At 42.1% G+C, this 70,312-nt stretch overlaps 5 protein-coding genes across 8 annotated transcripts; 3 read left to right on the plus strand and 2 right to left on the minus strand.

Annotated features, from left to right (window-relative positions):
* Window positions 1–14,282: 14,282 nt before the first annotated feature.
* On the plus strand, window positions 14,283–16,576 carry LOC139911976 (uncharacterized). The gene is made up of 5 exons (XM_078287648.1): window positions 14,283–14,384; window positions 15,305–15,383; window positions 15,528–15,662; window positions 15,755–15,852; window positions 16,190–16,576. Exons 1-5 carry the CDS (start codon window positions 14,283–14,285, stop codon window positions 16,574–16,576), a joined length of 801 nt encoding a protein of 266 aa, XP_078143774.1.
* A 916-nt stretch (window positions 16,577–17,492) lies between these two features.
* sf3a2 (splicing factor 3a, subunit 2) lies at window positions 17,493–20,867 on the minus strand. Of its 2 annotated transcripts, none has more exons than XM_071899615.2 (8): window positions 20,823–20,867; window positions 19,657–19,941; window positions 19,489–19,535; window positions 19,277–19,386; window positions 19,113–19,162; window positions 18,393–18,533; window positions 18,246–18,314; window positions 17,493–18,138 (listed from the first exon to the last, which is right to left on the minus strand). In XM_071899615.2, the coding sequence occupies exons 2-8, from the start codon at window positions 19,852–19,854 to the stop codon at window positions 17,863–17,865; spliced, it is 891 nt and encodes a 296-aa protein (XP_071755716.1). In that variant the 5' UTR covers window positions 19,855–19,941; window positions 20,823–20,867; the 3' UTR covers window positions 17,493–17,862. The 2 variants fall into 2 exon arrangements, with proteins under 2 accessions (XP_071755716.1, XP_071755715.1); XM_071899614.2 differs by having other exon boundaries at window positions 20,817–20,867.
* A 309-nt stretch (window positions 20,868–21,176) lies between these two features.
* On the plus strand, window positions 21,177–24,573 carry plekhj1 (pleckstrin homology domain containing, family J member 1). Of its 2 annotated transcripts, none has more exons than XM_078287667.1 (6): window positions 21,177–21,520; window positions 21,746–21,839; window positions 21,969–22,035; window positions 22,437–22,527; window positions 22,754–22,817; window positions 23,107–24,573. In XM_078287667.1, the coding sequence occupies exons 2-6, from the start codon at window positions 21,747–21,749 to the stop codon at window positions 23,197–23,199; spliced, it is 408 nt and encodes a 135-aa protein (XP_078143793.1). In that variant the 5' UTR covers window positions 21,177–21,520; window position 21,746; the 3' UTR covers window positions 23,200–24,573. The 2 variants fall into 2 exon arrangements, with proteins under 2 accessions (XP_078143793.1, XP_071755703.1); XM_071899602.2 differs by having other exon boundaries at window positions 21,772–21,839.
* Window positions 24,574–25,558: 985 nt separating this feature from the next.
* On the plus strand, window positions 25,559–33,737 carry LOC139911965 (fizzy-related protein homolog). The gene is made up of 14 exons (XM_071899600.2): window positions 25,559–25,695; window positions 26,518–26,591; window positions 27,294–27,422; window positions 27,631–27,694; window positions 28,071–28,201; window positions 28,357–28,442; window positions 28,566–28,749; window positions 29,111–29,176; window positions 30,041–30,143; window positions 30,308–30,492; window positions 30,663–30,896; window positions 31,021–31,125; window positions 31,672–31,764; window positions 31,962–33,737. Exons 2-14 carry the CDS (start codon window positions 26,523–26,525, stop codon window positions 32,001–32,003), a joined length of 1,491 nt encoding a protein of 496 aa, XP_071755701.1. The 5' UTR covers window positions 25,559–25,695; window positions 26,518–26,522; the 3' UTR covers window positions 32,004–33,737.
* Window positions 33,738–50,458: 16,721 nt separating this feature from the next.
* Window positions 50,459–55,171, minus strand: LOC139911969 (spindlin-W-like). Of its 2 annotated transcripts, XM_071899606.2 has the most exons (5): window positions 55,076–55,171; window positions 54,320–54,361; window positions 53,277–53,536; window positions 52,512–52,745; window positions 50,460–51,861 (listed from the first exon to the last, which is right to left on the minus strand). In XM_071899606.2, the coding sequence occupies exons 2-5, from the start codon at window positions 54,337–54,339 to the stop codon at window positions 51,656–51,658; spliced, it is 720 nt and encodes a 239-aa protein (XP_071755707.1). In that variant the 5' UTR covers window positions 54,340–54,361; window positions 55,076–55,171; the 3' UTR covers window positions 50,460–51,655. The 2 variants fall into 2 exon arrangements, with proteins under 2 accessions (XP_078143853.1, XP_071755707.1); XM_078287727.1 differs by lacking the exon at window positions 55,076–55,171 and having other exon boundaries at window positions 50,459–51,861; window positions 54,320–54,342.
* Window positions 55,172–70,312: the final 15,141 nt, after the last annotated feature.

Below are 70,312 nucleotides of genomic sequence, written 5' to 3' on the forward strand. Positions count from 1 at the left end.
AGCAGCTGGGGATTAAAAACCTTGCTTAAGGGCACTACAGTGGAAATTGCTGGAAACTGCTGCTCCTTCCTAACTTTAGTTAAGAACATGCAAGGAACTTATGCACCAATGCCAAAAAAAAAACCCAACTGAATGCAACAAGTTGTGTCCTATCTAGCATGAACATGTGGGCATATTTATTTTCTAAAATAAGAAGAAGCAGAAGAAGCCATGTTTTCATTAGCTTACTTCCTCTTTCCTGCTGCCCCACTTCCTGTCCTTGCGATGCCTTTCCCCTCCCAGGACGTCCGATCTGCATGAGCGGAGGAAAGGAAGCACATTAATCACCTCTGGTACCACTCAGTCCCCTGACAATCTCTGACACACACACACACACACACACACACACATAGTACAGATACAAAATCCCACACACCCTCAAGCCCTCCAACCCTTGAGAATGGCAGTACAGTGTCATGCTGCCTGTCAGCTCAGGGCATCTCATAAGGTTTACAGAAGGAAGGCTTAGAAAGCCAGGTGAGTATGGGTCAGGGACAAGGGCATGGAGGGATGGAGCAGAGAAAGAGGAAGAGAGGAAGGTGGGGATTGGAGTAGCAGAGGGAGAGATTAAGAGGATGTCTAAATGAGAATATAGAAAGTGTGAAGTAGAGGAGGATTGGCAAGTGAGTGGGCAGAAATGAGGGGAAAATGGAGGCTTTGGAGGAAATATAGTATCAAATTGGTTGCAGAATTAGAGTGAATTTGGAGAAAATGATGGCAGAAAGGCACAGAAATGAAGGGATTGTGGGAAGAGGATAAGGTGAGAAGCAAGGTGAGAGACTGCTCAGGCTATTGGTAGAGACCTCTGTTCACACTGTCTGAGAAGGAGTCCTCTGCTTTAGGCAAAATAACACACCCACATGCATACATGCTCTCTCTCTCACACACAATTCTGCTGTAGGCTGAACGCCCACACACACACACGGGGGTGGACTGGGGTCGAGGGGGGGGCATATTGCTGATCCTTGTACCCTGTGACTCCAACATGGAACCTGTGCCACCCCCACTTTCTCTCTCTCTTTCTCTGTCTCTCTCTCCTTGTCCTCCCTCTCTGTTTAGCCGAAGTGAAATCAGGCCTGAAACGGGGTGAGATTATTCCAGCAGACTGCAGTTTATTACACCAGAGCCACGCTCCGCTGCAGACGCACCCAGTGAAGAGCCCGGCCAATACACAGCGCAGGCCCTGTCACTTGGCTCGCTGTTGTTTTCCCCTCGGTAATGATTTTATATTAAGATTTGGGAGGAGAGGACTGATCCGAGATGGCTGGGCCCCTCGGACAAGACAAGAGCCAGTCAGCCTAAGGGCAGCATATCTTTCCTTACACAGAGACAGGTAGTAACAGCTGGCACATCAGCCATCTGACTGCACTATGAACCCACTGATGTGATGTAATACAGCACTGTAGTCTCCATGTACTTAAAATAGCCTACTGCTGTAGCGTCGTGCTTGGACTTCCTAAGATACCAATGAAGAAGTATGGGTAGAGCAACTAGTTCATGAATAGCACTCAGAATCCTAGACTATATTTCCGATATCTGCACCTTTGTACCCAGGAAGAATAAAGTGACAGGTTTAGCAGTGTAGCATCACTGCTGGCAGTGTCACACTGTCCAGTGCCCTTAAGGTGTTCATGTCCTCTGTTGTCATGTGAACCCGTGTGCATATGTAAGCACACCCATGCGTATTCACCCTCATGTGTGTGTGTTCAACTAATGCCTGTGTCCCACCAGGCTATTGCAACTGACAGAGACAAAAAGGTGTTATCCTTTTAAGTGCACTGATGTGTATGTTTCTGTATGTTGGTGTGTGTGTGTGTGTGTGTGTGTGCGTGCGCGCGTGTGTGTGTGTGTGTATGTATGGGCGTTCATAAGTGTGGGTGTACAAGCAATGATGTGTGCACTGATGCATGGGCCATTCATTCTCTGTGCTGGACAGCTGATAATAAGCCAATCACAGGGGCTGATGGAGAGGAGTGAGTGATGGAGAGCGTTATCTCCCAACGGGGAAAGAAACTGACAGGGGATAGATGATGTCTGCTGATGCAGGCCGTGCCGCGATTGGCTGGCATGACCACCTAACAGCTGAGACCAGGACCATGGCACAGCTGATATGGGCCTCATTGTTATAGAGAGCAGATACAGAGGCACATATTGCCTCAACCCAAGTCTTGGCAAGGTGACGACAGCAAAATACTGTCTATCTCCCATTTGTAATGCATTACATCTGCCAAAAGGTTGACACTTTTGGCACAGGTTGTGCAATGTCTAAGCTGTGTTTGCATTCACAATGGGCTTCAAATTATCTTGTGATATATTAACAAATTATCAAGTGCTTGGTCAAGCATCTTTCAACAATTCACACATACGGAAAAGGAAACATTGATAAATGAGGCCCAGGTTCGCTTTAATTACTGCACTCTAAATGGACTGAGACAATAAATTGTAATCTTATTTTATTTTGGCACCTGGTGGGGTATTTAGCTAGGGACTCCTACACACAGATAAAATTGGAGCAGTCTTTTACTATTAATATGAGGCACACACTGATCACCCTCTTATCACCAGCTGCAGGTGCACACACACACCGACATACACAGGCATTCACAATCAAGCAGAAATTCCATTATGCATACACGAGCACAACTCCCACAAACAGGCTGACAGACGTCTCGCTCACATATTGATCTCATATTGATTGTTATTTTTTCGCTGTTGTTCTATGTTTGAGCTGGGATGCATGTCTGGTTTCCTGGATTCCTATAGATGCTGACACCTAAACCAAAGCACAACTCCTGTACACCGAAGGACTTGAATAACATGAATAAACACAGAGATTTCCGGGTATCAGCAACCAGAGGGATGATCACTGATACGATTAAAGGGTTGCATTCATGCAAATGGCCCAGTTAGATGAATGAAAGCAGGCGGCGGTGAAGCATGCCCAGACCTCGCAAACAAAACATTCACACATGCAAAAGACTATAAACAGCTCAATGGGGAATGAAAATCTGACTCAAATGCATGCGTGTTCCTCGTATATGCACAAAAAGACTGCTGGGTCCTATGTTTTGAAGCTAGAGAGTTCAAAGAACTGTCAGTGACACATCGCCGCATGCAAATACATTCACAGCCATGTACAGTGTGCAGACACACACTAACAGACGATGTATTTAGAAATCTGTGGCCAGGTTGATACACAGACGCACCGACAAACACACATTGAGCATTAGGATCACATATTCAAGCCTGTGTGTGAGATCAGAGGGGTTTGTCTGTGAGTGCCTGCAGTGGTGAGATAAAGAAACCAAGGACTGCCCATTTGTCAGTGCGTACGTGAGTGTGTGTGTGTGTGTGTGTGTGTGGGGCATGATGCTGGGAAGGAATCTGCGCTCTGCCTTGCAGGACAAGACAAGCCTGAGGCAGGCCAGGGGAACAGTTCAGTTATACTGACTTCCTTCCATATAGTTGTTCTATTTCCTCCTTTCCTCTAGCTGCCTAATTTCACAGTCCATAGGTACAGAAGGAGAGGCGGGGCAAAGAGAGGGGGAAAAAAAACAGGAAAAAACAGTTGTATCCTGCTCATAGACTCCCATATAAACAAAATATTCAGTCAACCAAATCATCTATTTTGTAAGCATCTACTTTGTATTCTTGTTAGCCCGTCATAATGTTAGTTATGTCGCTTGTCAACTGACTGTACAACAGTAAAAAGTGATAACTTTTTAGAGAGACTGGTAGTGACACTAGTAAGTTAGTTGTTATTAGTCCTTGAATATCCACAGTCACGATCTTGTCCTTCTCTTGCTTCCAACTTCTGTCATCCTCGCATCTCTTCTTTCATCATGGGGACAGTGTCTGACAGAGTCTAAAATCATTCATTTGATATTATCAAAAAAACACAAACTATTGCTCAGAACTTTTTTTGACCACTTTGAAACTAGTGTACCGCATATTTGGAGGGAGGGTGTGACAGAGAGAGAGAGTGTTTGTGTGTGTGGGAGAGAGAGATAGAAAGCTAGAGAGAGCAGAGAGCAAGAGAAAGAGAAAGTGCGTCCGTGTGTGTGTATGTGTGTGTGTGTGTGTGTGTGTGTGCGTTATCTTTTCTGCTTTGATCTCCCTTGCTATTATCTATGCTTGCCTGCGGTCAAGTGTGCAGCTGTCACGGCTCCCCGTGAAACAAGGAGACAGACAGAAGGGGGTTCCTGTTGAGTGAGGACTGCGATGAGTCCTCAAGTCTCCTCTGTCACCGCACACAACACAGCTTATGTAAGTAGGCAGAGGGAGGGAGGGAGGGAGGAGGGAGGATGGAGAGAGGGAGCAGAAGACAAGAAGCAGGGAAGGAAAAGAAAGGGCGGGGGAAAGTGTCAGGCAGGCATTGAGAGAAAGAGAGGGAGAGAGGGAAAGACAGGGAGAGCTGTCATCATAAAGAGTCTGACTCATTCCTACTGTTCTGGATATAGCACTGAGCTGAGAGGCATGTAGCTAATGTACGACAGCTCGAGAACAATTACATTCCTTCAAACCAGGATTAGGCGCACAATATGTGAGGGAACGGGGCAGTCCCTAAGAAAAAACACACTCTGAAGAAAAACTCAATTTCCTCTGAGACTGCCACTACAGCATCATCAACAATGGGAGCTGGGGAAATCATACACTTAGTTAAGTCTAACAGTGAGCTATTTTCTCCCACAATATAACATCGAGACATTCACACCAAGTATAGATATTGTTTTTTTTTACATTTCAGAGACATGAAACACCGCGTTGGGGTGTTATTCAGTGAAAAAAAGACATGAAGAAGGGATTTTCTAATCAATTGCAGTATTGAGTTGCAATAATTAGTGTCATGAACGTAATATCACCACATCATGGCTCTAATATTGTAAAAACATCACTCACAACGTCTGATCAGCAATTTCTCTCTCAATTTTAGTTCTTTAAGAATTTTAGTCCCTAAAAGAATCTGAAATGATCTCCTTGTACACTATGAGCTTCAGCTATTTAGACACTGAGGTTTTCACTGGATCCTCTGGATAGCTTTGGCTCGACTTCTGAACAGCTAGTAGCACCAGTGTTGTCTACATCAGTCAGATATAAGATGTATCTTCTGTCATATTCTCTCTGCCATTGTGGCCACAGTTATGCGGAGAGACAGATAAGAGCCCTGGCTTGGCGTGTTCTCCCTCTGTAAGTGCCTTCAGAAAGGACTGGATGTGAAAGCTGCAGTCAAATAGCTGTAATTATCTACAATCAGTTGACAACCAGGGGCTGGCTGAAAGGCTGCTCACACACAAACACCAGTGAGGGAGTGATAGAGGCAGAGAGGGGCAGAGTGGTAGAGGGTAAAATATTCCAGGAGAGAAAAGAAAACGGTAACAGGGAACAGAGAGAGGGGGGGAGAGGGAGGTGGGGAGGGAGAAAGACAAAGACAGAGAGAGAGAGAAAAAAGAGTTAGTTTCAAAATCAGACAGCCAGGTTGTGAAAGACATCCGTTGTAATGAGATCACAAATGAGACTGCAGCAGATGTGAATACTAAGCAGCCTAAAAAATGACAAGAGAACTGACAAATGTCTCTGAAGCCTCCTGCCTCCTTCAAAATCTCACATTTCTCCCCTAACCCGCCTGCCAAAACATTGGTATTAAAAAGGAATATTGCAAATTGCAGTGCCAAGGGTGGAACTAACGAATTACAGTTACTCTTGTTACTCTAATTGAGTAGCTTTTTGTGTACTTGTACTTTTATGCGTAGTTCTTGGCGTTAGTAATTTTACTTTGATTTGAGATGGTTTTGACTGAAGTATTATACTTAGTTATAATTTGAATGACATCCATTACAGAGTACAAATTAGCCTTTTGACAAGCATTGCTTCAGAGCTATCAGTTTCAGACATTTCTGCAAATTTTAATGCACAATCATTCTATTTGCTGAATTTAACAGATTGGAAAAAACAGTAAATGTGGCATGTGCAAAAGTTTGGGCTCCCTGTCAGTCAGCACTTCTTTGGCAGAAATCACAGCCACCAAATGTTTCTTGTAGCCAGCTAACAGTTTCTCTATTCTTGCTTAGAACGCTTCTAGTTCAGAAATATTCTTAGGTCGCATTGCACGTACTGCATGTTTGAGGTCTAACCACCGATTTTCAATAATATTCAAGCCTGGAGACTGTGAAGGCCATTACAAAACCTTAATCTTTTGTTTCTTTAAGTAGTTCATGGTTGATTTTGAGGCATGTTTTGGATCATTGTCTTTTTGTAATATCCAACCTCTTCAGCTTCAGTTTCTTTCCTGACTCTGGGACATTAGCTTCCAGGATTTGTTGATACTTATTAGAATCCATTCTTCCCTTTACCCGCACAATACTTCCTGTGCCACTGGCTGCCACACAACCCCAAAGTTGCTTTGGGGTTGTGCGGCAGCCAGTGGCATGCTTTGGCAAAGCATAATAGATCCACCCCCATGCTTAACGGTTGGTAAAGTGTTTTTTTCTTCAAATTCTCCTTTTCTTCTCCAAACGTACCTTTGGTGATTGTGGCCAAAGAGATCCATTTTTGTTTCATCAGTCCACAGCACTTTGTTCCAAAAAGCCTTTGGCTCATCTAAGTGTTGTGTTGCATACTGAAGACTTTTGTGATGAGATCGCTGGTAAGGTTTCCTTTTGATGACTCTTCCATGCAGCTCATGTTTGTACAAGCAAACCACTGCTCCAGCGCCAGCTAAACCTTCCTGCAGGTCCTCTGGGGATTTTACTTTGCATACCTGACCATTCTAACAGCAGCGCTATCAGAGATTTTCTTGGTCTTCCAGCTCTTGTCTTGACTTCAACAGATCCCCTTAACTGCCATTTCTGTTCTGATGTTTTGGACAGTGGAAACTGCAAGCAGGTAGCGTTTAGATATCTTTTTATAGCCTTCCCCTGCGTCAATTATCTGTATTTTCAGGTCCCCAGTCAGCTGCTTAGAGGACCCCATGGTTGTTGATTGTAAGCACACCCTGAGAGGTGAGAAGGGTCAGAGAATTTATTAAGCTGTGGAACTGCCTTCACCTAGACTGAACTAAGGCCTAACGAGTCAATTACCTAAGGGTGCCTAAACTTTTGCACATGCCACATTTACTGTTTTACTGTTTGATAACTGAGCAAATAAAGAGTAATTGTGCATTACAATTTGCAGAAATATGTCATGTTCAAGTTTGTTCCCTGCAGAGGTTGTTTTAAATTATTTCACTTAAAATATAGCCTACAAGTTGTCCAGGTGTTCCCAAACTTGCATACCAAAAGTTAACTAACTGTAACATTAAATGCTCAAATTTATCCATGATAGTAGCATAGTTAACATTAGCCAAAAAGCCATCCATCCAGCTACAGTTTTGGTTTGTGTTTACCTAGTTTACTAGCCTTGCCAGCTAGGTGGATAGCTATAGCTATCCACCTAGCTAGCAATGTGGGTCCAGAACTGGCCCCACATTCTTTGATGAAGTTCACAGTCTTTTAGCACTCATTTTTTGAAGAGTTTTCTGATGAAAGGCCGATGTGAAATCATACATATTCGAGATGCAAAAAATTAGATCTCATATCAAAAGAGTGTGTTGTGTCAAGGATGTCCACAACTGGCCAGTTAGCAGAAGAAACGTAGGAACTCAGTAACTTTTACTCTGAATACATTTTAAACAAGCTACTTTTCACCTTTACTTAAGTAGCTACCTTTACTTTTACAACAATATAATTTTATTAATTCAGTAAAGTAACAGGACTTCTACTTGACTAGGATATTTTGTTACTCCACTCACTCCTGCAAATGACTAATCTCACCTTTAAAGCCTTAGAGGATTATATCAGGAGAGGCTGAACAGAGATGGAGAGAGAAGTGCGTTTGATTAGTCTGAGAAGAGGGATGATGGATGAGGAGAGTAAGAGGAGGGTTGGGAGATAAAATGGAGCAGGCATGCAGCAGTCCTCTCACCAGCCGTCATACCGGGGTGGGATGGCAGCGGGGGCTTCGATAGGCAGCTGTTTGGGAAAGCTGGGGCACGACATGAACCTGTGATCCAGAGTATACCTGTGCTGTCATGTATTTTTCAGACCTCCATACAACTAAACTTTGAGTGGGAGTAAAACAGATAACAAGAGAGATAAGAAGAGAGAGATTGATTGCTGTTGAGAATGTTTGAACTGTGCAGTACTGTGAAAAAACATATTTCTCTGATAAAATATGCATGCTTTTGAGCCCTTGTGTGTTTATGATTGACAGAAGTGCGGTGGTGGTAGTGGTGGGGGGGATCAGAGGAGAGCACAAATCCCTGCTCTATCAGCGCTAACATCAAATACTCCAGCTGATAGTGGAATTAACACCAGCCAGTCACCATCTCTATCAAATCCCCTGTCTGTATTTCTGTCTGTCTGTCTCATTGTGTCTCATTGTTTTATCATTCTTGGCAAAACAAAACCCCTCCCTCTTTACCTCTCCCCTCTCTCTCTCTCTCTCTCTCTCTCTCTCTCTCTCTCTGTCTGTCTCCCAGTCTCGCTCTCACTCTGTACTCAATTTAAATGAAAGCTTTATTTTAAATTGATTAGCAATTTCACCAATTCCTACTGAGTTTAAGAGACTGGAATGAGTTATTGATCATAGGCATGCATGCACACAACTACCATGCATGAACAGACATGCACACACAAAGAGAGAGAGACAGAGACAGAGAGAGAGAGAGAGAGAGATTTGAAGACCCCCACAAAGAGGCTGTTGATGTCACACTGAGAAAAAAGCATTTATAATCCACTCGCAATGTGAGATTGGGCTGGAGAAATAATAGTGAAGGGGGTTTAAAGGGTTCAGATGGCTTTTCTACTCCATAATGGCAAACAATTACCAACACAAGGCATTCAGGACGGCCCGATTTGGACTCGGACTGAAAGCTCCAATTTTTGAGATTTTCAGGATGCCCAGAAGATGTATGGTGTCGGTTTTACGTCTCTTCCAAATGTCAGCAACATTGTTATCACTGAAAAGTAGTTCTAAATCACATTCTTCTGTGCAATTGAGGACTCGCATTAGTCCTCTCTCACAGGCACGCACACTTCTGCTGAAGCATTAGGGCTGTGACAGACGCTGTGAAGCATTGGCCTGGAACCATTGCTCTGGAGCACGCTGAAAGGCTGAACAGCCCCAGATGAATAGATGGTAATTAATACACATAGCACCCTGGAGACCGCAGTACAATCTCAGGGCAAATTACTCCATCAATAAAACGGCCTGGAGACACAGTGAGAGACAGAGAGAGGGAGAGAAACAGAGACAGAGACAGAGACAGAGAGAGAGAGAGAACAGCACACATTAAGGCCAAGAAGCTCTCAGGTGCAAATGACTTTGACTGTGAGTGTGAAGCGGTTCATCGCTGAAAAAGAGCCTGCTCAATCAGTCGACCTTCCCTAGATAAATAAACGTAAAAAAAAAATAAGCGGTGAACTAGTTTTAAAGGCTGAAATTTGGAAAAGGTCATAAGAGAGAGAAAGAAGGAGATACAGATAAAAGACAATAACAGAGAGAAGGAAAGAGCGAGCTTGTGTGTGCATGTATCCATAAAAACACCTTGGCTGTGTAATAATCCACAACATCACAGTTAGAATAAGACAGGCTATGGGCTATAGCTGAGCCTTGAACTTATTATTTTGGAGCAAACACTACCAATTCGGGCGGCCATTGCTTTTTTGGGGCAATTCAATATCTCCAACCAATTACTCTTTTCTTTTCCTCTCTCTTCTTCGCTTCCCAATTCCCTCATCTTTCCTCTATCTCCTCTACCATCATCATCTCATCATCTCATAATGATGAAATGAGGGTTCAAGTCATTTGGGGGGAAAAAGATCAGTGGGAGGAAAGGCATAGCTTGGACATGATGAAAAACGCTCTTCTTTTTCCCTGTCATCCTATTCCCTATGCTGGCCATTATCATCTGCTAGTGTCTCGCTGCAGCTCAGGTCCAGGACTTTCTGCTCTGTTCTTTTCTCAGAGGTCTATGTCTCTGGACGTTCCTCCTCTGCTTCCCCCTCCTGCTGCGGGAGAATGAGGGACAGATTATCACATTGATTAGACATTTGAACATTTATCTGCCTGAGGGCACAGTCCAGATTACGGCACAGCGCTCCCTCGTGAACCCGTTCGGGCTCACACTCATGATCCGGTCAGTTACATGTAGCGGTCTCCGAAAGATCAAAGGCTGAGTGAGCGGAGGAGATACAGAGTGATAGAAAAACACATGTATCCCACAGTGGCTCGGAGAGAACATGAATGCTGCAGTAAAAACATTCAAAGTGAAAGGCAGGAGGAATAGGGCTGAATCCTTGTGGGTCCGATGTCTTTTCTCCTCAAACAGGTTTTCTGTCAACACATCTAAGAAACAGGTTAAATGCAGACATGTCTGTCCTGAAGAGGCGGGAGGTTGTCTAGAGAGGCTGTCTAGTAACTGAAGGGTTGTTAGTTGAATCCCAGTGCCCAAGACAGCCAAGGTGCTTCTGGGTAAAGGCATCTAACCCTAATGTACAGTATATATGCTCCAAGGATGGGTAGCTGCTTGTTTTGTGCATTATAATCATCTTTATTTAAAAAGCATTTTACAAGACAGTGTAAAAAAGTCAATAAGACAAACAATAAAAATGCCAGACAACAAGCAAATATAATGACAATAAATCAAAATAAGAGTAAAAACAACAAATTATATAAATGTCTGTCTGCATGTTTTAATAAGAGATATTAAAGGTGTAACTGACTGTAATGTGTTCACTTTATTACATACACACAGTCTCAGTGAGAGATGTACTGCTGGGTCAGCAACATTGGGAGCACAAAGTCACTCCTCAGCGCATGTAAACAGAATATGATTTATCCTCATAACAGTCGCACACAAGGCAAAGAAACGCTTTCGTTAAACACTTCACTTTTCTCTCCCAACTCATCTTCTGCAGAAACACTGTATAAGAAAAGCCTGAACTGTATTTCATGTTCCTCTGTTGAACATTCAGTTTGTGAAACTCCCACATACAACCTGTGCCTGCCTCCTGAATGTGAATAATTTGATTTAGAAGTGCTGACGCCGCTCCGCTGGAGGTTGATTCCCCACCTCAGCGAACCACAGTCCGCCAGAGAGAGCTGAATGGAACGGCTTTGCTGTACCGGAAAGAAGATTGCTTTCCGGAAAATGCTCCGACATAGAAGAGAAATCCAGAACGGATAATTCATTCTCCGCTTCTGTCATTATCTTTGCCTGCTTGTCAGGGGCTACGGCGGCATCTCTCTCCATTTCTATCCTTATTCTCCATCAGCATCCATTCATCCGTTCACCCCTAACCCAGTTCTAGTTAATTCCATGTACATCTCCAGTGTCTAAGCTCCTACTTCATTCCCAGCACAATGCCCATCTCTGGCCATGATGAAGTGTGAAACATCAGACTCATCTCTCAACGTTAGCTCCATAAAGACACGTCACGATTTCCCTCACACTGACTGAATAATTATTCAGAACACAATCATTAATTTCAAGTTTAATTGGACTCCCTGTAGTAAAGTCATCCAAGCCTGTGAGTTCCAGGCAGACTACATAGTTAATGTTATTTCACGCTCCACCATACTCCTCGGTGAGGGAGGGCATAGAGCGGCTCCCACTGGGTGCTGGACAGTCAGTCTGTCCTTTGAGCGCAGTCCCCATTATATAAGGACAAAAGGGGACAGAAAGCTTCATCCAACCCGGATCTCTCTTGTGCCCGAATTTGGAACGCAGAAGTCCTGGAGCAATGTTAGCTCACTTTATTGGGCACGACGCGTCCATAGGGGGCTTGTGTTGTCCTTGAAACATTCCTTAAGACTTTGGCCCAAACTTGGCAGAGTTACACTTTTCAAAATAGAAATGCCTTGTGAATGAGAAACAGGAGCTTTGGCTACTCAAGAAACTTAACATTAAGGAGGGGATTCGTCAGTTTACAGGGCTCAGTTTGATTTATGGAAGACTTCATTTGGAAGAATTAATTTAGCCAAACGAAATGCAATTTTCAATCAGCAGCAATTGAACAAAAAACTATTCACACAGATGATGCATTTCAGCTAGTTATGAGGCCATATCCTTGGGACTAATAAACATTGACAAATCAACTGGGTGAGAGTGTGCATTTGGTCAATTAAGCCTGTAGAATTGCTCATTATAAGCAAGAATAACTCTAAATGCCTTCATGATGCCAATAGTGTATTTGTACATGGAACTAGGAGATATCCTGCGGCACATCCACACATGAATGCATAAGATGTCGTATACTTGTATGTTACATGTTGCTATATGTTGTATGTTAAACAAAGAAATTAAACAGATCTGCTAAGGTTTCGATTGAGGGCCGATCACAGCAGCACTACTGACAGATTGTGGCGCTGGTCAATTTTAGAGCCGTATGTGGAGAACAGCAGCAGGATGTCATGTGATGCAGCTCAGGGTATCATTCGAGACACCGCCCTCTCTTGGTCAATCTACCCAGGGGCAAGGTTGGAGAGAGATTATGTCAAATTCAACTGATTACTGATGGGCATAGCAATGTGTGATTCAGCAGGAAGGGCACAGTCCCAACCAACAAAGGTATGAGTCATCACCATTTGCCACAAGCTGAGTCTGTTTACCAACACTTCCTCTCCCATCCCATATAAAGCTGGCCTGCATTCACCTGACCCTGCTGTAACCCAATCATCCATCTTTTAATCTGTTGACACAGTTTTTCTTTAGCAACCTCTGAATCATATAATTAGACAAATATGCCTCAAAGCTTGAGAATGAACGCACTGTATAGAAACACCTTCTTGCTTCGTCCAATGGATGGGACAGACTGAGTAATGATTCACTCAGGTATTTACAAAAAGATCCATTACAAAGAAACCAAAATGCCCAATAGAGCACGGCCGTCGGTCAGCACATAAGGAAGAGTTAGTCTTTCTGTTGATCTGCCTGACAGCTAGTCTGTCTTTGGTTCCATCTACAGCAGTCAGCAGAGCAAAGCAGCCTGAAGCGCCATCTACTGCTGCTGTTACCTGTGAGAGTGGCGCTCTCTGCTGGTGAATAGGACAATATCCCTATGATGTCCAGACCAGTGACTGTAAAGGTCCAGAGATATTCAAGACAAAGTCCTATTGACACAGTGGAAAATGGCATCCATAATAAAATCTCCACTATACAGTTGTAGCGCTACAATATTGATGGCGTTTGCCCATTTTATTGTCAAAAACTCACAACAATAAAACAATTTTTTACATCTATTGTTTATATGGAGTGTTGTTGCTTTAGTTGTCAGAAATCTTTGGAATTGATTTGTTATAACTCCTTTTATACCGAGTCAGATGCGATTATGATCAGATTTCTCCTGCAAGGCCCAGAATTTGTCAACATTTGGTACAACCTCTGCCCCTTCTTCACCCCACTCATCCCTCTTGGGGTTTGACAGCTGTATGGCACATGGCAGCGTCGACCCTGCTCCAGTCAACGCCTCTGACTGACACTCAATGCTTTTTGTTTTTTTCATTCTCCGCCACCTGTGCTTGGCTGTCAGGCGGTTCAGAGGGTGACAGTGCTGCCATCTCTGCAGAGGAACAACGGCTCTTTGACAAAGGCTCCCCCGACGCTGCCCAGGGGACCCTAATGTCGCAGCAGGTAGGCCTTTCTCCGACTTTCTCCGGTCGAGGTCAAGGGTTAGGCTTCATTACGGGAGAGACGAGCCATAAGCATAATGGTAACATCAACCCTTTCTTTCTGTATATTTATAAGCAGTATGTATTCCTCCGTCTCTCCTCTGGCATTGCTTCATCTATTTATAGGGCTGCTAGGACATTAGCTCAGTGTCCGATTAGAAATGTCATGTAAGACATGATGGCCTCAGTGCATTCATCTGTAATTTTCAAGGTTATGAAACTGTGTCGGGTTTATTCATAAACCGGAGAAGCTGGCTCTACTTGTATGGCTTTGTGCCACTAAACAGGAACATTGATAAGGAAACAGAAAGGGAAAAAATGTCTACAGCACAAAGTGTTGAATGATTATATGTATAATTTAATAGCTTTATTTTGAACAGCTGGCAAGAATAGCATTTCTAAAAATATCAACAAATCCATAGGCTTGACTGGACTCAGACTATAGCTCAAATGCAAAGTCCTGTGTGTCCGGATCTACTCAATCATTTTTACCCTTCTCAGTTATGAGCAGCCTCCCTCTCTCTCTCAGGGAAGGGATGGAGGAAAGCTATGAGACATTTGAGGAGGAGTTAGGGCCGCCAAGACCAGAGCCTCCTCCACAGAAGCCTGTTCGACAGATCCGCAGACCAGGTGGGAGCGTACACACACACACACACACACACACACACACACACACAGACACACACACACACACAAGCTGTAACGCCATCACACAAAAGCTCTCATCCGAAGTATACATTCTCACTTTCAGGTCTGTTGAACACTGGAGTCTATAAATACTGGAGAGCAGAACAGGCTGGTGGTGGAAGCATACCTCTGTATAGACACCAAGCCATTGAAATATGATCCCAAAGCAAAAGTCAAAAGCACTGCAGTGATAATTCACCTCATAGTCATACTGCATGGATGGTTGGTGTACAGATCATGTTCATTTCACTAATCATTTGGGTGCAAAAAGCTTTCCCCGCCCTAAACACACACATATTATCCCTTCTTCCTTCTTTTCTTGCACATAACTTGACTTGATCTTCTCCACTTGCCTATGTGCGGGTTATAAACGCAACTGTTAGCCATCCAATCCATGATCCAAATGAAAACAAGAATAATCCAGGCAGAGTAGCCCAGACATCCCACCAGAAAACCAGAGCTATTAAGAATTAACAGTATGTGACTATGTGAGTGTTAATGTATTTTTAATTTGTAAAGGGTTGTTTGTAATATAAACTTTGGCACACTAGACTTGTATTTAGTGTACAGGATAGGTTAAAAAAAAATCGAAACATAAAGCTTATTTACAGTCAACAAGAATTTATGTATATACACATAAAGTTAATGTGGAAAAACAAACATGGTATGTTTATGGCTTTGGTTGTTGTTGATGTTTATCACCCTTCAATAAAACTCCATCTGTCTGTTCCAGAAATGTATGCTACCAGAAAAATGAAAGAGGTTAGTTGGAAACCAACCAACATTTTCAGTGTATACACAGCTCAAAAATGCCTTCCTCACAAATCATACTGTACTTGGAGCAATAAAGCCACATATCACTCTCCAATAGGAAACTGCTCCAGTTCTACAACAGCCACCTAAGCCGGTACCCAAGACTTTACCCAGAGAAACCAGCTTCCCCAGAACGAGTGAGTCACTCCCATCCTCTTTCTCAGTTTTCTTTCTTATATCTTTGTCCACAACTCTTCCATCCTTGTCAGCTTTCAATTTGTAGACTTAATTACCCGATTAAGACTAATACTTCCCCCTCTGTCGCTCTCTTTTTCCTTCAGCGTCTTTGCGTAAAGCCATGTCCATCCAGAACCTGACCCAGATAGAAACACCTTGGGAGAACGTCACTCTCAACCGCTGTCTGTTCGTGGCCATTACCATCCTGGTGCTCACCTCGGGGTTTCAGAGACTGCATGGCAAGTAAACCAGCCTGGCGATTCTGAGCGAACAAAAGCAGGAGCTGAAGTACAAAAAATGTGTGTCACTGAGTTTTCTCCTTTCAAAACAGAAACTCTGCGAGGTCAGGGGGCGGCGGAGGAGGAGGAGGAGGCCGGACTGACAGTCAGACGCTCGGGCACATTAAGACACAGGAGGCAACCGCCAGAGGTAAACAAAGAAAAAGACAAGACATATTTAGGCTTAAAACACTCACTATTGGCCTCCAAGGAAGATATTCTTAATATCTTAATTATTCTACATTACATTTCAGGGCATATATTATCAAAATCATTTCATAGCAGAAATGCACCATGTTTGTCTACAAGCCATTGTAACTGGTTAATTATGGGATTGACTGCCATCCAACTGGGGTTTTAAATATAAGACCTTTACATGATTGTTACTTGCCAAAATGGCTGGCAGAGTAGCCAATCTTAAAAGCCACAGCCAAACATCTACCACTAGTAGTCTTCTTGTAAGCACTTCTTGTGTTCTGCCCCCGTAGCCTGAGACTTCTCTGTGGGAAGTGATGTTTTGGTGGCTGCCAGACTTTGATGACGAAGAGGAGGATGATGAGGAGGATGATGACGGAGAAGCCAAAAGAGGGAAGTCAAAGAGAGGAGCAACAGCTCGAGGGTCAAGAGGTCTGAGAAATAGGCCACAGCCAGACAAAAAACTCACTAAACAAAGAGAGGGCAAATTAAAGAACAGGAGAGCCAAGAAAGTCCGAGATGAAGAAATCAAAGATAAGAAAGAGAGAGAAAAACAGGGCAAACTCAGAGAGGCGGCTGAAGAGGAAGATGAGGATAAAGAAAATGAGGAAGAGGAAATACTCATGAAGAGCAAAGGGCAGGAGGAAAAGAAAAAGAAGAAAAAGCCTCAAAAAGCTTGATTTCTTTCTCCTGTGGCAAAGACCCACACCACTTCATACTCTAAACAGTTTGCACCTATGGAAATTGATGTGAAAACATTTGTAAATAGGTGGCAATATTAACTTCATAATAGTTTTTTCTTTCAAACAGAAATATGCCTTTCAAATAGTAACAGCGAGTCTCAGGAATACTGTGTGCTCCCAGTCGTGTAACCATGATATTATTATAGTGACAGGAACACAATGGATGTCTATCTGCCAGGCCTTTGTGGCTTTAATGGATTGATGTGATTTTGTGTGAAGGATCTTTCTTTTGCCTGTGAAGAAGTTTCATGCTTTTGAATTTTGCTGAAATTTTAAACTCTGACAGTTCTGTTCTACAGAAGAGTAGACATGCTTTTGTGAACTGCTAAATTTCCATGTGATCACTTGATTACACTTTCTAGATTCCTCTTTGTGTTAAAAGACCCAAGATTCCTTGATTTCTTGAATCTATCGATTACCAATAGTGCCAGGCCAGTTTACGGTTTAAGATTAGTATGCTGTAAGATCTTTTTCATTTATATGGAGCCTTCGGCCTTAACAGGGCGAACAAAGATCAAGATTTTGACCCAGTTAACCCCCGTTAAGCCATCTGACAAATGGTTCAAAGAGCCCAATTAAAAGCTCTTTTCCTCAGCAACTTCATGCTTTTACCCTGATCTTGGCAGTTCGCCTAGGACAGCACCTTTGAGCCCAATTATTTCAAGAACTTTTGTAATGTTGCTCCACTCTTTCATCACAAAGTATTTCTTCTACTGTGACCCACTCGCATAATTACTGAACACATCAATAAATCTTCCCGTGTGTGATGTCTTTGTAAAAGTCATTAATTTTGTCCCAAGACCATTACTTGTAACTATGAAGTAACACAGACTTCAAGACACAACAAAGAGAACATTTTTCTCCATAGTATTTAATTACAAAAAAAAAAAGATCGTATTCGTATTCTTAAAAGATGAGCCATTGTCGATGATAACTCCATGTCCAGAGGGTAAATATTTATACAAAACAGTGTGGCCATATTTATACTGCTGCTATCACAGACGCTCCGGAGATTGCCCTACAAAATGTAAAACAAACACAAAAAAAAAAAAAGTATAAAAATCTACTAAATATGGACCTTGAATATCATCTGTAGAAATAAAAATGATGAACATAACTGCAATATCTAAAGGTAGATGGAAACTGTAGACTCAACAGGTAGCGAGGCAGGGCAGTGTGACAGCAAACAATGGAGATCAGCATCATGTTAGGCTAACAGTGGATCAGTTAGATATTGAAAGACCCTCTGGAGGCGGCGGCCTCATCGGCATGGGGGGCATGGGCATCTGAGGGGGCATCTGAGGGGGCATCTGGGGGGCACCGGGTGGGAGTTGGGGAATAGGCATCCCTCCTGGCGGGGGAGGGGGCATGGGCTCGTTTGGTGGGCGGGGTCCAAGCCCACTCATGAGAGGAGGGGGGCGCTTCACACCTGCTGGAGGGGCCGGCCCACTGGACTGGGGAATGGCTTTCTCCATTTTGAAGTGGAACTGCAGGAAGAACTAGGAGTGAAAATGAAAAGAAAGAGGGGGTTAAGCAGATATTTCCTCTATTCTCAAATGACAACATCCAATAGTCTTGCATAGTAGTGACAAATGCTTATCGGTACCTGTTTAGTTTCTTTGTTCCAGTGCGTCCAGAAGCGGTTCTCTGCTTTATCAATTTCTCTGCTGGGGACCTAAAAGAGCAAAGACGTTCTGTCAGAGCCAGTAAAAATGCTTTATGAAAGCACAACAGAAGGGGAACTCCAACACACCTTGAAGGCGATGGTCTCGTAGGGCTCAGCGGCCAGAAGCAGGTACTGCCAGCGACGATCAGGAGGCTCGATGCGCTGTTCGTAAGCAGACATGAAACGATGCCTGGGTCCAATTCCCTCGGCAATCTCTGGGTAGTCAATCTGATGGGTAAAAGAATGGAAAAAAGGAAGCTTGAATATGTCCTTGAAGGCCCTATCTCAATGGCTGTAAAACAATAATCAATTTTTAAAGCTGCACTAAGCAATTTTGTATGTTGGCGGCCCAAAATTACAGTGAGAAGTAGGTCTGTTTGAATTTGGAAGACTTCCATACCCAGAAATCATGTGAAGTGATGTGAGCATAGATGTGTACTCTTTGGTCCTCAATTTATTGAGGTCTCGTTGGTGAGGTGAGCTTTTTCTCTTTTGTTCATATGATTTGTCTTTGTCTCTTTGATATATGATTTGTCACTTTTCTGCATGAAGGTTTCCTGCCTGTGGCCATACCCTAAATCCGAATAGTAATAATTTGGGCAAATAGGTCAAATCTATAGCATCTCAATTGGGGGGATGGCACGCTGTTCTCTGCTGAAGCCCCACTTTGTGATCTAGGCTGATAAGACAGGTTTAGTTTAACATAATAATCTTTCTAGTGCAGCTTTAATATTAATTTGCTTCATTTAACAAAGTTCGAAAAACAATAAAAATCCTTTAAATCAAGAGATCACCAAACATACTAACTTGGAAAAGTAGCGATTGCTGCCCGGTCTCTGGGTCCCTCTGTTTGGTTACTATAAATAAGAGGAACACATGTTTCAGTATATTACAAATGACATGAATCTGCAATGAAGCCAATATGAACATAAATGATGATGGCACTGACACCTGACATGCAACTACCTCACCTTTGTATCCTGGCCGACCGATCTTGACAAACTTCTTGACCTCAACCTTCACTTTCTCTGGAGCTGGCTGGGCAGGAGCTTCTTTTGCCTCTTTGGCTGCTCTCCGCGCTCTGAAAGGAATAAAATGTACAGTGTTTTGACAGTTAGTCAACACATACGACACAGCATTTCCATGTGAGACATGTTTGAGTACAGACAAGACGTGGACTTACAAATTGGTCTGATGTTTCTTTCCTTGTGTGTGAGCTAAATAGCTGCCCTGTAATGGAGAGGAAAGCAACTTGTGATATTTCAATTAAAGAGCAAGTGACTTCAAAACAATAAATGACACCAAGTTCATGTAATGTAAGTCCAGTGACTTTTAGTTTGTGCCTCCTCACCTCATTGTTATGAAGCGTCAGGCAAAGTTTGCACTCGTATGAACCTAAATGATTCTTCATGAAATAGGGGTCTTTGTTGATGTCAATGGTCTCCAGGGCCAGCTGACGTAACCGCTCTCGTCTATCACGGTTACTCTCAGAGGCGGATGCCACCCCTCCGCTCCCCGTCTTCCCGCCAGCTCGGTGCTGGAAATCCATGTTTGCAGGACGATGGGCTCAAACACACCCACTCCTACTTGCCCAGTCAACACTGGACAGTTACAAACACTCAAAGCAGAGTTTTCCCTGGGGAAAAATAAAAGATACACTCAGTCAGTAATTTCATTTAAACATATTTTGAATTATTATACTTCACTACGTTTTAAATCACATCCATTTTAGTGTAGCATTTTTATGCTCTCCAGAAGCACAGCTTTGAAACCATGCAGGTTTGATGCATGGTTTCATGTTTTTTTGCATCAAACCTGTGCAAGCATGTGGAGGCAATAGTTAACTTACTGTAATATTAAAATGTTCAAAGTTAAAACACCATCCATACAGCTACAATGACATTGCTTTGTGTTTGCCTGGTTGTTGTCTAGTTAGTAGCCTTGTAGCTAATGGCAAAAGAAACATCAATGTAGTATCTTTCTATCGTTCTTATTCTGTCTTCAACAAACTTTATGTATTGTATTGACAACGATGTCACATTGTGGCTAGTTAAAAATCAGCACATTTCAAGGATGGCTCCAACTTTGAATGGAGGGTCAGGCTAATGGGCCACCTCTGTTCAACTGCAATGGAGGGTTTGGTCTAACTACTGAAACTGTACAATAGAGGTTAACTGCAGGGTAATTTTGCCAGAGATTTTCGGATAACTTGTTTTTCCTGTACCAAAGACATAAGTTTCATAAAGTCGCATAAATTATGTGTATCTGATCGCTAAAAGATTAAACCAAGTTGGCTGCAGTAACGTATCTTTGAGTGAGCACATATTAGCAATGCTAACGTTAAGCTAACAGGCGATAGTATAAAAGGATTTAAGCAAATCTTAACTATCAAATTACATATTAAAACTGTGAGTTGTTTACACGTGATATAACTTGAATCCATTATATAAGTAAACAATAACTGTACAATAGCTATCTATTACATTCCGGTTTATTTCTCGAAACACTTACCAACACCAAGGAGGACCAACACCACAACGTTAAGATCACGCCAACAATATATGGTGTGCGCATGCGCAAAGTTTTGTATAGCTTTATTGACAATTAAACGTTAGGTTGTACAAACATTGCTGCTTTACCGTGCGGGCAGTTGAATATCACAAAAGTCTTACACAAAAATGAAGGTATAATGCATTCCTGCCATTTGTGGTAGCTGCCATAGGTAGCTGCAGACAACCTGTACCGTATTGTAATCTTTTGCAGTTTTCTGCCCCTCTGGTTTGTCCCCCAACGCTCGCCGTACGATTCCGGGTTCCTGGTGCTAGCCAAGGAGGTTCTATATTAACTAGCGAGGAGTGTCACAGGCAGAGGAGTGTCCACTTTGTAGGTTGTTAATGTAACTACCAGGACGACCTCACTGTTTTTTGCTTGACCGCAGAAATGACCAGCCACAGTTCAGCACGTGTCGAAAACATCAGATAGTGAGGCAGCGCACAGTGTTTGGTGATCGAAATAACAGACGATTCTCAACTGGATAATGCGTCCGGCAGGGAAAATGGCTCAAGCGTAGCCCAAGTGTATAGTGTCTTCAACCTGTGTACTGACTGCGTCAGTGATCGTGATGCGTTTCAACGAGAAGGAGCTGGTCTGTCTGAGCCGCCAGCCGTCAGAAAGGGCAGCAGAGCTGGGGATGAGAGGACCCAAGAAAGGAGATGGTAACCTGACTTGATACCAACTGATAATACTGGAAACTTGAAGCGCTAACCTGAAACACATGCTCTTTTTCATACTCACTTTCGTTTCATGTTTTGGTCTATATGTTAGGATCAATGACCAATAGAGACAATTGATTTGACCAGAGCAGAGTGTGTTCACCCCAGTCATCAGCTATGTAACAGGACTGCACTCTATCTGTGTTGTCAATGTCAAATGTGTTTCAGTATGATTCCTCATTGTTATCGTACAGTTGTAAAGAAGAGGCTGGTGAAACTGGTTGTTAACTTCCTCTTCTATTTCCGGACTGATGAGGAGGAGGTAAGTCAATAATAATTGTTTTGTAGGGCACACCTTGCTCTACTATGCCCTGTACCACATGATAAAGCAAACTCATTTCCTGTAAAAGACACCAATTAATTGAATTTAATGTAATAATTTGTTTGCCAGCCACTTGGAGCTTTGCTGCTGGAGCAGTGCCGGGTGGAGAGGGAGGACAGCCAGGCCTTCTCTATCAGTGAGCCATGTTCAGTTTCCTCCCCATTCATCATTCACAATACTAACCCACGCTTTCTCAATGATTGTGTTCAAGTTCATCAAGTCAGTGGTGATGAGTAAGCTTACTGGAATTGTGTTTTGTGGAGTAAGCAGGTCTATTCAGGCAGCAAAATAGATCAAAATTGCATTGTGAGTACATCACCGAACAACAATAGACAATTTAACTGAATAGTTTCTCATAACATCATATAACAATTGCAGTCACTTTCACTTTTTTGGCTTTCAAATTGGGTAAATATGAGCAGTAGACTGAAACCATGGGGTTGTGAATTTGGTCATTAAGTATGAGTAATTCTAGGTACATTGACATACATTTGTGTGTGTGTGTGTGTGTGTGTGTGTGTGTGTGTTTGTTTGTAGCATTTCTGGATGAAGCAGAGAGGAAGTATCTGTTTGAGTGCGACTCCGAAGAGCAGTGTGTGGAGTGGATAGACTCCATCATCAAGGCCAGGTAGGACAGCAGGTCTACCATGACAAATAGATCTTTGCCTTAGTAATGCCAAAATGTTTTTTTCCCTTTTTTGTGCTGCTCGGTTAATTTAAAATTCAAGGTCATATGAGGAAATGTAAGCTACATATCATGTTTGGCTCTCAAGGATGATAGCTTTGCTTTTAGATATTGTGTGTCGAGACTTTTCTTCAAGTGTCGCATCTGTTTGTCATCTCATCTCTTTCAGCTATGAGTTCATGAGGAAGAACCTTATATTCTATCGTACTGAAATCCACAGGCTGACTGGCAAGGTGAGATAATCGTAACAGCATATTATAAATACATGCCATATGGTTGGTGCTTCTATCCAGAGCGCCTCACAGTATCATGACTGCATACATTTTCACTAGGAGGGGGTACAGTGTGAATCACACTGGTAGTGTTAGTATACTCTAACCACAGAGCTACACCACAATATCATCAGCAGAAACCATAGTTTTAATAGAAAGTTTGATTGTGCTTCTATAATTTGGAATTTTCTTTGCACGCTTTAGCTTTTCTATTCTCCCTGTCTTTACTCACCGTCTGCTTCCTCCCCAGGACCCCTTGGAGCAGTATGGTATATCAGATGAAACTCGCTTCCAGGTCAGCAATGGCCTGCAACTCATGCCTAAAGATACCTCTTCCATGTAGCCCAGCTTCTCCCCAAGTCCAGATAGACTTTATTTTCTTCTCATGTCACTAGACTTGTCAAGCATCTCCACAGTAGCTATCTGCCAATTTGTACCAAGTTCTCTTTTTTTGTCCTCTCATTCCAATAATCACACCTTATTGATTTGAAAATCATGGTGTTATCACATACACTCACTTTTCAGGTGGTCACTGCCTTAATTTTCAGTATATTTAGTTTTGCTCAACCCATACAAGTCCATATCCAGATGTTGTAGTAGGCTATATGAGCTCATATAAAGTTAGGTCTAGGATTTGTCTGTTATGTGGTTGTCAGTCATTACAGGTGAAGCTGGGCTATGGAAAACACAACACTGTACTTTGTCTAATTTCTGCTTTAAGGAAATTTGATATGCCATTTTTCTGTATCACTTTCAAACTTTGCCTTGATTAGTCCGTTGACTCTCTTTGCCTGTACAGTTCATATGTTTTATACTATGATTTCTACTAGACATTCACTTGCTGTAGTCTCAGATAATGTGATGATGTGAGCCTCTGGTTCCTGAGGAGCTGGAGTTGTGGCTGTTGGTCAGGACTGTCAGTACTATGAACATGAGCAAGTTAAGCAAGAAGCAATCCAGGCCGTGGACCTCTGGTGTAAACCTAGTGTAAGCCAGTAAATTCACAGTATGTGAAGCGGTTTTAGATTATTAGACCCCCTGCCCACTTTAGAAAGACCTTTGGGAACACACTGTTACTCTCCTGATTTGAACCTCGTGGGCCTTTTATCTGCCGAGTTGAGCCACACATTTTACTCCCTTCTTGTTTATGAGAAAGAAGATTTTTAGCTAGCCTAATATTTGTTTATCATTGAGTCCATGTAAAATATTCATTTTTAACTAACTATACTTTTGCACATATTCAACAGTTCTTAGCTGGGTATTGAGGCTTTTGATAGAATTTGGACATATTGATTACTTGAACCTACTGTACCTACTCTGTGGCACTTTGAATCAACTTCTTGTAGGTAAATTGTTGTTGGACCATTGTTGAGGAATGTCAAGCTGAGATGTCCTTTAAAATAGGACACTAACTTCTTTGTCAGTCTTAGCTACACTCGAGTTGCAGCTGATATTTTGCCATTGTAGATGAAAACTTTTCCCCAACCACATTTCACTCTATAAGGCATTTCTGTATTCTGCAAAACAGCAAGAGAATTGTTTCATTGGTCAGAATTGTACCCACAAAGAGGAGGATTTGTTGTTGAATGTTTCTTTATTTTCAAGCCTTTGCACATAGAATTTGTTCAGTCTTTGTATTTTTACTTCTTAGATTATATTCATTTCATTGCCATCTTCCTGTTCTATTAAGATAGAATTTTTTTTCTAATAAAGCCATTTGAAAGATAAATAAACATGTGTGAGTGTGTGATCTGTTAGCAAGAATCAAAACATTTATTAACATCAAAATATTGGTATTTATAAATGGATGTATTTAATCATGATCAGTCTAATACTGTTAACCAGCACGGAATCATGCTGTCAAAAATGATTGCAATTTAATTTTGTCCAGCACATATAGATTGAATATCACACGGCTAATAATACCCTGTCCCACTTCTCCCATTGACATTGCCACCTGTTTGAGATAATCGAGCCCCATGTTGCCATGCAGTGTGTCTTGATTCTTATTGGCTCTATCACATATCACGATACTGCTGTGGACAGGTTAGAGCTTGATCAAAGCTTAGGTGAAGTTTGAGTCTAACTAGAAAATGTGGGGTCTTGGGTGGGTTGGGCCGGTCTCATATTTCAGACCAAGGTCATGCTCCAGTAGATACGAACATCCAGAAAGAAACAAATAGTACCAAGAAAGCAAGCAGCCAACTATTTCTGCTGATATTGCAGAATTCTGTAACACTCGGCGAACATCATTAGGTTTGATACCAAACACACTGAAGTTCACAATATAGCACAGAGACACATGTGGAATAGAGAAAGTGTGTGTGGCTGATGTTTTAGATTGCTCTTCCTTTCTTGCACTTTCTATCCTCTATACTCTAAGGTACTTTACTGTAGGCCATAAGCTACACAGCCAGTTGACTTCAAAGCAAATTCATTCTAAACAAAACGGTTTAGTATTAAACTAAGGTACTAAACGGTTACAATGTCGCAGAAAGTGTACGTTGGCCATCTTGACTATTGTATGTTTCCAGTGTAAAAATCTTTTGTGTTCAGTGGTAGTTTTGAGTTAGAGACTGAGCAAAGAAGCAGAATGAAATCATTGAGTGGCCACGTTTCCTTAGCAACGCACAATGTGTGATTCAAAAACGGCGACGTCACATCCTTCCCATGGTCCTTAGCGCACCCCAATTGAACGTTCGGTAAAAGAAAACATTTGGATTTTGTTTACTCCATTTTGCGAGTAAAAACATATAAAACAGCTAATCTGTAACAGGAATCGACACTGGTAAGGTACGTTACTCAACCGCGCGTAACGAGAATAGTTTAACAGCACACGGTACGTTTTCTTATAATTATAGATTGTGAACAAACAATGTTGCTAATGTATTAGCCAGGTAGCTAGCGTTAGCTTACGTTAGTTCAGTCAGCTGGGCTAGCCTATTTGCTGGACGATTTAATTGTCTGGTCTTTGTTTATTTTCAGTGTTGGGATCGCATTAGATATTTGATCGATTATCGCCGAATATAGGTCGCTAACTGCACGGTTTTCACACACAAATGTTGCCTGAAACAAACAACATAGCAGAGATCTGGCGTTAGTGAGACTTTACAGTCATAGTGCAGACAAACGGGTTGCAAGATAATCCAAGTGCTGCTGGAAGAGGTAGACTGAGCCCACCCACAACTGATCGTGTGCAATGTAATGTCTTTGTCTTTTACTAACATATTTGCCCAGTTTGCTCTTAGGTAAGTGGTTTGAAAGCATGAAATTAGTCGGTTAGTCAGTCAACTGTGGGTGGTTAACATAGTGACCTGCATCACTCATTAACCTTGTGGTGTTAGAGACGCTACACAGCCATATGTCTCAGTTGGCTTGTCAGCCGTAAATAAACTAGGGTTAGCCGTGTGGTAGATAGGATACAACAGTAGCTATTTGATAACTAAAAACAGTCAGCACTTTGCTGCATTGCTGGTAAAGATCATCATCTGTTTTCAGATCAGACAGATTTGTTGTTGGACAGTATTATTGCCCAGCACTGAATTAATCAAATCATAATTAATAAAGGTGTGTCAGTATCTGTACTAACCTGTATGTACCATCTGCATTCAGTGAATTGCAAGATGATTTGATTGTTGTGTTGTGTTATATCTGTCTTCAGTCATCATGGACCAGGACTATGAGTGTAGGCTGCTCAGGCAGATCAACATCCAGAACGAGAATGCAAGCCCCATAGTAAGTGAATAAATACCCTTTTCCACACTGTCTGACCAATCCTCTATGGACTGAAATGCATTGGATCTTTTTTTTATAAACAAGAAGTGTTGTTTTGTTTTACTTCTCTGTCTTTATAGAAGTAAGGCTCAGGTTCAGCCTCCTAGCGAGGATAGAAAATAGCACACATTTTATTTTCTTAGAATGAATTCTATAGGCTCAAGATTTATATAGTTGCTGTAGCAGTAAAGACAGCTGGGAAGTGTCTTGCTTGTGTATGATGGCCCTGCCATGTACAAACAGGACCTATATTATGTCTTGAAGTAATACTGTGTAAACCAAAGTGCACAGGGAGTGCTAGTCATCTAGCCAAGGAACAAGGGTTTTCTTTTTGGTCATTATATTGACAATAGCATGATACTAGCTCCTCCCAAAGGAATTAAGATGGACGGAAAGGGTCAGGGTGTGTCACTCCGTGTGTTAGGTGTACAAACAGTCCAACAAGCCAGTCTGTCATTTGACGGTGTGACTGTTGTTGAGTGAAAACAAGACCTTAGTGACCAAATGATTGGCTTTTGTGAATGCCGCCTCCTGTTGTTAACACCTCACACAAATACTCCATCTGCCACCGCACTGTCCTCCTGTTTGGATGTGAAGTTGTCCAGTTCCTGTTTGTGTTTGGCTCCCGCTCAGAAATGGTCTCTCTTCTCCTCCTTTGCGTAGAAGGCCATAGGAACGGTGCGAGCTCTGACACCCACCAGTTCCCCCCTGTCCTCCCCCAGCAAGCACGGCGACCGCTTCATTCCCTCCCGGGCCGGTGCCAACTGGAGTGTCAACTTCCACCGCATCAACGTGAGTCTCCTGCAATTCAATCTCCTTCTGACCAAAATAACACTGTTTTCAAGATTCCAGCTTCAAGGTGAATGTGTTGATATATGGTTTATAAGGGAACACATGGCATTATTCGATAACAATCTTCTTTCACGTTCTATAATCCTTTTTTTACACCTTAATTTGAAAGATTTGGTTGAATGTTTATTTATTGTTGTTTTTCTGACAGGAAATTGAGAAGTCGCACAATCAGAACAGGAAAACCAAAGATGGCACAACAGATAGTAATAAAGGTAATCAATCCAACTTTATCCTAAGAAACAGATATGCTTTTCTGTTGTATCTGTGTATTTGGTGTGAGTGCAGTCTTGTTCCTTTTTTCAGCTTATTTCCACTGGTATCTGTGTCTGTCCCAGTTAAACCAGATAATTTGACCTTCTCTAGTTTACAAAGCCTAGGGAGGCTCGTGGAAACTGGAGATAAGGAATAAACAAAGCTTAGCGAAAATTTCTCCCTGATCCTTAGAGATGTTTGAGAGCTAAGGATAAGAATTGAATTGGAGAGGGAACACGGTGTTTGAATTTGATCAGATTGGACACCCAGTGTGATCTTCCTCTCCTTTTCTTATTTTTCTTTTTGTCTCCTTTCTGTCTCTTCCTCTGCCTGTAGCGGACGGTCTGGCTTACTCGGCCCTGCTGAAGAACGAGCTGCTAGGAGCAGGCATCGAGAAAGTGCAGGACCCCCAGTCAGAGGACCGCCGCCTGCAGCCATCCACTCCTGCCAAGAGGAGCCTTTTTAGTGTAAGAAATGTTAACATGGCTATAATTCACATATAAGTTCCTTAATCTATGCAATGTTAAATTTATCTTATTCATTTTTTTTAATTCCTTCGTAGGGCATGTTAATGGTAGGCGTCTTTTGTAAGTAACATTAATCATCTGTTTGTGTTTTGTAGTATTCTGTAAGTGCCAAACGGGCTTTACCAGAAGAGGATGGAAATGCAGTCTCTCCATATTCTCTATCACCTGTCAGTAGTAACAGGTAATGTGTTTTCCTTGTGCTGTCATTGCTCTAATTTTACCTCTCCTATCTAGATGAAGACACATTATATTCTTATCCTGCATATCTGCCTTTATTTCTAAATTATTGTGTTGTCCATTGCAGCCAAAAACTGCTGCGGTCGCCAAGGAAACCTACACGTAAAATTTCCAAAATTCCATTCAAAGTTCTGGATGCTCCAGAGCTTCAGGACGATTTCTACCTCAACCTAGTGGACTGGTCCTCTCTCAATGTCCTGAGTGTTGGACTGGGTACCTGCGTCTACCTGTGGAGTGCCTGCACCAGCCAGGTGCGTGTGATCAGTTAACTGAGTGCATTGAGCAAACTAAAGAGATTTTGCAACAGAGATCTCCAATGTGGTAGAAAGTTGCCCAGCAGTATGAAAATTACACCTTTTATTTTCTGTCAAAACACTGACATTCATTTATTCTTCACTAAAAATATTACAAATAGTATTTTTAGTGAAGAACAAATGAAAATCAATTTATACTATTTCAGCCTTTGACCAAATTAGACTTATACTTTTCAGTGATGGCACCATGCATGGCTCATACATAATAACTCATGTACAAGAGGTTGAGGATATAAAGGAACTGCCCTCATGGCTATGTTAATCTGTCTTTTTCTTTTCCTCCTCTCCATCTTTTCAGGTGACACGTCTGTGTGATCTCTCAGTAGAGGGAGATTCTGTAACATCAGTGGGCTGGTCAGAGAGGGTTGGTATTTTTTCTGTTTTACAGCCTATTCTGTTATCCTTATCTTGCAGCTAAGGGGACATCCATGGCAGTGTCATTTTTTGTGTTATAGGTTGCATCTAAAGGTTATTTATTTTCCTTAAATGCTGTCTCAAGTCATTGTGCTGTTATGCGATTGCAGATTCCCACAAAAATCTATGTGCTATTCAGAGATATTGATGATTTTGTGTGTTGGGGGATTCAAGCCAGCTTGACGGATAACGAGACTCCTAGTAGCTGGCAAAAGTGCTATCCACCAAGCTTCTGTTGGTGCAAGTCTCTTCTTGTTAGCTAGCCAGTAGCTATCTACTACTTTGTTGCTAGTAGCCAGCAGGTTTGGTGAAAGGAAGAAATCATGACATGATTAAATATTAAATTAATTTAGAATTCATTGCAGGTTAAGGTGTACATTTTATTTATTTTTGTAAGTGCTAATGTTGCAATTGAGATTATGGACTTGGTTGCAGTTTTATGCTGAAATTATAAATATGAGCTCTAGGCTAAGGACAACATTTGAAAAGCTTCATGAAATGCCCCAAAGCAAACAGAAAGTAAAGTAACAGAAAGTAAAGTAAAGTAAAATCCTGAAACTACAAGTAAAGCACTGAGACGTTAGAAATGTGAGATATTTAATTCAGCCAAACATAGGCTTAGATATACTGTCTAGCCAAACATTTCCATTATATCTTACCAGTTTGTACAGTCTTTATTCTACAGCTGTTGATGTTATGCCACAGGGAACTACAAACAAATGTGCCAAATTACATCATGAACAGGCAAAAGCCTGTCATAGACCAACCTACATTTTCTGATGTGTGTACTGATCAGTGTGCTGTCTGCTTTTAGGGTAACCTGGTCGCAGTGGGAACTCATAAAGGTTATGTACAGATCTGGGATGCAGCAGCAGGGAAGAAGCTCTCGGTGCTGGAAGGACACACAGCCAGAGTCGGTAAGTTGAAAGGCCGGAGTGATGGAGGTGGAAACGGATATAGGAGTAAAATTTTACAGATTTTTTTTTTTTTTTCAGATAGTTGACCAACACCATCTCTCATATGTGATCAGTCGATCATCTCTCTTCAATCTTTCTTCATCAGTCTTTCTCTCTGCCTCCAGGTGCGTTGGCGTGGAATGCCGACCAGCTGTCGTCGGGGAGCCGTGATAGGGTGATCCTGCAGCGTGACATCAGAGCCCCGCCTCTCCAGTCAGAACGTCGTCTCCAAGGACACAGACAGGAAGTCTGCGGACTCAAGTGGAGCACCGACCACCAGCTGCTGGCGTCAGGTGGAAATGATAACAAGGTACACAGACCGGGAATCTCACCTGTACATCTATCAACTACACAGCAGTACCGGTAGCTTTCAACCATTTCCTCAAGCGGTGACCACTAAATCACTGGACATCTTTTTTTTTCTCTCCTGTCCCTCCTCCCCTCTTCCTTGTCTGTTTCTCTCCACCCTCCTGTCTGTAGTTGCTAGTGTGGAACCACTCGAGCGTCCTCCCGGTGCAGCAGTACACAGAGCACCTGGCTGCAGTGAAGGCCATCGCCTGGTCTCCTCACCAGCACGGCCTGCTGGCGTCCGGCGGCGGCACGGCCGACCGCTGCATCCGCTTCTGGAACACTCTGACCGGCCAGCCGCTGCAGTGCACCGACACCGGCTCTCAGGTCTGCAACCTGGCCTGGTCCAAACACACCAACGAACTGGTGAGTCGTCAGAAGCTGCTGTCTTAAAGTCGAATACACGTCTAGGTTTCTGTTATCAATGCAGGGAAAGCTGCAGTAGGATACACTTAAGTCTCATATGGCAAATGTTTGTTTTTTCCTGCAGGTCAGCACACATGGTTATTCCCAGAACCAGATCCTGGTGTGGAAGTATCCCTCCCTCACACAAGTGGCCAAACTCACAGGACACTCCTACAGAGTTCTCTACCTGGTCAGTAAATATGTGTTTGTGTGTGTGTGTGTGTGTGTCTGCAGAAGAGTGTACAAGTCCCAAGGTCACTACAATAAACTAAGACGAAAACTATGTCTTAAAAACATTCTAATTTAGTAAACTAAATTAAAAGTACAAACTATCATGTCTACTTGTAAAGCTAACTAAAATAAAATATAAATCGAAATATCGTTTTTCGTCTTTTTGTGTATGAGCAGGGTAAAAAAGAATGAATTTTGAGCGGAGAATTTTTGGCTATTTTTACTGAACGCCACATATACACCACAAGAAGGCGATATCCTATAGACCGCCTTGTTCAGCCCGCATTAGAGAATGCCAGTGTTGCCAAAACTAGATCTGAAACTAAATAAAAACTAAACTAAAACTGAACCCACAATGAAAACGAACTAAAACTATACTGAATTTGAAATAAAAATGTAAAACTATATAAAAATAAAAACGAAGGGAAAAATCCCTAGCTATAATTACCCTGCTCAGTCCTTCAGAGTGTTTTCAGTGTATTATAAGTTGTGTAATTGTGTGCAGGCCATGTCGCCCGACGGAGAGGCCATCGTGACGGGAGCAGGAGACGAAACACTGCGGTTCTGGAACGTCTTCAGCAAGATGAGATCCACTAAGGTAACCGCTCGCCTCTCCATGTTGTGACTGCCATTTAGATCATGATAAATCTATTTCTATATGCTCTGCTGAATCCATTCCCTCTGGTGCCGTCCTCTGATTTGTCTTGACTCTAGCAGTGTCTCACAGTATTAATATTTGTCATAGTCCTTTCCTTTCCTCCTTCATGTGGCTCTTCTGTTCTTTCCCCCCTTTAGGAGTCTGTGTCAGTGCTGAACCTCTTCACAAGGATCCGGTAGTAAGCAGACCTCTGTACTACTGGGGGGGATAAAGAAGGGATGGGAAGAGAATTTATTATTGCATGTGTAAAAGTCCATTGGAGTCCAGGCTGTAGACGGGCCCCTTCATTGAGTATTCATCTCAGTAGTCTACAGAGGCCCCCCCCCCCGCCCCGCTCGCCCTTAATTAGTTAGCCGAGTTGTAGCCGAAGGAAGGAGGAGCCGGTGAGCGCTGAGATGCACAGCCAGAGCGTCAAGGGCAGAGGGGAAATGTAGTCCGCTTCCTTCTGAATGATCAAACCACTGCCTCCTCCAGCGTAACCCCCGTAACACCCCCCCCCCCCCCCCCCCCTCCTCCTCCCCCTCCCCCTCCTCCTCCACCAGACCATCAGTGCTCTCCAGTGTAAAGGAGACTTTCGGGGTGCTTTCTCCCCACGTGATTCTGTTTTGTTTACAGACTGACATTGTGCATACCTGCCAAATATTGAGTTTGTCCTTTATGAATGTCTATTTATTTTGTTTTTGTTTTTTTGTTTTTTACATATTTTTAACATATATTCTTACTAGTGTATTTGGCAGGCTAGTAGGCTTATTTTATGTGTGTAATTACTACAGTTTCTGGTCCAATCTGTGGATTGTGTTTTACTTTGTTCCTGCCTTAAAGGGATAGGGTATGCAGAAAAATCCTTGCTTGTCTTTTTATATTTTACTGAGGGGCAATAATGTTTCACACACTTTGATATCAGATTTCCTAATCCTGTACCATTTTTGAGAACTGTTTAATGGTTAACATGGATTGGACAAGTATTCGCTCTTGTTTTAAATGTTCTGGTCTACTCTTAATCTTTTCAACCACTGACATGAGGTTCATTTATTCTAATGATGTTAAGCAGTATTGGCTAGAACTGTTTCATAATCTCATTTAAAAAAAATTTGCATGTCATTGCATGTAGCGCATCTTAGAAGAAAATAACTTAATGTCAGTTCTAAATGCTGTTTGGGATAACATTGTATTTTCATAGTACATTCATACTCTGTGTAGATTGCTAAGAAATGCAGTTGACATGGAAAATGCCACCACCCATAAAGCAAGAGTAGTGACAGAAAGTGACACCGCTTATCATGCTTGTCACTCAGCTTTTTTCCATATCTTTTTTAATTGGAACACCAGGCAAGGAAAATATTTAAAAAAATGGCTTATCAGTATAGTTTGTAGCAGCATATCAAGCGCACAGTAAGCAAAAATCAGACCGTGACATGCTGTCCTATGCAGTGCTTTTTGCTTTTTGCTTTGTGCTTTATGTGTCAGGTGAGATCCTTGAGTCCGCGGCACTTCTCTTATTCGACTTCACACCAGTTCTGTGTTGAGTACAGTAAGGAGTTGAGGTCAGAAGTCACGCCATTGTATTTTCTTTTATCTGAAAAGGAAACTTCGATATCATTAGCAAGTGTTTTTTTTTTTCCCGTTTTTGATTTTCTTTCCCAGTTTGAATGTTGAGTTGAGTGAACTAGTGTGCCACCTTTAAATGAATGCTATTTATTTGCGTTGTGTCGAAGGTTCTTGTACAGCCATGGCATGTTTGTTTACTCTTAGTGTTATCTGAGGGAAGTCGACGGGCAGTTTCAGTGCTGAACTTTGTGCACATTCTTTTAATGCCACTTAGAAAACAAAACAATGCTGCCAACTTGAATTACCGAAAGAATGTTAACAAAGATAAAGAAATATTTCTGTACTGAGAGATATTGAATAATTAAATGATCATATCTTGTATATTGTGTTTTGGCTGTTTTATTGTCCGGTAGACAAAACCCTTTGGACAGCTGTAGAATCAGTCTGATCACTGTTATGAAGTATAGCGGGCCGTATCAAAGAGGTACCTTTCCTCACAGTATGATATTATAGCACAGATATTTGTCTAGCCAGATTACTGTGGTTAGCCAGATTACTGGCTAACCACATGAAACATGGTGTTTAAAACAGAATTATTGTGCTCTATTAGATTTATGAGGTTCATGATTTTGGCCTGTAAGTACTACAGTAGCGGTCTTCATTCTGAACAACATGCTGTACATCCTTCAGTAGATTTAGCTTCCAGTGTTGTTCAAATCCCAAGTAAACACCAGAGGGAGCCATCCTGTGAGCAGTTTGCAATTCAATGAATGCTACACTTGAACTACTACTACTGATAATATAATCAGCCTTAGCCAGGTTACTTTAAAGGTGAAAAACAACACTCATTAGAGGAATACCTCACCATTAATGTTGACTGAATTTATCATAGGCTCTGAGGAAGGTATAATATCCAAACAGAGAGGTATAACATTCTCTTGAAGCATCCTAGGTAAGGTTTAGTAAACATACGTTTTACTACTAGAAGTAGGCTACTGCACAACTTTTTATTCTGGCCACAAAGCGTCCTGTGGCCCCACCTTGTGCTCTGGTAGACTGGATATTTTCAGTATATTATCAATCCAATCCCACACCTTCAAGTCATAGTTGTGACCCTTGCAGTGTATGAACAGTGCTAAATGTTCATCGCCTCCCAAAGCTCCCCACCACTGCCTCTGCCCTGCGGCCTATCCTAACTGGCTCTTGTAAATTTAAGCAACAGATGTTTTTTGTCACCGTAAACAATAGCTGAAGGGTTTCATTCCAAAATGATCCAGGTGAAGAAAAAAGGGATCTTGTGTGATGTTCATTGCGTAGTATTTCTGAAATACAAATGACTGTGTCCCCTGGAGTGTTGCTATGATTTATAGACAGAAGTTTGAAAATGGCTAATCATGAATATCAGTCCATAGTTAATTTTTTGTTGTTGCTAGCAACCATTTAGTAGGAGTTGGAACTAGTGAAGATTGGTTGCAGATAACCCTATGATGAATATCAGGAGCGGTATGTGACTCAGCTAATAGCTATCTACACCAGAGAGCTTGGGGGCAGATGCTCCCCATCAGACTGAATTACAATGCCATGTAAATAACATGCATAGTCCATTATAATGATCAGATAAATCATTTGAATGTAAGACATTCAAACCAGTCTTCCATCTCCTCTGTCTGCCTTGTTGGGGAGTTGTAACATTAAGCCCTGAAAGCAGGGAAAGAACAGAGGGGGATGACTAATATGCATAATCCTACCTCCCGATGTTTCTATCAAGAGGCAACATAGAGCGCAATGTTCGTTGTACAACTAAGCTTCACCACACAGCAAGCAGGATCTTCCCCCAGGATCCTCCCTAAGCCCAACTCTAGTGCTGCATTGATATGAGCCTACAAGGATATCAAAGGAGCCGGGCTTTTGTGGGACCTAATAGCTGCAGCCACCCAGGCTCTTCCTGGTCATTTTGTCAGAGGAATAGAGCACATGAGAGGGTCACTCATGTGCCTCATTTACAAATAGACAGTGACTCTCTACACAAGCACTTATGGATTCATAATGGGGGATGGGATGGGTACAAAGTGCAGGGTATTTTTCCACAGCCTGTAAGCTATAACATGTCAAACACAGGTGTAGATTTGGTTGTAGACAGGGGGATATGTCACCCTAAATATTAGGAGAAAGATGAATTGTCCCCTACCCCCACCCATAAATCCATACACTTTATTTTTACTCGTTCTGCATTTTTAATAATTGAGTTTTAGTGAAGCATATGTTGTCACTGGCTTTGATCACGAGCACAAATACCCCTTCCCCTTAAAAAACATAGAGCCAGTTGTTTCAATCTCCTTCTAATGCTGTTAAAGGCATTTTGACTACAAATTAGACTGCCATGTTTCATGTTTTGATTGAGGTTCACCCATCAGATCACAGGTTCAGTTAGCAATGTGTTACAGCATTTCACATTGACCAATAATTCTCCTCACTCTTGCATTTAGGCTCCATAGTATATAGTCTAGTCAGTGTGATTTGCTGCCCAGACTTGGATCCAGACTGTGCCCCCTCAAAGTTGTAATGAAACCCTACGCTCTTGTTGTCAAACAGCTGGTGTCAAACATGACACAATTTGAATCCAATAGCCTTTACTGACTAAAACAAGGATCACAGAGTAAAATAAAGATTTGATGGTGGATGATTGTCTTGAGTCTTGTTTGAAGACTTTGTAAAGTTACACAGACCCCCGAAAGCAGTCTGAAACATCCAGGTCATCATGCTTAGCCTCTTCCTTGGGTGGGAGATGGAGGGTGTGTAGACATGTCAGCATGTAGCACTCGAGCAAAACAATGGGACATGAAATTATGAACATCGATTCTATGTTATCGTACACATTTTGGTTTCCAAATAATTCTGGCAACATGGTAATAACTAATCACATTCTGGTAACAATTTACATGATAAGACATGACTCAGACTGTATTCAAGAAGCCAGATGTCAGCTGAGTGTCTAAGTGCTGACAAATCACTTTAATAGGTCGGCTTACTAACTCAGGTAAATTATAACGCCACAAGGCAAAACAATCCACTGCTTAAGTACACCAAAAGTCAAATGTTCAAAGTTGATCAGTGGGGATCAGGTTTGTTTCTTAATTGTCAACCTCACTGTCCTTTGTAAGGAAAGACTGCTTTCAGATCAGTGTCTACAGCAGTTTTCCTCTGGTCCAGATAGGACTAGAGAGTGGCAGGTTAAATGTAGCAGAAATTGTGACTATGAATCACAAGATGCTGCTCAGTTCCTACAAATAAAGGCCTGTTATATTGATTACTTGAACCTAAATTTCACTCTTCCCACTGTTATCTCCCAGCCGCTATAATAGACAGCTGTCCGGTTCTGTACTAAATCATATCCAACAACAGAAATCCTCTCCGATGGGGGGCCCTCAGACAAAATCTTATCAAATGGGGGTCTGAGGTGTCATGTGTCGGGGCCTTGATGAGAAGACCTTGAAGAAAGCCCCTGCCATAAGATGATAAAGCCTGCTTTGGGCTACAAGTGACAGACGGCATTAGGTTTTGGAACATCAGTATCTAAACCCTGAGGTGCTGCAGTTTATCCTCTAGTTTGATTGAACAAAATATAAACCTAAGTGTGTGTGCATGTGTTTGCACATAAGCAGAAGTATGATTACATTTAAGCTGTAGCCCAGTTGTTTTCCAAAGCAACATATTTGCCATTTGATAGAACAAATGCCACAACCCTTAAATTTGAAATATTTCACTCTTCTCTTTTCATTGCAGATTAATTTGGACGACTCGTTGACTTGACTGAATAGTCGTGTAATCTTGGTGTTATTCCATTTAATACTTACAGCTGAGCTACTCACCACTGTCACCTGCTCAGATGAAGTCTTTTGCACACTTGGGCTATATCAATGCAATTTTCGTATTTAATGGTGAGCTACAACATCACCTTAATCAGAGAAAAAAAAGCAGCATTAATGCATAGGACTAACCGACCGAAATCTCGTTTATTAAATTAGAAAATTGCATTGATGTAAGTAGGCTTGTGCGAAAGTCTCTTCTCTCTCTAACGTTTTAAAAGCACAGATCTAGGTATTTCAGCATCTATACGTTTTATTCCTGGCCATACGTTCACATAATGTAATTTGGCTATTGGTTCGGGCCGCACCCTTAATAGACCTGAAAAAAATCGCATGTCAATTAGTCTCCTCTTGCAATCGTCACTCCACATTGATCCGCCCCCTCCTTCTCTTCCTTGGACAGCGGGCCTATATAAACAGACAGATCCATCTTTCTCCGACCTACCTAGTAACATCATGATAACCATTACGTGGACCTCAGATGGGAGGGTTCACAGGCTGAGATTGCCGTTTATTCCAATAGAAACCGAAGAGCGAAAGAGACGCAGCCGCGGCTACTCATCCAACACACGCTACATAACATTATCTCGGCATCACCTGTTGTTCCCATCGTGAAACGGTGAGTCCAGCACGTAGGCTTTCTCCTGTTCGTTATTTAGAGAGAATGCAAGGCTATTCATTTGCAGGATGATGTACATATATAGGCTATTACAGTATTTTCGCTGCACAAAAACATGGAGCTGCGTTGCATGTTTTGCAGTAATAGACTCTTCATTATTGAATAAATTACGAGGGAAAAATAGCTCTAAAGCAAAAAAAAAACAAAAACAAAAAAAAAACATAAATACTGTGACAAATCCAGACGGCGTCTAAGGGAAATTAAATGACAGCCCTTCTTCCTCTTCCTGCCTCGCCTGGGGAAAATATTTATTATGTCGTCATGTTGCCGTGATTTGAAAAAAGATAATTACTCTACTCCACATTAGGTCTGGTTGCAGATTATATGTCAGACATCGATGGTCTTCGGGGTTTATAATCTGCTGAAAGAAAACTTTGGTGCAGCAACAGGTGGCATGTTTTTCCCGGGCCGGAATCTAGGCGAGATGCTGAGGAGAGATGGACGTGGAGAAAGTAGGGCGTCATTCAGCACCGAGACACTGGACAGCTCCCACGACGAGGGCTGCTCGCATCCCCCGGTTACCATCCGAGTGGCCCAAAGGTTATTGGTTGCGATTATTTATCAAGTAAAAGACATGTCTACTGAATACCAACAGCCTGATATTAAATAATTGACCTTAAGACTATCAGCATTCAAATGCACCTGCTATTCTGAAACTGGTTTGGTGATGTTTTGACTGTCAGATGTTTGAATATCAGGCTACAAGAGTCTTTTTTTTTTTTGTCAAGAGAGAATGAAGCCATTTCTATCAAGACAGATGCTATTAAAATGACTGAGTTAAAATATTGGTAATTTCTTCTTGAGTCTCCTCTTGATCTGCCATCTGAAGAGAGTGCTGCCTCTGCTCAACACTCCACCTCTTTTCTATAGTTAGCAATAAGGACTCATACTGTACAAGGACCCCTCTCCTTCCTTCCCTTTTCCTTCCTTCCTTCCTTCCTTCCCTCCTTCCTTCCTTCCTCTCCCTTGCTAAACTGTCCCCCTCTTCCCATCCCCCTCTTCCACTGACTCCCAGTCTTGTTGCATAGCTACCAGCTTAGAAACATACTAGAGATGGAGGACAATCTCTGTCTGTCTCTTTTTTTTCTCTCTCTCTCTCGGTCCACATGTGACTTATTGGAAAGAAAACACATTATGAATATCATGGAATCACCATTGAGTTTGAAGGTCTATGTTCAGCGTGCCATCTCCAGCATTTTGATAGGGTGTAATTGCAAATTGTCCAAAGATTAGGTTTGCTCTTCATAGCATATGGTGAACGCCGTTTATTCCAAGCGTTGTGCTGTGATCCCTTCTCTCTCTCTCTCTCTCTTTCTGTTTTCTCCCCTCCTCCTCCTCCTCCTGTCTCCCTCTTTTGAGAGGGGCTGAAAGGTTGGCATTAGAACAACAAAGGAAGGATGGAATGTCAACAGGCTTCAGAGAGAAATGGGTAGAGCGAGAGAGAGAGAGAGATGGGAATTGCATGTAGTGTTTCTATCTCCTATATCTGAGGTTCACATGCTATCAATATGGCATTCAGATACTGATAGCTGTGATTGCACGCTCTGCGACGCCTGTATCTCACACACATCATGAAACGCTCTAACATGTGCCTGATGTCCATATGAGTGACCCTGCAAAACTACGATGTAACACTGAATATTACGTACAGCGGGGAGCGGGTTTAAACTTCTCCAGTATTTCAAGGTCCTGTTCTGTTACAAGGTTGTTTCTTTCTGAGTTTTTTATAGGTTCAAGGAGTGGATGTGGCACAACCAGCAGAACGGAGAGATGAGGGGAGGAGAGGAGATGGAGTGAAAGTGTTGGTAGTGCTGGGTGGAAGACTAGTGATTTTGTTGTGACGCTGATCAAAGAACAACAAGTCCCAGTCTGCCTCTCAGCACAAGCAATGCTCTTCAGGCTACTTCAGCTGAACCTGCAGAGCCCTTCAGTTCGGAATTTGTTCACATTTTCATCTTTGCATTGTAACTAAATTTCCCCAATATTCATTCAGCAGTGATAGGTCACGATATGAAAATTTCCCATACAAATGCACTTAAAAATGTTCTAATTTAGCTCTACCTTAACCCCCACACCCCTTTATACAAACAGGTGTAGTCCTAATGTTTAAAATTAGTACGGTTATCATAAGTACGTATGCAAATTACAACTGAAACAAGAATTAAAGCAGGGACATTCATGGAACCAGAATCAAAATTACACCCAACCACAACTGCTACAAAAATATTGGGGAAATACTGCATGCTTTGCACAAAACAGACTGAAATAACCATCTTTCATCTTTTCAATTCAATAAAAGGTTTACAAAATATCTACATTACAACATAACTTGTTTTAAAATCCACTTTGCAATTATGCTACATAAATGTTATTATTACTATAAATGTTCATTGTTCATTAATAAATGTGTGATGGAGCCTTTTATGAAAGTGTAATAAAAGCCCAATGTAAACCCTTACAAAGAAAGTGTTGCTGCATGTTTCTCACATCAACACCAACAGTCATGAGGGGGGTGGATCTGAAGCCACCACATATACAGCATATGGCGCATTCTGCATGCTGAGGTGATTAAACAATTTTTTAAAAGATCAGTGCTGCAGTCTATTCTGTCCTTATGCCCTACTACACTCTATTCCACTCTCCAACGTATTAGTCGTCCTAGATGAGATGGCCGACTGCCAGAAAACCATAACGCCTTACTGTGTACAACACTCTGAGTACTCCGAGGACTAAATAAATCTGACACATCTCATCCATCTGAAAGAGGTAAGAGGGGTCTAAATCCCTCAGTGGGCTCCGGTGGCTGCCTCAGTAGCTGCAGCAGACAGTGGATAGCACTTCCTTCCTTTAACACTTGAGTGGTTTCCTCAGTATGTGAAGGAGGTTTGAGTGACCAGGTCCAGGAAAAAGGGGGAACCAGTCTGAATAAACAGGTGAAGTAGGTGTATGGCAGGTCGAAGGACTCCTTCTGGTGGGTGGGTGGACCCGACCTTTCTCCATGGCGGACTCTGTGTATATGAGCCCCTAGGTGCTGACGGTGACTGACACACTGCTGCCAGCTCATGTTGCATACAGCCCAAGAAACCTTTCACTGCAAACTTAGTGGCAGTGCAGGGGCCCATGAAAGGAGTATTGATTTTACCCAGAGAGCAAAAAACAGTTAGGGGACGTTCAGTTCTAAAGTTACAGCAGCCTTGTGCACACAAACTCTCCGTTCCTTTTTGTTTCCAGAAGTTTCTCTGTAATACACTTCACTGCCAGCGTTTGGTCTGCTTATGAGGTGGATGCAGCGCTAGGCCTTTATGAGCTTCGATTAATATCAGCAAACAGACCTGAGCAAATATGAGATATCTACTGTTACTAAGGTGCAGCACACTCACCCAGCAGAGAAGACACAACTGTGATGGATCCTGCGCTCTGCTCCAGCCGCTGATGCCGTGCTCACTTAGCTAAGGAAATTTACCTGACAGAGAAGGAAAATTAAAAAAAAAGAACCATACACACACACACACACACACACACACACAATCAAAACACTTCAAATCACGCCACACCACCAAGCTGCTTCAGCATCAAGTCAAATTCTACCAGCTGTACTTAAAATATAAAAAGCGGAGGAGGTAAGTGCAGATAAATCTAGAGTCAAAAAAAGATTGGAAGAAATTTATTGAAAAGGCTTGACACTTTACACATTAGCAATTTAAGAATAAAGCACATCTTTTCTGTCGTTCCCAGCATACCAGCATCCACGTGGCAAACGGGATTCTTCCAATGTGATTCTGAACAAGAAAGTCAAGCCCACCTCATAAGAACAAATAAAATGCACATATGTAACAGTCACCTCATTTAATTTCCATCAGATTCAATGCAAAAATAAATATAGAACGCTAACACTGTTATTTCTAATATCATGAAACTAAAATGTAAATTATGTTTGGATCAAGAATCACCTTTATCTCAACTGAAACCAGTTACCAAGCAAAAACCAATTGGTCTCCTCTCAGTTATGACTACAGATAATGTGCCTTAAAGCCTCTTTCACACAGAAAAGCCAGCAATGTTTTAATTAGAAATGCATCATGGCTGGTTTCATTCACACTGCACCCTGTAAGTCTCCAGATTGGTGGCATGCTGGTATTTCATATATAAAACCAGGAACTGCTTTCGTTGCTAAGCAACACAAAAGAATCAAGTGCGTTTGTTTATTGGCCAATAAGAATGCAGACAAAGTTTCAAGGTTTTTGAAAGGGGTTCTGTAATAATTTAATATTGTGCCGTGTATTTATTTATTTTTTTCAGTCGTATCTTTGAAAGAGCATATGAATAGTGTAATGCACAGAAAATACTTTTTGTTTCCTTGCATCTTTCACACAGCATGAAAGCCAGCTTCAAGCCTGTTTGGTGACGAGGTTACTGTTGGTTTTACCCCACACACTCAACACAAAACCACTGATAAAGCTCCTTCAGGCTTCTCCCTTCTGTGTGAAAGAGGCTTGGGTCCATAAACCTGAACCGACCCAGGTGGTCTGACCACTCACATGTCCCTCTGTCACAGATCCAGCCTTCTGAGGCCCCGGCATCAAATACTTCCCTGCCACCTGCAGGACAGGGACAGAACCACACATCACAGCCACAATCATGCACATATGGTCCTTCATTTGTACTGTTATGCCTGAAATAGAATCAGAGCGACCGCGATTTTCCTTGTGAGTAGAGACGGCTTCACAGAGAGTTGACCGTATAATTATAATGTCTGAACAATAAAGGCTCTTGCCAAAGACTGTCTGGGCAGATGGTTTTTGCAGAGAAAGGAAAGTGAATGGTGGAGGATACTGATGGATGTGTAAAAGGAAGTGCACAGCAGGTGACAAATTGCATCAGACAGATCTCAAGAGCACAGACCTTCATAAGGCGTATACTCCCTCCTCCTCGCTGTTCGTACTATCTGGGCACCCGGCCTGGCGTAATGGGATGCCAACTGTTCCCCGTTGCCTGTACTGGCACCCGGCACTAGCACCCTGGCACCTCGGAGGGACTCTGTGGGTGGGAGAGGTAGTCAGCAGTCAGCATGTGGTTATATATGTGGTCAGGAAGACGACAAAGCAGCAGAGGAAATGTCGATTAGTCAAAGCAGGGGAGAGATCAAGTGCTGTTAAGGATATCACACACAGGCCTACACCTCTTGGCAGATTGTGCTTGGCATAAAATAACTATGAACGTCTGAGTGGGTCAACTCTTCATCAGTATTTTGTTGGTGCTGAATAATTCATGGAATGCAGCCATTAATTAAATTGATAACAGACAGGCCAAGTTAACAAATGACAAATCATGTGAGCAATCATAACCAGTTATGTCAATATATAATCATGTAATCTTTATATACTGTCATTTTCACTGATACTGCACCAGGTTGGTCAAATATAACTGCTGTTGTCATCATTATACTTTAGGCAAATATAAACATAAACAGCCTGTTATTTATTCACTGCAAAATAAAGGCCTATTACCCTGTCAAGTGCTTACTGTAGCCTTGATGCTTTACTTTAGAGGACACAACTAGGCTAATGATTAGATACCTAGGAAGTAATCAATAAATAGGCCTATTATGTTCATGTTCTGTTGTTCAGCACTGAATGTCTGCTGCTTAATGATGAACAGACATTTTGGTAACTTTGATCCTGAATATCTTACAGTGTCAGTTAATAACTGAAGCTACACTGATTTTCACTATAGCCAATAAATATAAAATGTCTGATAAGGTGCAAAAAAGTGATGCAGCAGAATTAATCAGGAAAAATGTTAAATTTCAACTCATTACTAATTCGACTAATTACACGTTTTTATGTCTAAATTTGTCGGTTTTCATTCGTTGCTATAGCCTATTTGACATAGTTCCTGATAAGGTAGACTTACTTGGTGCTTGATGATTAGCTGAGTCCCTCAAAGCAAAGTGTCACGGCGATTGCCCTTTGGTAAACGTGTGTGTCTGAATGCAACAATGTGTTAAATAAGAAAGACAGCTAACAAATCATGACTGTCTGCCCTGGGTCAAAGGTGTCCGTCCACCAGACAGCCAGGAAACCAAAGGCGAGCATGAAAAGCTTTGACCCCACCGAGACTTTCTGTTGATGCTTTTACTTTCCCCCACTTCGAAACCGACAAACACTCTCTCTCTCTCTCTCTCTCTCTCCGTCCCTCCGCACATCATACACAACTTGAGTGTTGGTTTTTAAGAGTTGGTGATTCATGTGGATAATCACTCCCCTCACAAGGAGCAATGTATGTTAAATCTACATCTTATTATTTATAAATATTCAACATATTTTCTGTGTTAATTGTAAATGTATATGTATATATATTTTTTATCATAAGCGCCAATCAATTTAAAAACGTGACATTTTTTCCCACGGCGCGCCATGTGGCCGGGGGCAGAAAGTAGCAAAGTCAGGTCACTCACTCACTCACTCACTCACTCATGGACAGTTTGCACGGAGCCTGCGCTTCATCAGATGGCCTCTAGAGGGCGCGCCGTGGGTCTGCTGCACCTATGGTCTGCACAGGATCTGTGCTTGTTACGCACTTTTAAGTTATTCTAAATTTTCCATGATGAACTATTTAGGGCTGTAGAGTGTGTAATACATGCATCTTGGTGAGCAAGAGGTAAGAAAATGAATATATTTCTTTAAAAGGCCTAGACAAATAGACAGACGGCTCAGGTCTGGTCTCTCTCTATTGCAAATGTAATTATTGGTTGTTTTGAATTAAATACTTGAAATGCATAAATATGAGTTGATTATAAAGGGCAGTGACAATGCCCTCCACTGACCTGGACCTGGACTGTTGGCCTGAACAGTTTTAAGCCATTGTTGAGAGCATATTTTTGTCAGGTTCTGCCATTTGTCTCATTATGGTGTACATCTGTGGAAATTGTCAACTGTGTCATTTGTATTTGTGCACAAATGTCTGTCCTCTAACAGCCCTTTTCAGTTTCCCGGGGAGTGTTTGATTTATAGGTTTAAAACAAGCTTCTTGGGCATTTGTGGGGATCCTTGGATATGGATATCATCAGTAATGTTTAGCAGTCTGGTGGAGATAAAGGTGTCTCAGAGGGTCTCAGAGAGGGGATGTCGTGGGAAGACAAGTGTCTCTGGGCGACTCTGACCCACCCCCCTTTCTTTCTTATCTCATGATCATGTTTTCCTTCAGGACTCTATACCACCATGGAGCGTAGCAAAACCAAACATAATCGGTAACGCTTTATTTTACAGCCCGCTAATTACGTTGTAACTAGTTTGTAATTAAGGGGTACTAATAAAATAACAATGCTGTAGTTACAGAGTAGCAAAGCAAGAAGTCCAGGAATTAAGGGGTAACAATTTTGTAATTATGAGAGATTTATAAGGTAGTTATGGTGTAATTGTTTTCGTAATTACCACATACTTAAAAAATAGGGTATAGGGGGGACAAAACAAATGTTATAGGTGCTTAAAGGTTCATGCACTGGAAAAAGGCCATTGTAAAGTGCTACCCATGTTCCTATTAACTACATGGGTTGATGCACAGGTTGTTTTGGAAAAAATAAATTCTACACCTGAAAAGCTGAATTGAAGATAAATAACTTTTCTTTTTATTTTCCTAAAGTATCCCCTCAGATATGATAGTAGCTATGAGTGATAGGTAATAGTAATATAGGCTATAGCAGTAATAGTAATAGTGAGCTAACTTGTGGCTTAAAACAGTGACAAGTGCAATAGGAATTAGCAATTAAATAGATGTTTTCCGCATAAAAAATACAGTATCTTAATACAAATTCCAAATATTCAGTTATGTGCTTTTTAATCATGTGTAGTTTATAAACCATGTACAAAGTGGGACATCTCTGTCATCAAAGTTGACTGGAGCCTGAGCTTCATCTGATGAATCATAATGCAGCTGGACAGAATGCAGCAGAGTTCATAGAATTTAGAATGTCAGAGTCATAAAGGAGCGATTGACCTGAACAGACTCAGACTCACAGTTTCATCTCTGATCAGTGTTCACCTGCAAATTGAGATAGACAACTCACATTGCATTCATTTGGAGGAACATCAACAATATACCTTTTAGAAAGGAAAACATGGAGAGTGATTTCCATCTTGATAAGCCACATGTATTTATAATTTTATTGTTTAACATAAAAAGATTAGTACAGAGGTCCCCCATGTTACACATCTGGATTTGTGGCTGACTGCTGCTCACCCTGTGGATCCACTCTGGGCTGCCTGGATGAGTGGGAGCCACTGGTCAAATCCCACTTTGACCTGGAGAAGGAGGGATTTGGTGAGGAGCTCCTCTACGCTTCATCACATCTCTCTAGATTTGTAGTTGACTGCTCCCCACAGCATGGACCGACTCTGGACCAGCTTGACAAATGGGAACCTGTCTTCAGCAGCACTGATTCTCACCTGATGCAGTTCCTCTCTGTCCTCCTGGAGGAGGAGAAGCTTGGTGAAAAGCACATGAATGCTTTCTCAACAGTGAGTTCTACATATATGGCTGCCTGCGCTGCACACCATGCCCCTACTCAAGATCATCTTGATGAATGGGAGCCAATCGTCAAAGCTGATTCTAAACTGATGCTGTTCCTCCAGGACTTGGAGAAGGAGGACGAACAACATCCTTTTATCATCAAAAGGGAAACGGTCAACTCTTGTGCACAGACTGAGGCCGCTGCTGAAAGCTCTGTCCCCGTCCTGCATCAACCTGAATGCTGTGAGGGAACAAAAGTCACTGTCCTCTCTGCTGGACCTGACAATAACTCCACCTCAGAAGAGGTTCTCCCTGTCTCTCTTGCTGAAAACACCCTGATTCACCTGCTTAATGAAGGATCAATCAACCTGCTTCAGGAGTCCCAGTTCAGTGCCAAAGACAGCCTGTTGACAAAACCAAAGAAGAAGAAGCGTGCTTTCTTTTCTTGGCTATCCCGCATATTCCGGGGGAAGAACAAGAAATCTGCTGACAACATGGTTGCAACAGCAGAGACGCCGCTCCAACAGACCTGCCAAACAGAAGCAGATGAGCCAAAGCCCTGCTTGACTGCAGTCTCACCTAGCCTGGTAAGACCATCCTGATCACGTGACCTCACATTCTGTTTCGCTCCACGGATCAGTCTGGACTTCTAGCCGCCCACGTCGATTACAATGTAACCGGGCCAATCAGGGACTGCGTCGTAGTTGATGACGTAACCGGGCCAATCAGGGACTGCGTCGTAGTTGATGATGTGAAATAAAAGGCCGCCGCTGGCAAAACAGTAATGCCGCCTCCCGAAGCAACGAGTGGTAACGTTAACGTTAGTAGAGTAAACACAGCCATAAGTGCAGTTATTGCAGAAATAGACTCAAAAACAACAATTAAACAAAAAAAAGAGTATGCACTAGCGGAGTTTATCGGCGGAAAAGACGTTTTCGCCGTTCTTCCGTGTGGATTTGAATTTGGATTCGCTGATTGGCTGAAGGAGTTTGTCTGTCCAGGCAAGTACTCCCGCCCACTGAAATAGATGTGGGCGGCTAGAAGTCCAGACTGATCCGTGGAGTGAAACAGAATGTGCGGTCACGTGATCAGGATGGTCCTACCAGGCTACGTCTCACCTGCAGTCCACTTCTGAACTCCTGTCATCTTCCTATCCACTTTACAGAAACAACTGAATCATTTTATTTGAATACATTTATTTGCACACTACTGTTACAGTGTCTTTGCGCATTTCTTCAAAACATACCTTTATTCCTGCAGTTATGGGTAACCTGTAGCCTAAAGCAGTAAAAGTGTAATGGAATTAGTAAATATATCTTGGCCATTAACATTTTCTATACCTCTATTACTAACAATATAATCAATATTTATTCTAAATGTGGCTGTTTTTTCACTGAGAGTTAATTTTGCTGCTAATATACCACCAAAATATTATTACTATGGTAACGCTTTACTTTACAGCCCGCTAATTACGGTGCAACTAATTTGTAATTACAGTACACCTTGTACTTACTCCATAACTACAGGGAACAAGCACCGATAACATTTGTTTAGTCCCCCCTAATTACATTACTGTACCCTGTAATTGTTTTTTAAGTATGCAGTAATTACAAAAATAGTTACACCATAACTACCTTATAAATCTCTCATAATTACAAAGTGATTACCCCTTAATTCCCGGACTTCTTGTTTTCTTACCCTGTAATTACAGCATTGTTATTTTATTGGTACCCCTTAATTACAAACTAGTTACAACGTAATTAGCGGGCTGTAAAATAAAGTGTTACCACATAACCCAACCAGTGATAGTATGAATGGTGAACAGATGGATGATCGTGGTCTTATTGTGTTTTATTCTGTAGGGTGGGCGCTGCCCGAGGACGACCTGATGCAGGAGCTGTGGTTCATCAACAGTTCCTGCATCAGGTCGTCCTCGGGCAGCACCCACAAGGAGGGTCAACATCCTACCCCACCTTGTCTGGTTCCCAATAAAAACAGTAAAACTGTTTATCTGATGATGCTGTGCTTTTGTGCTGTGCTTTCATCAGTTTGATGTGGTTTATTCAGAATGTTTCCACTCTGATCTTATGGAGTGAATCTTCTTTCTATTTTTGTCATTTTTATTGATGTACTCTACATTGGTCTTAAAATGAAAATGTTTGACTGAAATTACATATATATATATTTTTTTTTTTTAACCCATGGTTTTATCCAACAGCCATACTTTTAAATCACTACTATCTGGGATAACTTTTGTAAGTGTTCTCTTGTCTTACTCTGTGAATGAACAGCTCAGGGACTGTTTCTGATGTTTCTATGATCTTTATGTGCTTGACATATACACCATATTTCATTTCAACAGTGCTGTTTAGTTGTTTGAACCCTGATGTATTTTTCTTTTGTGAAATCTTAGCATTTGTTTATCACTGTGATATGAGAAAAGATCAACTTGTTAATTGGATCAATGCTTTACTGAATCATTTAGTATGTTAGATGTTGGATCTGGAACAGTTGCCATGTGTATTTCATGCTATGTAGTAGGAATTAGACCTTGTCTAGTCAAAGGAGATTAATGGACACTGAAAGGATCAAAAATGGTTGAAAACCATTTATGAAACAGAATCCAATCCATATATCACTTTTAATGTCCACCATATTGGATTGTCCGCCATTTTGAATTCTTTAAGAAACACTTTTTTTGCAACTCCTCTTAGGCCGTTCATCCGATTTCACACAAAACTTGGTGTGGACAATCTTGGGACCTTTTAAAGTTGTATAAAGCTTATTGATAGGCCAAATGGTTTGGCTTTTATCGACCAATACATTTTTAACAAAACAGGCCTTAACACTAAATTGTGGCTTATTGCATAATAACCAAATCTTCACAGATATTAAAGTCAAAACTTCATAAAAAATCAGCCGTATGTCCTAGAGAGCTGAAATTTTCAGGACATGTCGGCTGAAGTGAGATAAATCTTTCGTACACTGGTACCTACTCCCGATTCTAAAGTCCCCCCCCCCCCCCCTCTGTTTATAGCAAAAACTGACTGTGATCCCACAGTGTGTTGTCCTCCTAAACCGTACGTACATTTGAAAGTATGATTATCTGTGTATCTGTATCTTTTGCAAAACCAGCACTGAACTTAATGAACATTTTCCACAGAATGGATAAAGTGTATTCACTGTTTTGAGGTAATCACTGTAATTAAATGGCCAAGGTGAAACTTTGCTCACCTCAAATAGCCTAGCTGTGTATAAGGGCGCTTCATGTTCAGTTACATGTTGAATATCATACATGAGTATTCTGAACATGCTCCAATTCTAAATCTAAGGTTGCATGGTGACAGGGTTTATAATATTCTGTGAATATTCTGAAACGTTCTGATAAAAACAGTTTGGAAACAACTTGGAAAAAGTAAAACGCTTGAGACAAGTATTTCCAACACAATAGATCAATTGTCAACATGTCTGTACATTTTTATGATTGAATAATCATTCATGAAAATGATTGCTGATAATCAATTATAATCCTATTGCAGTTCATAACGAATTGCCCAGTGAAATAGCACATAATGACCAATCTGTCCCATTAAATGTAACCGCAGTAGGTCAATTCTATGATTATATCAGCAAAATAGAGCTATACACATAAAAGGAGAGGATAAGGATCTTCAAATTATTAATTATAGTTTATGGTGTAACAGTACAACTATATAATCTCTGGCAACCAGTCATTAAGATTAGGAAGCACCATAAGATCACTATTAAGACAGTCGATCATTGAGAGAATGTGGGTCTGAGGGGAAAATATGAGTCACTTGAGTATTTCAGTAAAAGATCAAAATCTCTTTTCAACAGAGAATATTTTAACGATTATGTTCAATCCTATTAAGAAATGTCCTTTTCTTTTACTGAACCATGAAGCATTGAGACTCAGTTTTACTGACTGTAAGTTATATACTGGAACATCTTTTCTTCATAGTTTCTATAATAATTATTTAGTACATTACATTTAAATTTTAAGAGGCGAGTTGTTAATGTACCTGATCTGTTAAGTGTTTTTAGTATTTGAATTGTGCTATTTTACCACCATGATGGAACATATTCACATGAATGAACAAAACATCCATTGCTACACTTTAACAGCATTTAACAAAAACTGGAAGAGAAAATCATTTTCAAGCATCTTTGTTTCAGGTTCTTAAAAATGTTTCACATTATATTTACAGAAAAAAACACATTTAGGGTCACAATGAATGATAGTTTGAGGCCTAAATATACCGAGTCATACCATTCAGTTTTGGCAAAGAATAAAGACTTCAGTCCAAAATACTAAACAATGCCAGCAGCCAATTAGAATGACATAAATAGTGTGAGAGCACAAACATTGTCGAAACAGCTCGACATCAACATCAGCATTTTGATTTCATCTTAGTATTATAATGTAGAAAATTGTTGCAGTTTGCAGGAAGAATCAGAATAGAAATATGACTTTTAGAATAATCTGTGTTCATTTTACACCCTGTGAGAGATTATTGAAGACAGTACAGTCAAGTCTCATAGATGCCTATACATTTCAATTTAAATCATAGTTCACTTTGATGGTGAAATTAGCACTGATCAAATGAATATCAAGTCATGTTGAAACAAAGTGACACCTATACGAGACATATGAAGCACAACAAGTCAGACAAGTTTTGCCAAAACTTTTGCATTAACCAGCAGCATAACCAGATTTTCCAGATGAAATAAATAGCATAGGCATATAAAAGTTTAAAAAAAAAAAGTAAAACAGAGAGGTATAGGTAAGAAATGTTGATACTCTTTGTTTGGTGTGTTACTTACAAAATTATGAATTTTGGGCTCGAAAATTGCACTATACAAGTATGATTTAACCAAGACAAAAGTCTAGCTCCATTTCATCTGCTAGGCTATACAGCAGGTCCTAGATCTCCTTTATTTACATCCCAGAGGACCTGATAGTCATACTTAATAGTCAACTTAAAATCTAGAATCAAAAACTTAGGTCTGGTAAAGTGAGAATGAAAACAAATAAGCCCCTACATGCCAATAAAAACCAAAGAGACAGGACCCAGAAGGGCCTGGGGGCTTTCGCTGTTCGGCACGTCATCTCCCAATGGAGGAACAGAAATCTGTAACACTAGAACAGGTAACGATCGGTTGGGATGAAGACGAGCAGTCAACTGAAGATGAAACTAGACGGCCGGTACTAAGTGGTCTTCACCAGGTCGTAGACGTGGATGTGGAAGTCGTCGTCGTATTTGATGTAGTAAACCGTGGGCTTGGCTGGAACCTGATAGATGACCAAGCCTGTTCTCTTCAGACCGTTATCTGTGACGTACTCCACCTGCTTACCCACAAGGCTCTCTGTCTCCTCGCCTGGCTTCCTGTCCGCCGGCAGCAGGTGTTTGTTCTCTGGACGACGGAGAGATAAACACGAGGGGGAGGAGTCAGAGAGACACAACGTAAGAATGGTGTAACAGGAGCATAACGATCGCCATATAAGCAAATGGTTTCTAACTATGCTTGCAATTTCTGCCAATGCTGAGAATCGGTTTGAAGCAAGCACCTCAAATTTAAACATCTGCACAAAAGGTGAGTTTAAGATAGGAAATTGTCTAGTGTTTAACTCCTACTAAACATGCTTACCCACTAATTATATCCATCTTAGTCTAATCCAATCCCTTCCCCGTCCCTTCATGATAAGACATAGCCGAACACATAGACCACACTGTAAAAAATCGCCATCTTAACAAGTCATTTAGTCTATTATTGAGTCCTAAAATATTATAATTTTCTTAAAACAACTGAAAATGCCAATGGGGTTAATGTCACTTATTTCCAATGCAAATAAACTTGTTTCAAGAATTTTGTAGAATCAAGTTTAGTTTTCTGCCTTTTTTCAAGACAAGATGAGTGATCTCTCTCCATTGGCTGAATTTTTCTCTTGTTTTAAGAAAAATAAGATTTGAAGGTTGAATATGAGACTAACTGACTTCTTAAGATGGAGGTTTTGTGCAGTGCAAGAGCATGTGAATCTTCAGATAAAACTCCTGTTCCCATACCTGACTCAGGCAGGACACGCAGATCTCCGTCCTTGTAGTCGTCCCACAGCTGGTACATGTACAGCACCGGGTCCTTCTCATAGGTGATGTAATACCAGTGGGTCATGATGGGCGCTCGGGACAGCACCATGCCCCGCCACTCGTTTTTCTCCCCGTCCTCCTTCTCAAAAAGATGCTCCACCGCTCTGCCCACCAGCTCCTCGGCTCCAGGAGGAACCTTGATCTTGTTGTTCACTGTGGGAAGGAGAAGACATTATGACAATATGAGTTTTGGCTTTTCACGTTTGTCAGCAATGTCTTTTATTTTGCTGTTAAAGCACCAATAAAATTTGAGTTAAAGAAAAAAATGTAAATGACCAGAATAAAATGTATTGATGAATCAAATTTAAGTAATTTCCCTCACTAATTATCAGCCCTATAAAACTCTGTATCGATTGGGCTCTAGTTTCCACACTGTCAGTGTTATTTAAAGGGATAATGACATTTTCATATTAAAAAAGTCTGTTTTGCTACTCTATCGCCGACTGATATAACACCTAGTGATTCACCCTATACACAGTACTTTAAAGCTTTTACATTTGCTACATTTTCTGTTTTAACAACCCAGTGTCAGCTAGGTATCACACAGGAAGTGGTGCGTTTCACAGCAGCAGCAGCAACAGCAGTTTGGAATAAACAGAAGAAGAACTGGGTAGTTAGCATGAGCAGTGATAGCCACCATGATAGCCACCATGTAGATGAAGAGTTGCATGTTATCACGCTCACCAACTTTCTCTGCCAGCACCTGCAGGTTGGACACCCGCTCGTCTTTGAACAGCTCGATGCCGTAGACGCAATCAAAGCCGTCATATTTGACCATGTAGAGGGAGCTGTTGACGGTGAGGCGCTCCAGCACCGTGCCTTTCCACTTGGTCAGGTTGCCCTTCTCCCTCCAGGTGTGCTGGATCCGCAGGCCCAGCAGGTTGTCAGGGTCCGGGGTTAGGGTCGACGTCGAGCTCTCACTCAGCTCCCCGCTGCTGCGCTTCCTGGCAGCGTGTCAGGAGCAGGACGCAGGACAGATGAGGAGAATAAGAAAGAAAACATTAGGTAGAAATGTACTGTGGGAGCAACCTAAGTGTATCATTTTGGTGAGATGAATTTTAGTTTGGGATTATTTCAGAGATCTGGAGTGCCGAATGGGGACTCTCTTCCATTAAAGTGTTACAGAATGCACAGAAGGGTATAAGGTTAAGTATTCGTATCCAGAAGGGGCACAATGCAATCAGGTGAGACACCTGCAGAGGCCATTATAAAGGGCAAGAAATATAAATCTCTGCCATATTTGCCCCCCTTCCCATCAATAACGACTTAGTTTAATGTCTGTAAGCAGGTCATTTCCAAAGTGACCATTGCAGGATAAGAGTTTTGTGCAGCTATTGCCCTGGCTACTGAGCAAAAAGATGGGTAGAAAACCATCTTGCTTTATTTTAACTAAACTAACAGTATCATAGTATGGCAAAATACCATTACTGGTGCTAAATTAAGTCTAACAACAGTTTTGTTAATCCGCTTGGGTCAGACTAATTTAGCTAATTATTATTGCAATCTGCTGTGTCAGTGAGGTTTAATCAAAGTTGTCAGGGTTTCAACAGGATTTGTCTCAGAGTAATTTGTGTTCAGCAAACCAAATGTTGTGTTCCTGTGCAGTGCCTCTCTGACCAGGTGCTTGAGTGTATTGAAGCAGCCTATACTGAGGTATACTGATGACAACTTCAGACTGGAATATGCATGGTCAGATTAATCAAAGCAGACCTCTTGTTTGAGCCTACCTGCCCCGTTTCTTTGACATGTTTCCATAAATTCACACAATCCTGTGAGACACAAAAGACAAGTCAGTTAGTGGTGATTATGGCAAAGCCAGCTGACCCTCACAGTTCTTCACAATTACAGTTCACTGATTGGAAGCCAAGAAAAGCTGTAATTCATGCGGTAAGAAACATTTGACTGTAATGATATGCGGCAGTCAGTCATGCACCCTGCTGGCCTGCTGCCCGTCAGCTCAGTCAACCAAAGCGATGCAAATTAGCCAACACAGCTACCGGATGTAAACAACAAAATTGCGACAATATTGACTTCGATTCGGCAGTTAAAGCTCGTGCACTAAAACAGACAGGTGACATATTACAGAATGTAGCACCTAAATAGCCAATTCCCCTACATGACAAGTAGGCTATATTTATGGCTAAACAACGTGTAACGTTGCCAGAGAGAGCTCAAGAAATGCCGACCGACCGAGGTGTCGAGTGTAGGCTATGTACGTGTCTAACAGTATTAACATAAAGCCAGTGAATCCTGTCACTGACTGCTAATCTGTAAACATGTAGTGAGAATTAGGCTGCTGCATTTTTACACATAGCTAAACAAAAGGAAATGCATCGCCATGTAGGCGCCGATTTTGCACCCTGGTTGTAACTGTTAGTAGATTAACGTCAGAATAAGGACCGACCGTTAGAGCTTCGTTTACAGTTTAATGTGCTCGACAAGTTAAAGAGGAGGGAGGCGGCTGAATAACCTGTTTGCCCTACCTGATCAATAATTTCACATCTGTTTCTCTTTGCAGAGTAGATTCCCCCTAATGTAGGATAGATACAAGGAAGCGAGTTTGATAGGTGAACTACAACTACAACTCGCAAAGCACGCTGGGATTTGTTGTAAATTTTCTTTACTTCCTGGAGACTTCGTGTAGTCCCGACCAGCTCTAAAGCCATTTGCAATCACGTTTATACAATCCCGTGTTTTCTGTATATTTGAATATTTGGATATTCAAAATAATGACATTTTGTGCACTCTCATTTGCTTAGGTTATCACGAAGCCTAAAAGTCATGAAACTACATTTCCCATCATTCACCGTGGCCTAATTCCACATTTTTCCTTCAATCGTATTGCCCAGAGCATATTTCCAGACATTTCCCCCCAAAACTATTATCAAATAACCAAATAGCTAAACAAAATGAATGAGCTGGAGGAAACAAGGATTAAAAGTATACTTTAATTGAAAAAAATATATATATATACCTCATAAATAATACAAAGACAATGACACATTTTTACAGATTTTAAGTTCAAAGAACATATTGCCCTCCCACTGGGTTCCAACCCAAAAGTGGGTGTTGGTACCTTTTGAACTTCTATATATAGACACAAGCATTTGGTTCTTCATTTGTTATGAAAACCACAACCTCCAATGGATGTATTTGGTTTCTCTGTTACTATAAAGCTTTTACTTTTGATGGAGGTGGCAGGAGCTTAATGGTCAGAAAAGCTGAATGGTTAGAGGTAATGAGTGGAAGGTTGCTGGTTTCAATATAATAACTGAGAAAAAATAAAGCAAGACAGAAAGATAGATTGATTTCTTTGACATTGCATTGTATACTCTAATAAACTTGAGGCACAGAGCTACTGTAGTCATTCCCTAATCCCAAGTGATTTTCCAGTGATGAACTTTTAGACAATCTGCTCTTTACCGAGTGTTCAGAAGGTTTAGTTTTCACAATTTTGATTTGCAGCCACATGCTTTTGCAGCCACAGGCTCAAATATATTCTGTAACCCAAGAGCTGTGTGAGATTTTGCAAGGCTGACACCTATATTCACACAAAACATAAACAAGTTAATTGATCAGAGGGTATTTGGAGCCCTTCGTAATTGCATAATAATACCACATGTCATACAATCCACCAAAAATGTAACAAAAAGCATCAATAATATTTTAACCCTTTCCTGTCTTGTGGAGGGCAAAACTAGGCTTTTCACTGAATCTGAAATGCTGATTTTCACCACAAGATGTCATACTAAACACAAAATCTCTGTGAAATATGACCAGTTAGCTTGTTAGGTTTGAGAGACTTCAGGAGATGGACTGAGCAGTGTGGAGAGTGAATGATGCAGTACCCTTGGGTGCCAGTCTGACAGCCTTCATCAGGGTGAGAGCTCTCTCTCTCCCTGGTTTGGTCGTGTCTTGTGCCAAACAACCTGTATGACTCACCTGTGATGTGTGGTGAGTGGAAAGGTGGGTAAACCGTGATGTCCAGGCAGTGATTATCATAAGGCAAACAACCACCACTATAAACAAAAATCAATTAATGTAACCCTTCAGTCCTTAAAAACCCCTATATATCATAGTAAGTGCAGTTGTATGAAACTTCAATAACAACAGTTTTATACAACTGATTTATATCCACCTTAAAAGTTGCGTAAACTCTGCCAAAAAAAAACGTGTAAACAGAGTTTTGGTGGGTTTAACATCAACTACATCCTTCTATCAGCTACTTATTGTCCACATTTCATTGTGGCATTTCAATAATTATTATCTTGAAGTGCTATCTATAGACAATTAGATTATATTGCCCACACAGAGAGATTTGTTGTCCATCTGCCAAAAACAGCCATGGTTGCCTGTGTGGAATCAGCTGGAGCTCTGCCCTCAACTCTAATGATGAAACTATCCTGGATTAAAATAGTATGACCACAGATATTTCGGTTCTGTTCGCTGCAGACGGGATGGCTGTGAGTGTGAGTCAGAGTTGTTGCACTGTCAAGCCGACAGCCTGTGTGAGAATAGCAGTCTTGTACCGACACAAAGCTGTCCTGTATCCAAGGTTGCCTCTTCTTGTCCTTGTTGTTGTCACAGCAACAGAACAGAAAAGGCCTGTATGGCAGCGCTATAGGAGAAGACGGCCTGCTTCTTTTTTTTTGTTGCGCTCGGTCCCAAGCTGCTACAGCAGGAGCTGAGTATAAAGCACCGAATCGACGGTCAGTGGAGGTCACTGAGTTTTCGGGGCAGAATGAAGTATGCAACGAGCCTGCGACTCAGCACATTCCCAATACTGGAGGTCACAGGTTTGCCACAATATAGAAACGTTTATGCTGCTTCATACTGAACACATAGTCATTTCTTAATTGCAAGGCACAGACTGCCTGTCTGTCTCACTGACTGGCTGACTGTCTTCTTCTGCTGCAGGTTTCTCCAGCAGTGCCATCTGAGGAGGGGAGCCCACAGCGGCCAGCTCTCCTGGGACGCCATCCTGTCTCCAAAAATAGAGTTTGCCTCCTCTCTTTCCATCTCACTTTTCCAGGTATCTGTCACTTCCATTTGCACCACTGGATGGAGGGCACACATGCGCACGCACGCACGCACACACACACACGCACACACACATGCACACACGCACGCACACACGCACATGTATGATCCGCTCCCCAGTGAGAAATGTTGTTGATGTTTCTTGTAATGTATTGCAGGGAGATTGCATAGCAGACTCATATAAGTCAAGCCAAGGTTAGTGTATGTGTGTGTGTGTGTGTGTGTGGGTGTGTGTGTGTGTGCGTGTGTGTGTCCATTGATTAGTTATATTATTAGCGACAGCCCCATGCAACCTGAACTATGGTAGCTTTGGAAGGATGGCATATCATGGCTGCATCATACATGGCTGGAGCTGATCGAACTTGACTTCCTCACACTATTTCTAGATCTGTGAACGTGTGAATGTGTGTGTGTGTGTGTGTGTGTGTGTGTGTGTGTGTGTGTGTGGAGGAGGGTGTTGGAGCTAAAAGAAAGGTGTGCTGCTGATGGCTGTTTTCAGTGACTTTAATTAGCAGGATTCTCTTTCTGTCTGGATCACACCTCACCCTTCCTCACTAAGGATGAAATAGCAAATTTGTACATATTCAGAAAAACCCTGTGACCCAAATTAGGGCCGAACATGATGGTATCTTCGTTTTGAGCGTAATCACGTCTTATGTGGTTTGTGAAGAGTTTCAAGATCATGAACACATGACCATGAACACATGCAATGGCAAGTGTATGTGCCAGTGCGTTGTTTTATTTTCAGATAAAAGCTATTTCCCCATCAGTGTTTGAGTGTTTTCACAAATTATACCACTAATTATGTTTGATGCAATCTTCAAACATTGAGTAGCAGTCATTAACCTTGGCTGCACCTGTCTGCATGTAGAAGTGCAGATAGATATTCTTCAGTGTGTTCCTGATGTTTTCACAGTGAGGAATGAGATGCACAGTGAGCCACACACGTGCCTTTGGCTTTTAGTAGTCTGGCAACATATTCACTGTAATATATTCAAACCCAAAATGTCCTGATTTACCATTTCTACTAAGAGCATGTGTCACCTCTGGATTTAATGTGTAGGATCCTGATCTCATCTGTGTGTTCAGCCATGATCATGAAGTGTTGTATGTTCAGGTTGCCAGTTTGAGTATCCCTGGGGTCTTTTTTTCCATCTATTCCTCATCCAGTCCACAGCTAATACACGTGTAAACTTGTAAGCCTGCGGCATTTATTTGGCTTTGTACCTGACCTTGAAGAGTGTGGTGCTCGGTGTTTCCATCCTGTACAACCTTTTGATTACACATGCTGGTGATTAATCTGACCATATGGTCTGATTGTCAACTCGTGCTAAAGTCCTCCCTGTCAGCAGTTTTGTATTGCCTGCAGGGAGTCGATATCTGAAAGACTGTGCAGCAGGACTAGGTGGTCATGCTGGTATAGCCCTGCGGCTCCGGCCTTCAATGGATGCCATCTTTCTATTTTATGGCATTATACCATTTTACATCTGATCATTTAATACAATATGTTTGTATTCCAGATACATTATAACTAAAGTAAAACAGCCATCCACTTCTATTAGAAAGTACCAGTAAGCTGGCTTGAATAACAATGATTGATGCCAGAACGAATAAATAAAGTGCCACTTAAGTAACACATGATTGAAAATGCCCTTTTCTGAGATCTTGAAGGTAGACCTAGCGTCTGGCATCCAGCACTTAACCGTAACACTAAATGTTTCACTGTAATTATACCCAGTCGGTGTGATAATAAGTAAATCCTCCCATTAATTGGGTCTTAGGATTGTGTAGCTCTTGCTGTCACAGCTAATTGACCCTAAGAATGAGGTGGAGTACATCTGCCTTTGTCTATGCACAACTCTAATTAACATTACCGCCAGAACCAGAAAGGGGTGCATGTGCATGGGCGCGCACGTGTGTGTGTATCTGTGTGTGTGTGTGTGTGTGTCCTTATATACTCCTGTGTGTGTGACATGGGATGTTTTTACCCCAATCTGCCAAGACAGAGTTTGGAAAGACAAAAAAAAAATAACTTTGAGAAGCAGAGTGGCATTATTCCAAAAATTGTCAGCTGGTGAACATACAGTATGTTCACCAGGAAACCTTAGGTGTTAATATAACATAACAATATAGCTTTCATCCAACAAATTGCTTTGAGGGTCTGTTTACATTTCAGGCATTTAGCTGTCACTCTAATCCAGAGTGACTTACAATGAGCAGCAGGGAGGGAGTCAGTGTCTTGCTCAAGGACACTTCGACAGGACACACTGCTATTGATGGACGGGATAGCTGTAGTGGAGGAGGTATGTGAGACCCTCTGGTTACGGGACGGGCTCTCTAACCAGTACCACGCTATTCCCCCATTGAGAAAGTGGGGAGAATTGAGAAACCCCATTGAGAAACTCCCTGTTCGGCTGAATATATTATATTCAAAAGCAGCGTCACCATGTAGAGGTGCGATTGCCTCTGACACTGACTACAGTTTATTTTGATAATTATTGTATTATTCCCTAAGTGCCCCCCATGCTCCCTGTTCGGCCCGACTCTCTTAGTGGACTCTCTCGCTCTCTGCCCACGCTTTCTCTCCCTCTTTCTTCAATCCTTTAATCTCTGCGTAAACCCACTCTGACTTCATAGCCCTGAGTCATACTGTATCACGATCTGGCTCCGGCTCAGTATTTTAAAGTAGTCTCTCCTCCCCTCTCCTCTCCTCTCCTCTCCTCTCCTCTCCTCTCCTCTCCTCTCCTCTCCCCTCCTCTCCTCTCCTCTCTTCTCTTCTCTGCTCTTCTCTTCTCTTCTCTTCTCTTCTCTTCTCCTTACACACACACACACACACACACACACACAGTATATTGTATAGTGTTGTCATAGTGTTTCCCAATGTGTGTGTTCCTACTGTCACCGTTCAGCAGACAGCAGGGGGTGCTGCTCTGTTGCTCTGTGCGTAATCGATCTCCATGATGCTGCTGATTCCATAGGAGAACAACTGATACCCTTGGTCCTTCTTCTTTGTGTGTGTGTGTGTGTGTGTGTGTGTGTGTGTGTAGGGGGGAGGGGTAAGGGGTTGCCCACTGATGTGTAGATAATAATAACAACACAAGAAAATACTCTCAGTTCTTAAAAAGTATTGGTAAAAGAACAGATGTCTCTTCAAAATTCTGAATGATTGATTGAGCGTGATCAGAATGATTCAGAAAATCACCAAGTAAATATTTCTAATGTAATGCAATGCAAAGAATTTCAGGTATTTTAAGTCTGATTATCACTGTTATTAATAGGGTAACTCAAACTGAACAAAAGTGATTGATTTAACTTATTGCAAAATCCACAAACAGCCTACTATAACTCTCACTTGACTTTATGGGGTGTTTTAATCGAACCAAATGAGAACCGAGCTTTGTTCCCATCATTATTGAGTTTTATGAGACTATAAGTCACAGAATAGTTTGTTGCCAGTCATCTGAACTTCAGCCTGCCAAGTATCTTTTCTACGCATTACACTGCTGTTGTTACATGGTCACTGTTGGCTGGTACTACTATAAATATAATCCATCCTGACCAATCAAATAAATGCTTTCTGCCCACTGAGCAGTGTAATGGATAGGATTATCAAGCTTTGCCAATCACTGATTTGTGCATCCTAGTTTCTGCTCTAGAGGGCCGGGGCTTTCCAGTAAGTGGAGCATATGACTCTAATTTCTATACGGAGTCAGAGGTTTTATAGCCACGATATCACATATGGGAAGCTATTTTGATCGAGGCAAGTTTCATAGTATCCTGCACAGGCTGCAAAAATAAAATGCAGAAGACAGACAATGGCAGTGTGGTCAAACTCGCAAATTGCCATCTGTGACCAGAGGCAGTGACTATTAAAAATGCCATTAAAGCTTCAACTGACTTCTTCCTGGTAAACATCAGAGCCCTTGACAATGTGAAGCAGATTTGTGATGATGCTGCTCATCAAAAACATAGTAGGATATGATGTCATACACACACACACACACATACACACATCACACTGCAAGGCCTCCAGTCTATTGCTTTGGTTTTTAAACAAACGGATGTGTTTTTTCCTGTTCGCTGCGATCTGGTTTGTTTTAATGAGTCAGTATGACGAAAGCACTGCGAATAACAATGCCACAGGCTAGCTGGGGAGTAACAATGTGCCCCGTCCTTCTTCCTTCACCCATGCCTCCCTTGGGTTCTGTGTGTGTGTGTGTGTGTGTGTGTGTGTGTGTGTGGTGGGGGAACTGTGTGTCTTGGTGTGGGGTGAGGGAGAGATAGAAGGAGAAAGGGAGCTGATTTGTCGTTTTACCCTTCCAGTGACTCAGCAATTTCAGAGATGAATTTTGTAAATAATCCCCTCTTCTCTCCTCTTCTCATTCCTGCTCCCTTCACTCTTTATCCCCTTGCCCTTCTCGCCCTCCATCTTGCCACTTCCGCCCAACCCCCCCCCTCCTCTTTTCATCCCCTGTTCCCCTCTCTCTCTCTCCCAATAATCACCATTTACGTCTCATTACCTAATTGCTTTTACACATAAAAATAACATCTCATCTTTGTAATGACTCGCAATTCCAGAAAGGGGACAGTAAATTTGAAAACTCATCATACACCCCATTGTCTTACGGGCTCCATTATCACTCCTTTAATAGAAACGGGACCGAGGTGGACACATAATTAAGTGTAAGAGAGAGGGACAAGGCATTATTTAAATTCTGTTGGTTTGCGGTGGGATCTTCAGCTGAATATCCATCACTGACAGCCCTCATCTGTTTAGTGCAGAGAGAGACGTCAGAAGCACTTTGCTGAAAGCGGAGAGACACAGAGGACAGAAATAGACCATACTGGGATATCTGAGGAGAGGAGGAGAAGGGAGAGGCCCTGGGTATTCTGCCATCCTAGATAACACCGACTCTCCAGCATGGTGGGGTGGGGAGAGAAGCACATGGATGTACGTACATTGGGTCGTGCGCTGCGTCTCTGTGTCATGGGGTGGTCAGAGCAGCGCCCGCCTGATGGAAGACAGAGGGAGGAAGGGGGAAAGGAAATGAGCAGGATCGCTGCTTTCATATCAGCCGTATTAGATTAGCCATGAAGAAGAGAGTCAACAGGAATTACGGGGACATCGGAGAACATCTGTAGTGCTGTTTGTAGCGTGGAAGTAGAGCAGCACCTGTGTCACGAGCGCAAAATGTAAACTCAGCAGTGAATATTGATAATTTTCTCCCCATCTGCTTGTTATTATATATCTGTTGTCAGCACATTTTGGTCTGAGTGCTGCCAGCAGACTCAGCTATAGATCCAGATCTCTCAGAAAAGCAGACAAACTCCTGTCTGACCCCAGACACCCAGTACTCACAGGATTTGAGCTGTGATTGCAGTACTTTATAAGCATATTTCTTAAGTCTATTTTAAATACACTGCAGGGTTTTTTTTAAGAGTGCTCCCCCAGTGATCTGTGCGATGATGATGTAGTCGTTTTTGTTTGCGCTATGCCAATGAAACACTCTGCAAAAGAAATGTCCCTATGAGGACAACAAAGTTGGACTGACTTGATACAAGAACCCCTCACAGCTCACATCAACACTCGTGACTTTTAATGACAATACCAGTAGACTAACATCCTCAGTTTGGAAGCGATGTCTCTCGCCATCTTGGTCCGAAGTCAGCGGGATCCTCACATTAGCCGCGTCACTCTGTCTGTCATACTGAACAAAGGGTCACCGTGACACTGACTAGTTTGACTTTTCTTTCAAGCTCACTGTGCCCAGACCTCATGCCCACTCATTCACATTACTCACCACTTATATTTATATTAGTTTCCACCATATAAAAGCCAGATATACTGTAGAAAATCACAGACACATTGCACTGTGCACAGACAACATGGATTACAGATGTAAAAACAGGGAAACCTGTTGATGAAAGCAGAATTGCTGCCATTTTGGGGTTTCACACCTCTATCTCATGCACATTATGGCAGATATTATTAGAAATATTTGCTTGGTATGAAGGCAGCTTGGCCTAGCTTTCTATATTTGAAGCAGATGTGAACTGATTGTCCCTAATCACTGTCTCTTTCCATTCCCAACTCCCTCATGCGTCCAGACTTAATAGTTTGCTACCTGACTTTGTGGTTTATTGGCTGTGATTGTGATTGATTATTAGCTGTGATGTTTTTCAGATGCAGGTGATTCCACTCACCTTTCTGCTGATACATGTCACAGTCATTCAGATAAACACTAACATCATTGTTTACAAACCAAATGGACAGGGAGAATGGCTGGATCAAGTGAGCAAATCTGGAAGTCAACAAGAAACACTTTCTCTCTACTCAACTAACAGTCGACGTGTCCTTTAGCAAGGCACTTAATGCCCACCTACTGTAACAGATTGTGGGGTAACACTTTACTTTACAATGGCCTTATTCCAGTGTATTAAGTTGTGTATTAACCTATGGGAACGTATTGTAAGTACACAGTATTACGGTGGAGGTACCTAATGAAAATTTCCCTAATACATAATGTAGGCTACTTACTGTGATGTAACACACCAAATAGCTTCGTTAAAATGGTGTTGTTACACTGTGTGGATACTTGATGAAAATCTAGTACCCACACATTAATATTGTGTACTTACAATACTTTTCCATAGGTTAATACACAGGTTAATACATTGGAATAAAGCTGGGCAGACTGTATGTTGCTTTATGAGTGTTACACTAAAAATGAGCAAGTGCACAAAAAGAACAACACTTCCTTGAAATAAATAAAGGTTAAAAAAAAACATCATGTCATGGTGAGACAAGGTTGGGCAGACAGCGAGACAATATGGCTCCTGGGCTTATCAGACACTTTATGTTGAGCACAGAGCCCCCCAGCATTTGTATTGTTCCGCTTTTTTATCTTAGACTAGCAAGTCAAACAGGTTTCACCCTTCAGGGGGGACAGTTTTGTTTGTCCCCAGGTGAGAGAAAGAGACTAGGGTGCTGTTAGGACCCAGGGGTGCTCTATGTGAAGGTGATGGATGCTGCGGGGATTCTCTATCCTCCTGACAATTAGACCACTGCTGCTTTCCCCCTCACGCCCAGAAACAAAGGCCTGCTTGTGATGCCTCAGCACACAGTCATCAATCTTCTCTAAGGCCACTTAAAATTACTACTGGAGAATATGTTTCAGCACAGAGTGTTAGATTCCACTAGGAAATGCAAGGACTCACAGCAGTGTATTAGTGATTATGGTCACATAGCCAAACGCAATGACAGAGCAGAATAGACCGGCCCCTGGGCTAATGCTTTACACGAGCCAAAGGCCCTGCGCAGCCAGAATTAAATAGCTCTGTTAAAGGGTCACAACAACAAATAGTTTATCTTGTTTATTGTTTTGCTCTTTTTCCCTATGCCCCCACTCCTTCTGAATCAACCACTGTAACTATGAGCCAGTGGTTTTATATGCACACAAGGAATCTCTAGCAGCTCTGAAATACGTAGAGGGAAATGACCTTGCAATTAGCACCAAGTATATTTGTTTTGCTTTGTTTTTTTCCCCGCAGGTAACAGACATTTTAGTGCTGCTATTTACTGCCCTACATGGTGAATGCAAGCTGTGTCGAGACGAGAGTGGAGTCACCGTTCTTTGAAGGTTAAGAGTGTCTTTACAAAAGAATATACCTGTATTTTGACTTATAATCTGACCTAACACAGCCAGCAGATATTATAAGATATCCTCTTAATCTACTTTCATTGGTAAGCTGTTTCTAACGACATGATCCAACACCCAAAAAAGATAAAGGGTAACTTTAGAGCGGATGGTGTGCAGTGTTGCACTTTGAAAGGTTGATTAGTTAATAAAAGCTTTGCAATGAAGGGCGCACTTGCATAGTGATTATTTTTGTCTTTCGCTGTTTGTGTGTGAGAGTGTGAGTATGTGTGTGAGTGTGTGAGCGTGTCTGCTCTGATGAATAGCCACAGTGTCACTGAGTACAGACCTTGACAGAGCAGAACAGATGAGATGATTCAGAAGCCAAAGCATTGTCCTGGCTCTCATCACTTCAGTTGGCGGCCCAGAGCAAATATTATCGGTGGAAGCAGGGAAGATGGAGTGAAATTATTAAGTGGGGGCCTTCGTTTCCTGTCGCAAAACAATCACAGCTGAAAGGCCCCGAAGACCAGGGGAGATTAAATATTTTACCCACGAAACAAAGTGCCTGGAAAAGAAAAAAAAGGTAATGAGATCTGCACTGATTTTTTTTCTATTTCTCCATGCATCATATTTCCTGCTCTCTACCTTTCTAGCAATCCCTGCTTCGCCCTCTGCATCCCTCTCTTCACTTTACCCTCCTCCTCTGCCTCCCTCCCTCTCCCTCTCCCTCTCTTTTGGCCAGGGGTTCATGGACATTTCTGGGTCGTCTGTAATGGGAAGTGTTTAGCAGAGCAGATGCATAGAGTGCTGCTCAGGCCAGCTGCTCACAAAGCACAGAGAACCCAGCAGCCTCCCTTTCAGCCAGCTCCTCTCCTCTGCTCTGCTTTCTCTCTCATCCCTTTTTCCTTTAAGAGAAGGAGAATTTAATGAAAGAAGCTTTTCATTCCTGTGGGCTTGGGCAAGGGAAAGTTTCATATGTCTTGGCTTCTGCAGTACAAAACCTAACATAACCTGTAGAAATAACATTGCTGAATTATTTCACTTTGCCAATATTATTTAGGGATTTTCACAGCAAAGCACATTTAAAAATGTTCATAATTTATATAAAATGCTGTATGAGCCGCATACTGCATCCAGGCTGTGCCCTTGTTACTGTACCTTCCTCCTCTTGCACCTCCTCCCAGGAGACTAGTGTTCATTACGTATTATGGAGCTCCGTGTGGAAAGATTATATATGTAGTGTAGTTAAATTCTTGAATTACGTGGAAAATGATATATGTCGTATTGTATATTTTGGGAGCATAAAAGAAACAGATAGTGTAAATCATATCAGATTACATGACATTGCAGTATAATTTTAAACCTTTTTACATGAGTTCTGGCCTCCCTTCAAGAAATTTATGGTCGTCTATTTATAGTTGTATTAAAGAAATACAGCGGGACCTATATGTGTACAGGATAATCAATGATTTGTAATCCATCATAACTGGAAGCTGTAGAACAGGCCATATATTAACATATATCCTATTCATAAATTCTTGGTTTATTGGACAATTTTCACAGTGAGCGTAAAATCTCGGCGCCATTTACTGTGTTATACTGTATTCGTATTCAGTAAGTGTGCCATTAACCGGTGGATTAAATTACAGTTTGGACAGGATCACGTGATTTGTAGGCTGCGAGTGTCCTTGGATGATGAGCGCATTGATCAACCAGAGGGAATTTCAAAATAAAAAATGATCTCCAGGGACCACTTAGGGTCCACTTGGACAGGAAGACAGTAAAACAGACCTCCAAAGGGACCAAAGATAAGAGGACCAACAAATTAAATGAGATTAGGTTTGTTTTATAACGTGACATAACTCGTGGGAGACCATGTGACCCTTCCCTCCTGTCTCCCTCTGTATGTTTTTCTCTTGATCATCTCAGCTTGACGCACTTCGCACTTCCTCCCCAGCCCACTGTCCAGCAACTGTGATGTTACTGAGGCTGCCTGCGGCTGTAAGATGCTTTACTGTATCTCTCTCTTTCTCTCTCCCTCTCTCTCTCTCCCTCTCTCTCTCTCTGTCTTGCTGACTGAGTCATTCATGGACTCAGAGCTTGGACCAAATGCTAATCCTGGCATTCAGATTTGAGCTGTATTCCCTGAATGGTCCCTGGTGGAGCAAGACATGGCTGAAGCAGCAGCAGCAGCAGAGAGGAGGATGTCAGGGCAGGATATCAGGTGGAAGCATTTATGTCAGTGAGGGTGTGTGTGTGTGTGTGTGTGTGTGTGTGTGTGTGTATTCTCTCTATACACATGCACACACACACACCCATTTATGCGCACATTCCCAAGAACAACCACACACCTTCCAAGAATAACTAACTGCACACATTGTCATGAATAACAATGGTGAAAATTCAGATTTTGCATTCTGGGGAGACCCGGGGGAGCCAGGTGCTTTAGCTTCTTGAAATGGCTATAAAGAGGGTTGATGAAGACCAGTCCACCCAGCGCACAGCAAGGGGACTGGAAGGAGATGGATGGCAAGGGAGGAGGATGCCGGTTAGTGGCTAAATAAGCAAATTCCCCTCTGGAGGTAAACAGCCGGGGGGGTAGAGCGGAGAGGCTGATATGATTAATGGAAGTAGGACAGCCAGGGACACAGCAGAGGACCGGCACTGCAGAGGAAACAAGGTAGAGGACACAATCCGCTGGCATATACAAGGTAAAGCTATACCGGTGTATAGCTCCACTACTGGGTGTAGTATCCGCCTTCAGCCACTATCAGTGCACAGCTTCCTCATTGAATTACAATGACATGGATAGAGAGAGAGTGAGAGAGAGAGAGAGAGAGAGAGAGAGAGAGAGAGAGAGTGTCAACAGAGCGGAGGAAAGAGAGGACACTATGTCACGTCAAGGTAAAACTATGTACACGCACTGCGGATGTCCTCACCCACATTTGTAACAGCAGCATGTAGTATTGAGGAGACAACATGAACGGTATAAGCTCTATGTCCAAACCTCACCTGCCATGTAATTTTAATCTTTCTGTCTCGGTCTCCATGCATAATCACTGGGGGGTGGAGGGGGAGGTGGAGGGGGGGTGTAGGAGTGCGGGAGGGAAGGAAATAGAGAGAGAGAGAGAGAGAGAGAGAGAGAGACGGGTGGGTGCTGCTCCTAGGCTGCCAGAGGAGTGTGTCCTTGGACTGCCCTCATCTCTGACGCACACACCCACCCACCCATACACACACACACACACACACACAGACACACACGAATACACACACGCACACACACACACACGTTCCTGTCACTGGTTCATTTACTCCCTCTCCCTATCAGACAAATACAAAACTAGGGCTTGCATGTGCACGCACACACGCTCTGAGGTACAGAAATAAATACACTTGCTGCTGTGCACACACACATGCATGCATGCACGCACATACACACACACACGTACACACACACACACACACACTCTGCAAGCTCTCAGACTCAGCTCAGACATCTCATCAGGGATGCAGCAGAGCCCGTGTCTGCAGAGAGAGAGAGAGTGAGAGAGAGAGAGAGAGAGAGAGAGAGAGAGAGGGTGTGAGAGAGAGAGAGATCTCATCAGGACTGAGGTGTGTGTGTGGCAGGGGGTGGGGTGGGGGGGGGTGGGGGGGGCTGGCTGATGTACTAGGTTTGTGTATGCACATGTATGCACCGTTATTAAAACAACCAATGTAACTGTAGGGGCCATTTTAATAATTATATCAAATGTACACACACACACACACACACTGCTTCCAACACAGCATACTCAAATTCGTGTCACAAAACCAATAAAGACACACCAATTAATAAAAAGTCAACACTCAGGTAAGTATGCCAATGCGCTCATCTTTTTATTGCACAACAATGAATCGTCTTGTTACGAACGCTTAAACAACATTGCCACTGACTGACAGACCAGCTTATTGAGAGAGACCAGGGTGTGGCACTGTGTTCCCGACCAGCAGAGGTGGTGGACAGGACAGCCTCGGACCCAGGTCCAAATCAGCCCCTCACCCCCCACCGCTAGCTGTGCATCTCAGCCTGAGAGGACTGGACAGCGAAAATATCACTTATTCTCTTCAACAGCATCACAGGTATCGCTCTGATCCTTTGAGATTTATAGGAAGTGCGGAGGCGTAGGGGGCCAGGAGTTGATTTGGGCCTGGAGCGTAGACATCAACTTAGACCGAGCTGGAGTTCTGAGATACTTGAACCTTTTGAAAGGAGCAGAAGCCAAGCAAAGCCTGGTTGCAGATTGGCCTCCAGAGAGAGAGGACACACGCTGTGCCAAATATCTGTGCTGTTGTCTACATGGTGCTGGTAGAGTGTGTCTGGACACCTACACCGTATTGCTTGTGCAGGCTGTGGAATGCTACTAATTCTAGGGATGTGCTAGAGTCGTGTCTAAGAGCACTACAGTGGTTTATTAAGAACAAATGAAGTCCTGACCATGTGAGACTTTCCAGCTTGTGTTGGCATCTCTCTCTCTGCTTCACGTGGGTTTCACACCCCTAAAAGCATCGTATTCTCAAGTGGGACCAACATTATAGAAGGAAAGGCACAGGAACACACACACACACGCACACGCACATAAACTCAAACACACAATACACAGAGTCCTGAAGCAGAGAGAAGGCTTAGATAAGCTAAGCAGGCTACAGTAGCTACGACACAAAGGTATAACCGTTAGACTAAGTAAAATCATTGTACAGTAGTTGGTACACAGCAAGGTCTAGATTTGAAGGTCCCACTAAGAATCGTATACAGAACTCTGCTTAGATAAGAAAAATACAAGCATGCACTCTGCTGTAACTCACGGTAACTCAGCAACCAGGAGACAAGCTCAAGACTGCTGCGGCTCTTGGGCCAAATTCAGTCTTGGAAAGATCATTTTTTAAATGTCAAATATCAGATATCAGTGTGCAACCAGCATCAGAGAGTTGAAAGACGTGTGCAACATATAGTTTGAGAAAGATTTTCCAACACGTGCACAGCATCGTTTTGTTTCGGTATTA

Source organism: Centroberyx gerrardi, chromosome 13, assembly GCF_048128805.1.
Source record: "Centroberyx gerrardi isolate f3 chromosome 13, fCenGer3.hap1.cur.20231027, whole genome shotgun sequence".
Lineage (NCBI taxonomy): Eukaryota > Metazoa > Chordata > Actinopteri > Beryciformes > Berycidae > Centroberyx > Centroberyx gerrardi.

What these genes read in the sequence shown, in the direction of transcription:
- LOC139911976 (XM_078287648.1), top strand. Translation starts at nt 14,283, where the DNA reads ATGGAGGAAAGCTATGAGACATTTGAGGAGGAGTTAGGGCCGCCAAGA. An exon ending in TCCGCAGACCAGGTGGGAGC is followed by an intron (nt 14,385 to 15,304) that starts GTACACACACAC and finishes ACTCTCCAATAG; the next exon opens with GAAACTGCTCCAGTTCTACA. An exon ending in ACAGGAGGCAACCGCCAGAG is followed by an intron (nt 15,853 to 16,189) that starts GTAAACAAAGAA and finishes CTGCCCCCGTAG; the next exon opens with CCTGAGACTTCTCTGTGGGA.
- sf3a2 (XM_071899615.2), bottom strand. Translation starts at nt 19,854, where the DNA reads ATGGATTTCCAGCACCGAGCTGGCGGGAAGACGGGGAGCGGAGGGGTG. An exon ending in TGACGCTTCATAACAATGAG is followed by an intron (nt 19,536 to 19,656) that starts GTGAGGAGGCAC and finishes TCTCCATTACAG; the next exon opens with GGCAGCTATTTAGCTCACAC. An exon ending in CGGTCGGCCAGGATACAAAG is followed by an intron (nt 19,163 to 19,276) that starts GTGAGGTAGTTG and finishes TCTTATTTATAG; the next exon opens with TAACCAAACAGAGGGACCCA.
- plekhj1 (XM_071899602.2), top strand. Translation starts at nt 21,427, where the DNA reads ATGCGTTTCAACGAGAAGGAGCTGGTCTGTCTGAGCCGCCAGCCGTCA. An exon ending in AGGACCCAAGAAAGGAGATG is followed by an intron (nt 21,521 to 21,771) that starts GTAACCTGACTT and finishes GTTATCGTACAG; the next exon opens with TTGTAAAGAAGAGGCTGGTG. An exon ending in TCCACAGGCTGACTGGCAAG is followed by an intron (nt 22,818 to 23,106) that starts GTGAGATAATCG and finishes CTTCCTCCCCAG; the next exon opens with GACCCCTTGGAGCAGTATGG.
- LOC139911965 (XM_071899600.2), top strand. Translation starts at nt 26,523, where the DNA reads ATGGACCAGGACTATGAGTGTAGGCTGCTCAGGCAGATCAACATCCAG. An exon ending in CACAACAGATAGTAATAAAG is followed by an intron (nt 27,695 to 28,070) that starts GTAATCAATCCA and finishes CTCTGCCTGTAG; the next exon opens with CGGACGGTCTGGCTTACTCG. An exon ending in GGAGTGCCTGCACCAGCCAG is followed by an intron (nt 28,750 to 29,110) that starts GTGCGTGTGATC and finishes CCATCTTTTCAG; the next exon opens with GTGACACGTCTGTGTGATCT.
- LOC139911969 (XM_078287727.1), bottom strand. Translation starts at nt 54,339, where the DNA reads ATGTCAAAGAAACGGGGCAG. An exon ending in ATGTCAAAGAAACGGGGCAG is followed by an intron (nt 53,537 to 54,319) that starts GTAGGCTCAAAC and finishes ACACGCTGCCAG; the next exon opens with GAAGCGCAGCAGCGGGGAGC. An exon ending in GGTGCTGGCAGAGAAAGTTG is followed by an intron (nt 52,746 to 53,276) that starts GTGAGCGTGATA and finishes TCCTTCCCACAG; the next exon opens with TGAACAACAAGATCAAGGTT.